Here is a 68650-nt window from a genome sequence, read left to right as displayed (position 1 = left end):
CAAAAACTTCACACAGGTTGTTTTCAGTATACAAGCTGTAATGCATATAATCTGTTTCTTTTTCAAATCTATCGCGAATACTCTTGAAGATACAAAAAAAAATGTAACCTCTGACATATCCGCCCCAAAAAATTGAGCCTTTGTATACTCTTCGGTCTAGGAATTTTTAAATGTGCATTTCAGCTTTGATAACCTGTACTCTTTTTATATCAATATGTAAAATGTGTAAAATTTTGTGATAATGAAGGGTTCTCGGTCACGGTAAGAAAAAGAAACTAGTAAAATGCTTGATAATATGAATACGATTATTTATTATACTTGTGGAAATGTTTCAATAAATGTATATATTATACACTTGAAACTTCAACAAAGGAAAACGTGGATTAGCATTGAAAGTTTTACACTCAACTTATAATACACTGAAGTTTGTCTACCAGTCATTAACTTTGACTATATCAGAGTCCATTTGAGTGACAATAAATCGTGTGTGTTCTGTTGGAATAGAATTGCATACGGATTATATATATCATCCTTGCCAGAAAGGGCAATTTTGACAAATGTACCGTCCGGAAGAAGCTGATGCACATTATTTGAATCAATTCCATACACATAAATATTCCCCTCTGCGTCTTTTGCTATCCCACGTGGTGAACAGAGTTCCGGGTCTTTATATCGGAATATCTCTTGCCCTTTCTTATTATGACATGTGACGGATGCCTTTGTAGAATAACAAATGCTTGATGCTTTTGTACTTAGCATATATCTCGCTCCTCGATTTCCGACAGGCATAGTCGAAATAGATTTTGTTTTCAAACTTAGCATCCTATTCTCATTTGAACAAGCTATATAGATACTATCCCCATTTCTGTGCAAGCCATGGCCACCACTGCCAATTTCATACTCGTCATCTTGTAGAACCCTCCACTGTCTATCTTTAAGACTTTCGCATTTGAATCATTAGGAAACGATACCAGCATAGTGTCACCTTCTAAATCATCACTTTCTAAAAAGCATACATCCCATGGATTATCCTCTAGAACAAGCTCATTTGTCATCGTATGAGTCGTAATGAAGCACTTCAACTTCTGGTTGCGGTAATCCGCCATTACGATTAAACCACCTTGTAAGAATATCCCACCTGTAAACCAAATATATCCAGTATCAGACCAAGATTTACCCGACATATTTGCAATCACTGAAACGTGTATATCTTTGTAGAATGAAGGGACTATGTTAGTAGATTTTTGTTCTATTGACACGTTTCCCATGCTTGTAATTTGATCCGTGAATGTTTTGATTATTTCGTTCATATGTAAGCTATAGTCATGGCGTACAATGTTCTCACTTTGTGATCTGATGTAAAGTTCGTGAAGTTCACATTGTTTTCTGAGTTTGAAAGCAGTAATGAAGATATCTCTGTCAGATCCATAATCTACTGAGGCAATAAGAACTCTTTTTCCATTATCGCAATTGTTAAATATATGTTCGAAATTCCGAGCCTGCAGTTGATGTTCTTCGGTCAGTGTGTTTGTTGTATTTCTTCTTTCAGTTTTGTTTCAAGTGTCTCAAAGTAACTTTGCATGTCTATTCTTGTTTTATTAACTTCAGTAAGAATGTCTTCCTTTTGTTTTAAAAGGTCATCGATGTTGGTTTTCCTGTCTTCAACAACGGAAACAGCTAGTTTTTCTAATTCATTCATTCTATAAACTAGCGGTCCAGTCTTGTTTTGATACCCATAGAAGCCTGTTCTAAAGTTCGGACCATTTTACACTGTCTGTGATTTTCTGTTATGCACTCGACGCAACATATATCATCGTGGTCGTCACAAAACGCTTCTACGTATTTTCCACCATGTTGGGAGCACAATTCGTCAGTGTCAGCAATCTGTTTTGGTTGTTTTCGCATTTCGTCTAATGTAACAATTGTATGATCCATAAGCATTTTCACTTTAGTGTGATAACTAGCACAGCTCTCGCACAGAGCTTCGCCGCAATCTTTGCACCATGACGTAGCATCTTCCATGTTGTCACCTCGCTTACAAGGGTCACACTTCTGAGAATTTTCCAAAGACATTTTCTCCAAGAGAAAAGTAACGATAGCACTTGAGGAAAAGAAACGTACCCAAGTCTCGATCGGTAATGACGTATCAGGAATTTATTATCTGCTTGGCAAGACGGACATTTAAAACATTGTAAAGATTTTCCCTCACTCTCTACTAACTTGATAATATATGCGGATAAACACTGCTCACAAAATGAATGCATACAAATCAGACATTTGGGTTTAGTCATTGAGCGTTCACATATCTTACAAGTCACTAATTTTACTACATCCCTTCGTCTAAGTTTTACACCCATCTTTTCAATATATCATATCATAATATCCTTATACGACTTCACATAAATTTTATGTTTATAGTTTTGAAGTTTGATTTTATCCGCTGTATATATTTAGTTTGGCATATATTTTAATGTTTGTGTATATGCATATATAGACAAAACCACGGGACAACTATCATTTACATACATTAACCATAGAAAAGAATTGATTGGAACAGTGTTTCTTTTAAACTTATATCAAGTGAAAATTTTACATTGAATTAAAGGCCTATTTTCAATAGCAGTATTTAACCGTTTGAAATATTTCTTTTAAAAGCAAATTTATCTGGTATTGATATTCGTGTAATGTAAATACATACACGTTTGAATTGTCGAAGTTTATATTTCGACCATAGTATACCATATCTAACTACTTTGAAGTTGAGGAGATAACCAGATTGAATAATTTAAAAGGTTAACCGTTTTACCATTTTATTAGATTATCGCACAATATAAAATCAGCAAATCTAAGTACTATAGAAATAACAAAGCATAATAAAAAAAAATCCTATCTATTTATATATAAATATGTTAGTTTCATAAATATTTTATGTAATAAGGTAGTTCGGTGGTTTAAAGTAAAAATGAAAGAATTTCTTTAAAGTTTGCCAAAATGTACTTTAAAGATATACGAAGATGTGGTATGAGTGCCAATGAGACAACTCTCCATCCAAGTCACAATTTGTAAAAGTAAACCTTTATAGGCCAAAGTACGGTCTTCAACACGGAGCCTTGGCTCATACCGAACAGCAAGCTATAAAGGGCCCCAAAAATGAATTGTGTAAAACTATATATAGCACTATTTATGAAATTTATAAGACCTGGCTTTCAGCCACAGGTACGTGTTGTGCAAAATTATCTTATTTTATAAATACATATATATATCCCTGGCCGGGGAAGAACAAAAATTTGCTTTATTTGAACTGGAAGATGATAAAAGAGATTGTTTTCTTTGCTTAATACAAGTACGTGAAAAAGAAAAAGCGAGGTCACTGAGCTTGTTTTCTTGCTACGTAAAACAATGTGTAAATTCATTGCACAATTCATTATGATACTGATTAAGTCAGTACACTGTATATGTACGGAATATTTCATTACTGTTTTAGGTATATTCTTACTTATACACATTGATATTGTAAAATATCAGCCTCGAACTACAATGTGAATCTCTCTGGAGTCGATTGCGTTTTTTTATACACAGAAAGACAGTCGCAATCAAAATCAAGGAGTAAACAAAGACTCATAAAACCAAAGTGCATTTACAACAGTTGGCCGGGATTCGAACTCATGCTACTGAGATATCGTGGCACCAAATCGCCTTGCACTATGCCCGACGCGCTAGACCACTCGACCACCTAGGCTCGACAAAAATCAAGCTTTCGGTGGCCGGGTGTTACCTTTCCTCGTCAGTTTTTATCTAGCGTCGTAACACAGAATATGATATATAAGGCATGAAGATGGAATATTACAGATCAGCTGAATTATCTATCGTAGAGGATCTTACAAATTAATGTAGGATGCAGTCACAGAAATAATTATATTATAAGTACGTCTGAACCAGTGACAACTCTACAACAGATGTAGGATGCAGTCACAGAAATAATTATATTAAAAGTACGTCTGAACCAGTGACAACTCTACGACAGATGTAGGATGCAGTCACAGAAATAATTATATTATAAGTACGTCTGAACCAGTGACAACTCTACGACAGAATTTAATACCTCCTATGCACTTCCAGGAATATCATTGGTTAAAAGGGAACACGAGGAAACAGTGTATATTAAATGTTAGGTCAGTGGGTGTGTTTTATTTCAAAATATATGGTCAGTGGGTGTGGAATATTTTAAATACACGGTTAGTAGTAGAATTACGTTCATTTTAAAAAAGAAACGGTGTTGTTCTCAAATTTACATTCTTTGTTAATATAAAAATAAGAAGATGTGGTATGATTGCCAAGGAGACAACTCTCCAAAAGAGACCAAATAACACAGAAATTAACAACTATAGGTCATCTTACGGCCTTCAACAATGAGTAAAACCTATACCGCATAGTCATCTATAAAAAGCCTCGAAATGGCAAATGTAAAACAATTCAAACGAGAAAACTAACGGCCTGATTTATGTACAAAATAATGAAAGAAAAACAAATATGATAAACAGCAACAAATGACAACCACTGAATTACAGGTCCCTGACTTGGGACAGGCACATACAGAGTGTGGCAGGCTTAAACTAGTTTGAAGGCGCGCCAACCCTCCCACTTACCTGGGACAGTGGTGTAAGAGTACAACATCAGAACAAACTATATGTGTACTGATTGATATTTTAGTCATAGATGCATGATTTTTTCATTAGTTGTTATTGGCTTTGAACTAGCTGTCAGTAACTGCGAGTACTCTCAGATCTGTACTTATTGTCTTTTTGTTGTGGTGATGTAAAGTACCCTGCCACGTCCACTCTGTATTTTTGTTAGATGTATTTGCAATGCCAAGATACAGGTATCGACATATTGTAGAGCCATGATGTGCATATGTATATAAAAATTATACTTAGTTTGATTTTAGTTTACTGATAACAAAGTCAATATTAATACTAATAAAAACAATATTCAAAGATCTAATTATAATAGTGTTGAATAGGTAACCTTTTAGAATAAGTTTATTTAAAGGATCGATAAGTTTACTTGGATCGTATCTAAATTTCCGGGCTCTGTAAACAACATCTCCGTAAAAATTAGGACGTGTTATACGGTTAAAAAGAAGTTTTATACAGGTACAACCAAACTTCCAAACCAAATCTTTATATCTATGGAAGAATTTAGTAAAGGTTCGAAGTAATTTGTGGTGACGAAATTCCTGACTTAATAATTTACCAGTAATACATAATAGTTTACGTTCACTGAAATCCAAAACGTCACAACAGACAAGGGCATAACGAACGAGTTGTGATATATAAACACCGTAAGTTGCTGCCAAAGGAACATTATCGTCCACAAAAGAAAAATTAACAATAGGGAACGAAAAATCGTCCCTTTTGTCGTAAATTTTAGTGTAGAGTTTCCCGTGTAAAACTGAAATATCTTGATCTAGGAAAGGACAGTTATTACCGTTTATATTTGATTTATTTAAAGTAAGTTCCTTTGGGTAAATTTCGGCAGTATATTTAGAAAATTCTTGATTATTTAACGAAAAAATATCATCAAGATAACGATAAGTGTTCTTGAATTTGTCAATTAAATGCAATTTAGACGGGTCTTTACTGAGTTTGGCAAAAACCTGTGATTCATAACAGTACAAGAACAAGTCTATTATCAAAGGGCTGCAATTAGTGCCCATAGGAATACCTACAACCTGTCGATAAACTTTAATGCCGAAACGTACATATTAAATATTATCAAGGAGAAAATTAACAGCTTCAATCATCTCATCACACCTCCAGTAAGTATAACTAGCATATTAACCTTTCTCATTAGAAAAGAGGGCTTTAAATATTAATTATAATGTGTTCGTGCTTTTAGACAAAATATGTCTTGGAGACGCCAGAAACATATAATACAATAGTCGCTAACTTTCTCACTGGAAATAATTGAAAGTTCTGTTAAATGTTGTGTTAAAATTGAGATATCGTGATTTACAGCTACATCTTAATTCCCCATGTTACGATAGTTGGTTAGATTAATTCGTTACATAGAGTTCTAGTGACCTAATACGATATATACGGGGTCAGTAAATTCCACATGGGGCTCGAGCTTCGCTCGCTCTCGCCCCATATGGAATTTAATAAACTCCGTATATATCGTATTAGGTCACTATCACACTATGTAACTAACAATATAAGGATGCAATGTGCCTGCTACTGTCGTTAGGTTGGCAGTCTTGTTGGCAAGTACACCTTTTGATCATACTAGACATTCGGGTAGCTGTAACAGTGAATATATATGGTTATGGTTATGCAAGTGTAGCACAAAGTGTAACAATAAAATAAAAACTCCGAACAGAGTTGTTTCCTACATATACATGATATAGAAAATATCAACATAGAATAATAGTAAATGCACCCATGTAAACCGTCGTAAAGCATTAAAGCATTGGGTAGTTAGTTGTGCATTTACAATAAACTAAGCTGTACGACTTTGCCCTCAGCAGAGCTATAGGAAAACAGTACAATAACGGGTGTTACACGGACATTTTTTATGAAGTTACGTCTAGGTTAGTCTATGAAAAGGTATATACTATGAAATTTAGAACGAGGGGCATGCCCCGAGCACTTAATTTCATAATATATACCTTAAAGTTTTCATAGACTATCCAAGTGCTCTTGATCAATGAAATTGTAGGATTTGATGTCTCTTAATTGTGAAGAATGAATGTAAATCATGTTCTTAGTAAGGGATTATCCTATTATTTGGGTATTTACAGTTCAAAACAAAGATTTTCAATAAATGATTTACAACTGTCCCGAAGCCGATTTATCAGATTGAAAGGATTTATCACAGTGATTGAAACTGACTAAAAGTTGAATTGTGAAACAAACAAAAAAAATCAAAATAAGTTGAAGTTTACTGGTGCAGTAAAATTTGTGCCTTTAAAGTTATTATGAAAATATTAATAATAATAACTTCAAATTACAAAACAAGTAAACAATATCAAAGCAATGCAAAAAAAAAAAGATTTAAAATAAAAAATAACCTAAATCTGTAGCTTCCCAAAACTCTGATTACTGAACCAGCAGTTGGGAAGATAGTTATTTCCAATATTCCGATAAAATAAAAATAAAAACCAGGAATTTGATTTAAGTTTTGAATATATTTAAATCTTTTAAAGGCATTTTATAAGAATATTTCCCTTACATAATGAAATAGTATTTGATTTAAAAAGCCGGACCAAAATATTGGCTGTGAAATAAAATGAATTGTAACTCAAATGTATTTATTGATTTAAACTGTAAATAAACTAGAGGCTCTCAAGAGCCTGTGTCGCTCACCTGATTCTACTTTGGTTTTTGAAATCATGTAAAAATAGATTAAAATCATAACAGATACCCTAATAATGAGTGAGGCCAAATTTGGTTTAATATTGGTCCTGTAATTTAATAAAAAATCCTGCGACTCTTTTCACAAAAAATCTTACGATTAAAATTGATCGTAAGTTATACTGAAATGTGTATGACCTACGAGTATTTTTACTCTTAAGTTTTTTTGTGAAAAGAGCCGCTGGTGGCCATCTTGAACAGTAAATCGGCAACAAAGTAGCAACACTTAATCAGCACCTCATAAGAAACATTTGTGCCATGTTTTGGTTTCATTCCATTCAGTGCGCCTCTAGAAGAAGCATTTGTATGTATTTCCCATAGGATCTTATGTTAAGGAAGTCCCCCCATTGGCGGCCATCATGGATGAAGGATCAGCTTCAAAGTAACAACACTTGGTCAGCACCTCATAAGGAACATTCATGCCATGTTTGGTTTCAATCCATTCAGTATGTGGTTCTCTAAAAGAAGACATTTGTATGTATTGTCCATAGGGTCCTTTGTTAAACATTGTCTCCATCTGGCAGCCATCATGGATGAAGGATCAGCTTCAAAGTAACAACACTTGGTCAGCATCTCAAAAGGAATATGCATGTCATGTTTGGTTTCATTCCATTCAATGGTTCTCTAAAAGAAAACATTTGTACGTATTTCTCATAAGGTCCTATGTTAAACTAAGTCCTCCGCTGGCGGCCATCTTAGATTATGGATCGGCTTCATAGTAACAACACTTGGTCAGCACCTCATAAGGAACATTCGTGCCATGTTTGGTTTCATTGCATTCAGTGGTTCTCTAAAAGAAGACATGTGTATGTATTTCCAATAGGGTCCTATGTTAAACTAAGTCCCCCGCTGGCTGCCATCTTGGATGATGGATCAGCTTCAAAGTAACAACACTTGGTCAGCACCTCATAAAGAACATTCTTGCCATGTTTGGTTTCATTCCATTCAGTGGTTCTCTAAAAGAAGACGTTTGTATGTATTTCCCATAGGTTCCCATGTTAAACTAAGTCCCCCGCTGGCGGCCATCTTGGATTATGGATCGGCTTCAAAGTAACAACACTCGGTCAGCACCTCATCAGGAACATTCATGCCATGTTTGGTTTCATTCCATTCAGTGGTTCTCTAAAAGAAGATATTTGTATGTATTTCTTATAGGATCCCATGTTAAACTAAGTCCCCTGCAGGCGGCCATCTTGGATTATGGATCGGTTTCAAAGTAACAACACTCGGTCAGCACCTCATAAGAAACATTCATGCCATGTTTGGTTTCATTCCATTCAGTGGTTCTCTAAAAGAAGACATTTGTATGTATTTCCCATAGGGTCCAATGTTAAACTAAGTCCCCTACTAACGGTCATCTTGGATTATGGATCAGCTTCATAGTAACAACACTTGGTCAGCACCTCATAAGGAACATTCATGCCATTTTTGGTTTCATTCCATTCAGTGGTTCTCTAAAAGAAGACATTTGTATGTATTTCCCATAGGGTCCTATGTTAAACTAAGTCCCCCGCTGGCGGCCATCTTGGATTATGGATCGGCTTCAAAGTAACAACACTCGGTCAACACCTCATAAGGAACATTCATACCATGTTTGGTTTCATTCCATTCAGTGGTTCTCTAAAAGAAGACATTTGTATGTATTTCCCATAGGGTCCTATGTTAAACTAAGTCCCCCGCTGGCGGCCATCTTGGATTATGGATCGGCTTCAAAGTAACAACACTCGGTCAGCACCTCATAAGAAACATTCATGCCATGTTTGGTTTTATTCCATTCAGTGGTTCTCTAAAAGAAGACATTTGTATGTATTTCCCATAGGGTCCTATGTTAAACTAAGTCCCCCGCTGGCGGCCATCTTGGACGATGGATCCGCTACAAAGTAACAACACTTGGTCAGCACCTCATAAGGAACATTCATGCCATGTTTGGTTTCATTCCATTCAGTGGTTCTCTAGAAGAAGTTCAAAATGTAAAAAGTTAACGCCGACGACGGACGACGCCGGACGACGCCGGACGACGACGGACGACGCCGGACGACGACGGACGACGCCGGACGACGGACGACAAGTGATAAGAAAAGCTCACTTGGCCCTTCGGGCCAGGTGAGATAAAAAGGAGAAGTCATACTCACAATAAGGAAACACATACAATTCCTACCATTTCATTGTACTGTTGTGTCACCTAATGTCTACAGTGCATTTTTTAAATATTTCCCAAATTATAATTCAAGAAAGTCCTTACATCACTAAAACTAACTAATATATGAAATGCTAAAAAATGAAATCATGCATCAATTACAAACATTTAATTTACACTGACAATAAAACTAATTATTGGATACAACCAATCAAGACATCATTTGAGCCTTGAGCACTTTACAATATTCTAAGTTTGTAAGAGAATGATAATCCCTTACTAACGCTCGTACTTAATCATGAAGAAAAGGATTATCATTCTCTTACATAGACCTTTTCAACAATTATCTACACCTACAGTTGACAACGACTACGACATGCAAAATGTAAGTGGTCGTCTCAAAGTAGTAATGGTTGTATATAATGATTACCAGTAACTGAATTGAAAGGATTTATTTGTTGCCTATTTGTATTTACCACAACGATTTTATCTTGTTTTGGTTATAAACCATTTACTGATTTAAATTCTTTAATTTTATTTTTAAATTGAGTATGAACAAGAAATGATTGTAACAGGATGCTGTTACGAAGTCTCCCAAACGAAGCTCCCATAATTCGTAATTCCCAGGGTCGTCTGACATTGGGCAAAGTCCAGTGAAAATTGGTTTGGTAAAGTTATATGCATTAGTGATGCCTGGGGACTAACCCTGTATATCATTCAAATCATCTTGCCACTTACAAGAACCCTTGGGGACTGACCCTATAAGTCATTCAAATGTTCGAGACATGACGAACAGGAATATATATGGTTTAGGGGTGGGGATCTCGACCATTTACAAGATATTAGAACATAGGGGGTGGGGGGAACCCCTGGGGACCGATCCTATACGTCATTCAAATGTTCAAGACATGACGAACAGGAATATATATGGTTTAGGGGTGGGGATCTCGACCATTTACAAGATACTAGAACTTTCTCAAATGGCAGGGGGTGGGGGATGACCCCTGGGGACTAACCCTGTATATCATCCAAACCATCTTTGCATGAAAAACCAGAATATATATGGTTTAGGGGTGGGGATCTCGACCACTTACAAGATATTAGAACATAGGGGGTGGGGGGAACACATGGGGGCCGATCCTATACGTCATTCAAATGTTCAAGACATGACGAACAGGAATATATATGGTTTAGGGGTGGGGATCTCGACCATTTACAAGATACTAGAACTTTCTCAAATGGCAGGGGGTGGGGGATGACCCCTGGGGACTAACCCTGTATATCATCCAAACCATCTTTGCATGACAAACCAGAATATATATGGTTTAGGGGTGGGGATCTTGACCACTTACAAGATATTAGAACATTGGGGGTGGGGGGAACCCCTGGGGACTGATCCTATACGTCATTCAAATGTTCGAGACATGACGAACAGGAATATATATGGTTTAGGGGTGGGGATCTCGACCATTTACAAGATATTAGAACTTTCTCAAATGGCAGGGGGTGGGGGATGACCCCTGGGGACTAACCCTGTATTTCATTTGATTTGCTTTATAATGACAAACAAGAATATATATGGTTTAGGGGTGGGGATCTCAACCATTTACAAGATATTAGAACTTTCTCAAATGGCAGGGGGTCGGGATGACCCCTGGGGACTAACCCTGTATATCATTCAAACCTTCTTAGCATGACAAACCAGAATATATATGGTTTAGGGGTGGGGATCTTGACCACTTACAAGGTATTAGAACTTTCTTAAATGACAGGGGGTGGGGGTGACCCCTGGGGACTAACCCTGTATTTCATTTAATTTGCTTTATCATTTAGAACATTTTCAATTAAAAAGATTGTGTCTATCACAAACGGTTTTCAATTTATAATCATTTGAAAATTTAAAAAAATAAATTCCCATAGGGTTTTATAGTAAAACCCTCCTTTCTTTTTGCCCCTCAAAGTACCCCTTTATAAACCCTATTGCACACACAAAACCCTGATTGCACCACTAGACATGTTAGTCTAACATATTGTGAAACCCTAAGTTAATCTGACAAGCAGTTTTGGAGAACGGGTGCGGACAAGTTCAAATTTAAAAGTGGCGGAAGAGGAAGAGGAAGAAGAATAATAATAATAATAACTGAGCAAAAACAATAAGTCTTCCCAAACTTCGTTTGGGAGACTTAATAAGGGTTTGGATGCGGTTTATAGAATAGACATAAATAGACCAATACTACAGAATCATGGGCAAAAAAAAGAAAGAAAAATAGGCCCAGCCCAAAATTAGAGAATAGAGAATACAGGGGTGCTAAATTATAATAAAGAATAGAGAATAATGGAAAAAAAAGAAGAATAGAGAAAAATGCTTAAAAAAAGAGAATACAGAGTTGAGGGACCCCCATCCAAACCCTCATGAATGAATAAAAGGAAAATCTTTAATATTCTATTCTATATTTTTAGAAGATGAGAATCTAGCTACTTTAAGGTAGCAAAATGAAAAAAAAAAGTTGTAAATATGTAAACAGACAATTATTTTATGTCTATTGGCAAGGGCGGCACACGTCTATACAAAGTCCGTTATTTTTTGCCTCGGATGCCTTCACAATGTACTTTATACTTAGTAGGTTTTTTTTAATTCATTCATGCTATATGTTCAACTTAAATGTGTATTCAGTGACAATTTGTACAGAACATTTAGATAAGGCGCATTCTATCATGTATATGGTATTATTATCGTTATGCAAAAAAATTTGTATTTGTAGTTAAATTTAAATGAACCATGTCTCCTACAGATACACAAGGCGGATATACGTTCTGCAAACATTAGGATGCTATTAAGGATTCAGTAACTTGTAAAATTACAACATCGGGTTAATCATCAGCTATCATTTTTATAAGTATGGTAAATACTTACATTTTGATCGCAAACGCACAGTGTCGCCACCAACACCAAAATTAATTTGACCCACTACATGTATCTCTTTGACAAAGAAATGAATTTGACCAATTAACTGCTTTAAATGTTTTGCATAAATCAAAATCGTGAGATCTATCCGAATGGAAGAATGGTAAAAAATTAACTGTACGTTTGTTCAGAATGTAAACATAAAATAGCTAAAAAATAAAAGTATAGTTCGATTTTACCTCAAATTGCTAAAAGGAAATCACTCGAGTCCAAAATTATCCATTAAATTAAAATGTTTAACAAATTGTTTGATAAGAATCACAAGTTAACACATCAAATGCTGATGATAAAAGGAAGTGACCACAACGCACTTACACGTGAACTCGTGTTGACCCCGCAAGATCATTGACCAATAAGAAAGATGTAATCCAATCATGCACTGGTCATAAGTGAAATTTCTCTGCACGTGAAAACATGTTATCTAATTTCAACAATTGTTTGGTTAAGTAGGACACTCTGACCCTTTGACCAGACTAGAGACATCATAATGTAGAGTAGAAGAATAGCCTGGGTACATGTATTTTATTGTGACATGTGTGATGTACAGGTAAGTTTAAATAGACAGGGAGAAGATACTTTTGATGTATGTTTTAATTGATATTATATTAATAAAGCATATTGTTTAATATTCTGTATTTTTTTTTATGAAAGTCTTATTATGTAGGAAACAGTAACTGTGTGAAATAACTTGTACTATATTACTTTTAATGATTGTAGTCTGAAACATATTCATAATTGAAGCAAATAAGTTTTAATTAACATTTAATTAAGTAAAGTTAGAACTGGGACTATTATACTAACAGTCCCAGGTTAGAACAATTACAATATTATGATTTTCTAGAAATATTGAATTACTGTCATTTGAATATTTGATAAACTATTTGAAGTTCATGTTATAATTTACCAGTTCATAGTAATAATCCACTGAATAATCCAACTGAATGTCTTGTATTTTTGTGATGATCCAATTGTAGCAACTGTAGTAGATCGTAGTAAATCTCGTAGTAAATCCACGCACCTTGCTTGAATTTTATGAATGAAATGTACTGACATGCGCAGTGGAACCCATGTGTCACTTGGGACGATTTTTCAATAAAACACTATTATTACGTTTCGGCAACTGTTTTCAAATACTCTTTGTAATTCCTTTTAGTATTTGTAGTCAACATCTTCAATGTTTTGCAGATGTTAATGCTCACTATCCTTGATATTTGTCATTTTGGTTCGCCGGTGACACACATAACTTTTGGCAATGTTGTTTACGTATTGTGACTTCCGGTGAAGTTTTATTGGTGTATTTTTAGCTACTATAAAAATTTGTTTAGTACCATGAAAATTTGTTTATTATATGACTGTTACTAAAATTGTATATGATTTTTGTAATTTAATTGAGAATTCAAATATTTCGTTGGACAGCAAGCGCGCGATCCAACTTGCAATTTTCCAACTTTTCCAACAATCCAACATTGACGTCATTTCGACGCTCGTTTGGCAGTTCTGCTTAAACTTTTGGTTAATACAGTTAGTATTTTATTTTGCTCGTTATTTATTTTATTCAAAATGGTTAATTTTCTTACAAACTTCATTTTTTTAAAGGTTAAACTGTAAAGGAAAATAGTAAATGTAGCGTTTTCAAAGTTAAAAGGAATATTTTATTTTAGCGGACTCTTTGGATCCGGACTCCTATAATTTTGATCATTTGCTTAAAGTAGTTTATTCTTTTGGTAAATTCAGGAAAGTTCTTAAAATTGTTTTAGAATATCTTTTGGGTTAATTATCGTATTATTGCTGGCAAAGCTTTATTTCTAGTTTATCTTTTAAAGTTAGGATTATTGAAATTGTTCATTGTATTTCATGTTACTGTTAACGTTTTTTTTCTTCTAATAAATAAAATTAAATAGGAAAACATTAGGCAATTAAGGGATAATTTCCTAAAGGTCTGGAAATTATAATAAACAAAACAGTTTATTTAAGGTATAAATTGTATTTTATTGTTAGTTATTCAGGAAAGGTTCTGAATATAACTAATGATAATAAACATTTTTTTATATAACTGGTGAGGTATCAGTTATAACTATTTACAAAACTGTCAGAAAGAGGTATTCTGACTAAATTCACTTGAAATAAATATTTTCTGTAAGGGTAATTTATTTTCTTAGTAATATAGCAGGACTCAGCCTTTTAAGTATTTTTCTGACACACCCACATACAATTATATTGGTAATAGCAAGTGTCATCTTTTATTAGAATTGCACGGCCAAAGTTATCCTGCAATCTTTAAAATTATAAAAAGTATCTCTTGAGTGTAGAGATAAAATATTACATGTATACTGAATAGATTCTTGTCATATATAATCTAAAAGTCTATAATTTAAGTATCTTACTACTTAAAATTGTTGTTGTTTATCTTGAATATCAATGAAAATATCTGAGCCTTGAAATGAATAAAATATAGAAACTTATTTATTTGACTTTTAGCAAATGCCTATATTATACTGACCAGATCATATCTTGTCATACTGACTTTACAATTTGCAAACTACTCATAAAATTTGAGTAAAACTTTTGGGTCAAGCATTTCAAGCCCCTGCCCGCTACATAATTTTGGCATCCACGGTGGGATTCATTTAACTTTATTGGATCCTGTGATACCAACCTTTTGAAGTGTAATAGATTATCAGTGAAATGGGTAAACAAAGGTCTGTTCGATCAAGAAAGACTGACACATATAATAGAGGACATAGCAGCCAATTAGAATCAGAAACAGAGGACAGTGAAATCCATACTTTCCACACCACTGATGACGAAACATGTCATTCTGGAAGTGATCAAGTTTATGAAGCTTCTCATGACTTGTCTAACATAGAGACTGAGGAAGAAGAAGAAACAATAATTTTAAGACCCAGATCCAAATTAAGTAAGAGACCAAGTCCTAGAAAACCTGGCTCTCCAAGAAGGTCCTCCAGATATAGAAAGCAAAATGATCTAGAAAATAAGTCAGAACCTCACAACCAAGGTGATTCTGGGGTATATGATATTATTAAAGTAGCTATACAAGATATGAGTGGTCAAGTAGTATCAGCCATTCAAAATGCTTTTACTGGCATTACAAAACAATATAGGCATACTAATGCTTCAAGTGAGCAACAAAAACATGCTAAAAGTATAACAATTGCTAATAGTAACGGGAGTGAAGTTTCCTTCTGGCTTCGCTGTCGTCCCGTTGTCTAACCCAAGTTCTGGGATATTGGACAAACTACAATATAAACAGAATGTTTATTTGAATAAATACATGGTTGAAATATACAAGTCATACAATAATGACAAATAAAAAGATACAAAAGTACGGTGGTAGCTAGTCTACATGTTGCCTAAAATGTACGAGCCAAAGTACGAGCGTCTGCTCATTTCAAATCCTCTCGTAGACTGCCCAAAGACCCGGTGAGTGACGTCATATTTATAGTTCCTAGGGACAACGAGCCCGGTCGGGACATCAGGCACGTGCAAGAACAGGAAGTAACCCGATGAGAATTTACGTGGCCGGTCTCGGGACAAATATTTGTGGAACTATAAATAATGCTAACTTCAACCAATTTCCCCAATATAACAAACGCAACAAGCAAACAAAGTGACCACCGTCACAATGGTAATTCATTTTCTAAAGTTAGAAAAGGTAAACCAAGTTTTACATCTAATAGTAATTTAGATTTTACATCAGCATCTGAGTGTGATGAAACTGATGATGAAATATTTAGTGATGCATGCTCTGATATGGATACTAATAGTATTGACACAGATGTTATAACCCAAAGTAAACGATCAAAATCGAAAATTGGATTTTCCAATGCTAAACTCCCATCCTTCACAGGAAAAGAAAAATGGGAAGTCTGGATTAATAGGTTTGAAGCAGTAGCAAATCTACAAAATTGGGATAATAAAACTAAATTGAGTGAATTGTTAACCAGACTTCAAGGGGAAGCTGGTGATTTTGTGTTTGACCAATTAAATAGTAAAACATTTAAGAATTACTCAAAATTAGCAACAGAACTTAAAAATAGATTTGGAGTCTTTGAAAATAAAAGAACATATAAAGTACAATTTAACAGACGTACCCAAAAATCAAATGAAGACACTGCAGACTATGCTGCGGAATTAAAACGCATATATGACAAGGCTTATTCAAACAGACATGCTAAAATTAGACAGGAAGACCTGCTTCAAAGATTCTTAATGTGATTGTCAGATAATGAAGCAAGAATTCATATTGAACTGACAAAAGACCCCGAAACTATTGAGGAAGCAGTACATGAGGTTATTACCTATAAGGAGACAACTTCAGAAACACAGGAGGGCAATTCAGAAAAAATACCAAAGTAAGGCAACTAAAGAAACAGAACACCAATTTCAACAAACAAGGTTCTACAAATACAGAAAAAGATGTAATTTCGATAACCAAAGATGAATTACAGAAAATGTTTGACCAAATGTACCAGGACAAGAAAAGAAATGATGATACACATACATCAGTAAGAGGACACAATTATCATGATGAAAGACAGATCGACAGACAACCCTTCAATGTCAATGCACCATCCTATGTTCCAAATGGGAATTATAGAAAGAATAATTCAGACAGAAATGCTAACCCAGAAACTACATGTATCCCAAACTGTTATTATTGTGGTCAACCAGGTCATTATGCCAGAAAATGCTATAGTAATCCCAATAGGCAACCAGATTATAGAAATAATAAGGCTACTCCTCCAAGACAGATTAATATGCCTTACACTCCCCCCAACAGTAATACTAGTCCGTCACAAGGTGAATTTAAATCAGATGGATATACATTAAACTAGAACGGGTTAACCCAGCTGACCAGAAGTTAGCCCTTAAGTTTAATGAAAACGGTCATAAATTGGACAATATTGGTGTACATGAACCAATAAGCAGTATAACTTTATGTAATAGTAAAAGTGAGGAAAATATTAGTAATAGTAATAGTATTGAGGAGAATATTAGCAAAAGTAATAAGGAAAATATTAGTAATAGTAATGAGGAAAATATTATTATTAGTGGAAATAATAGTAATAGTAAAGAGGAAAATATTAGTAATAGTGGAAATATTAGTAATAGTAATGAGGGAAATATTAGTAATAGTAAAAGTAATAAGGAAAATGTTAGTAAAAGTGAAAATATAGTAAAACAGGGAGATACCTGTAATAGTAATACATCTTCTGTCACTTTAGAAGATTAAAATTTAGTTTGTTCTACACCAATTTTAGGTAGTGAACCATCAATTGCAAGTAATGTAATTGCAAGACAAGTACTCCGAAGTGATGGAGTTTATGTTGAAGGACATATCCAAGGGTCTGAGGTAAATTTTACTGTAGATGCAGGGGCAGTTCGGACAGTGTTATCCGTGTATGCCTTTAATAAAATTCCTCATGTTAATAGACCAATTTTGGAAAAGTCTAATATTTTAGCTTGTGCTGATGGCAAACCCTTAAAGGAGCTAGGGAAAGCTATTTTTTGAAATTCAATTAGGAAATTTATGTTTTAATACAGAAATGATAGTAGCAAATATAGAAGATGAAGCTTTGTTAGGACTGGATGTTTTAATGAAATCTCAGTGGGGTCCTGCTGACATAAAGTTAACAGATGGAATTATATTGCTTGGTGGTCATGCTATCCATTGTACCCAAATTGGCTAAACAAATAAATTTATTCGAAAAAAATATGGAGAAGCTAACTATGAAATTCCCCCAAGGTCAGAAATTTGTGTTGATGTTTTTGTTGACCGACTTGATGATAATTCTCCTGAAACAGTTCAAGATTGTGTTTTAGCCTCTGAGAATTTTTTAGAAAGATTTTCATTAGTAATGGCACCATGTTTAGTTAACATAAGCCAAGATGTTACGTGTAAAACTAGCATAATGGACACATATGATTACAAAAACACTTTGTATCAAGATACAGTAATTGGTTCAGCAGAAGTTGTTGAACATGAACCAAAGATGTTAATAGAAAGTGAAGACACACTTGAATTGAATAACCAAAATGCAATGAGAAGACTGAAATTTCATGACTCACATTTAGTGTCTGGAAAGGGGGTATCCAAAGAAGAAATAATTAGACATTTGACTAGTAAAGAAAAAGAACTTGTACCAGAACCACCTCCTACAACAGCTACAGGAACACAAAAGAAACAGAAGAAGTCCCTAGTAGTTAATGACAATTAATTATATATTGAATAAAGATGTAATTTTATATTTTTAATGGAAATTTAAGGTATTGTTTATTAGAGTTGTTAACATCAAAAGTAATTTAAGGTTAAGATAAAAAGTTATTTAAATTTACTTAGATTGAAAATTTATCTTTGAAATTCATGAAAAGTTTATAAGTTATTTATATTAGATATAGTCAAAGCTTTCGAGTGTTAAAAGTTATTTTTGGGTGTATTTCTAAACTTATATTTAAATGTTTTGGTACTGTTTGCATGGTAACTAAATTTTCCTTCAGAAAACCTCTGGTTCTTAGACATGTTCCACTTTGTTCATAATGTTAAGTAATTTTCCACATTTGGTATATATATATATGTCTGTCTGGTATCTACCGCCCTCGTGCTGATGGTCATACTGGTGAAACTTCTGGTGTATCTGAAAAGTATTATATAAGAAGAATATATTTATGTATAATTTTTACATAATCTAAAATATTATCATGTATTTGTGTTATAATCATAGATGGGATTAATAAGGAAACTAATTTCATTCCAAGATATTATGGATATCAAAAATTTAATAAGTAAAAATCAAATTGGTTTTAAAGAGAAAAGTCGTACAGCTGACCACATATTCACTCTTAAGACCATAACTGATCAATATAGACAAAAAAAGAAAAAAGTTTTTGCTGCCTTCATAGACTTAAAAAAGGCATTTGATACCGTATGGCGACTAGGTTTATTTTCTAAACTCATAAAACATAATATTCCCCCCAAAATGTTTAATGTTATTTATTCAATGTATACTGATACAGTATGTAGAATAAAATTCTCTAATGGGCTGAGTCCTCCATTCCTATCAGAAAGGGGTGTTAAACAAGGTGACGTATTGAGTCCCCTTCTTTTTAACTATTTTATAAATGAACAAGTAGGTAATCTTGATAACAAACATACGGATCCAGTTGCCATTGGGGATACCTCTTTGAACATTCTTTTATATGCAGACGATATTGTTTTACTGTCTGAAAGCAAAGAGGGTCTACAAAAATCTCTTGATATTTTACATGAATATTGTTCATCATGGAAACTACAAGTTAATACTGATAAATCAAAAATTATGATATTTAATTCTAATGGCAAGACATTGTTAAACCATTTTACCTATGATAATGCATATCTTGAAACGGTTACCAATTATTGTTACTTGGGTATTGTTTTAAAGTATAATGGCAATTTTTGCCTTGCTGTGAATACTCTAATGGAAAAAGCCAGGAAGGCATACTATATTAAGATAAAGAAAACTATAGGTCTCAACAACCCATGTAGACTTCTTGAAAAATTGTTTGATTGTTTAGTTACTCCCATTCTTACATATTGTAGTGAAATTTGGGGGGTGGATTCACATTTTAAAGACTCTGATCCCTTTGAAAAACTTCATGTTAAATTTATCAAAGATATATTAGGGGTTCACTGTAAGGCATCTAATGATGGATGTCGAGCAGAACTTAATAGAATTCCCTTGAAAAATAAAATATTATATTCAATATGCAACTACCTGAACCATATAGTTTCTTCGGAAAATTCTTTGGCATATGATATATTCACTAAATCTGTAGATTCAAACCCTTGGGTCATAAAGGTCAAGAGTCTTTTGAATGGACTTGGAATGTCTTATATCATCAATAACTTTAATCATGTTAAAGGTAATTTAAATTCCATTAAACAAAGAATTAATGACCAATGTTTGCAAGTTCAAAATGCAAATATATTTGAATAAAAAAAGTTAGACTTTTTCAAGAGTGTCTACATAATGGGCAGAAGACCACACCCTATGTTGATATATTGAAAAACAGAAGTGACAGAGCTGCAATATGTAAGATCCGTATAAGCGCTCATATACTGATGATTGAAAGAGGGAGACATCTAAATATTCCCAGAAATGAAAGATACTGCTCTGTATGTAATTCTGGTCAAATTGAAAATGAAAAACATTTTCTTTTACATTGTGAAAAATACTCAACTAAAAGGGCCATATTTTACCAAAAAGTTTCAAATATAATCGTTGATCCTACAAAATTTAAAAAAAATGAAAATAATGTAATCTTTTTATTAAATAATAATTCATACACAATCCTAAAATTGACTTCCTCTTTCATTTCAGACAGTCTGAATCTGCGTAAAGCAGAACAAACTCTATAAAATTGTCAATATGTCTAATTCATAATCATTGTTTTTAATATTACATATTAATATTATAGTCATTATTTGCAATACTTATTATGTATGATCAACTATGTAATTAATATACCATGAGCCTTAACCATTTATTGTTGATGAGTTTGTGCTAATAAAAATTTGTAATTTGTATTTGTATTTGTATTTTTGTGATGATCCAATTGTAGCAACTGTAGTAAATCTCGTAGTAAATCCACGCACCTTGCTTGAATTTTATGAATGAAATGTACTGACATGCGCAGTGGAACCCATGTGTCACTTGGGACGATTTTTCAATAAAAACACTATTATTACGTTTCGGCAACTGTTTTCAAATACTCTTTGTAATTCCTTTTAGTATTTGTAGTCAACGTCTTCAATGTTTTGCAGATGTTAATGCTCACTATCCTTGATATTTGTCATTTTGGTTCGCCGGTGACACACATAACTTATGGCAATGTTGTTTACGTATTGTGACTTCCGGTGAAGTTTTATTGGTGTATTTTTAGCTACTATAGAAATTTGTTTAGTACCATGCAAAATTTGTTTATAATATGACTGTTACTAAAATTGTATATGATTTTTGTAATTTATTTGAGAATTCAAATATTTCGTTGGACAGCAAGCGCGCGATCCAACTTGCAATTTTCCAACTTTTCCAACAATCCAACATTGACGTCATTTCGACGCTCGTTTGGCAGTTCTGCTTAAACTTTTGGTTAATACAGTTAGTATTTTATTTTGCTCGTTATTTATTTTATTCAAAATGGTTAATTTTCTTACAAACTTCATTTTTTTAAAGGTTAAACTGTAAAGGAAAATAGTAAATTTAGCGTTTTCAAAGTTAAAAGGAATATTTCATTTTAGCGGACTCTTTGGAGCCGGACTCCTATAATTTTGATCATATTTAAAGTAGTTTATTCTTTTGGTAAATTAAGGAAAGTTCTTAAAATTGTTTTAGAATATCTTTTGGGTTAATTATCGTATTATTGCTTGCAAAGCTTTATTTCTAGTTTATCTTTTAAAGTTAGGATTATTGAAATTGTTCATTGTATTTCATGTTACTGTTAACGTTTTTTTTACTTTCTAATAAATAAAATTAAATAGGAAAACATTAGGCAATTAAGGGATAATTTCCTAAAGGTCTGGAAATTATAATAAACAAAACAGTTTATTTAAGGTATAAATTGTATTTTATTGTTACGGTTATTCAGGAAAGGTTCTGAATATAACTAATGATAATAAACATTTTTTTATATAACTGGTGAGGTATCAGTTATTACTATTTACAAAACTGTCAGAAAGAGGTATTCTGACTAAATTCACTTGAAATTAATATTTTCTGTAAGGGTAATTTATTTTCTTAGTAATATAGCAGGACTCACATACAATTATATTGGTAATAGCAAGTGTTATCTTTTATTAGAATTGCACGGCCAAAGTTATCCTGCAATCTTTAAAATTATAATAAGTATCTCTTGAGTGTAGAGATAAATTAATAAGTATCTCTTGAGTGTAGAGATAAAATATTACATGTATACTGAATAGATTCTTGTCATATATAATCTAAAAGTCTATAATTTAAGTATCTTACTACTTAAAATTGTTGTTGTTTATCTTGAATATCAATGAAAATATCTGAGTCTTGAAATGAATAAACTATAGAAACTTATTTATGTGACTTTTAGCAAATGCCTATATTATACTGACCAGATCATATCTTGTCATACTGACTTTGCAATTTGCAAACTACTCATAAAATTTGAGTAAAACTTTTGGGTCAAGCATTTCAAGCCCCTGCCCGCTACAATAAATTTACAGTATAAATAGCTCACTCTTTAATTAAGTCTTAGTAATAAACAATTAAAACAGAATTATCTTCTCTGCTGTCTTAAATTATTTTATTCAGCTTAATTTTCAATTAGCAAATAAAATTGGTTATTTCATATTTTGGTTATATATTTTTTCAATTCAAATAACCCAAAACAGACTTTGACAATAATGAGAAAAGGCAAGCACAGACAATGGACACGGCACGAAAAAAGCTTAAAACTGACATTTAGAGTTACCGCGTGATCTTCGAATTCAGTACCAAGCAGCGAGATCTGAACGGTTCGACAAAACAAAGAGATAAAATCCAAGGCCGCAGCATAATGTTGTAAACTAAAAATTCTAACGAGAAAAGAATATACTATTGACCAACATATTCAAGGGTTTGAAAAGGGGCAAAACTTATGCGGCGGGGGTTTTACTTATTATATAAACGGACCCAAAACCTCTCTCTATGTTTGGTCAGAGGTGAAATAAAAAAAAGACCATTGGGACGCATAGTTAAACTAAATAAGAGAAGAAAACCGAAGCGTAGATCAACAAAAGGGAAAATAAAGGGAAAAAAATCGGGGGACAAGAGAAAAGGGCAATTTTCTTATAGAAGACCAAAGTTATATGAGAAAACATACTCCGTAAAACTGGGATCAACGCAAGTGCTCCGACAAGGTAAGCAGTTCTATCTTCTTACAACATACTAGACGTGTTTCCCGTGGTGATTATGCCCGGGAACGGAGAAAATGTATCAAAAACAAAGGGACAAGGTCTGATTCATTCGAGAACTTTAATACAACAGTCAATTATATTCAATATGTACAACAGGTATAGTGAAGATCTGCTGAGACGCAACCTCTATAATGTCCACAAGTGAGTTTTGGACGCGTTACGGACAGACAGATAGTCCCGTTGAAATGTCCTATCCGTAAATTTGTTACTATGGGGAGGATAAAATGTAGAGTCATAAAATAACATTCCAAAAACGAGTTAACGGATATTGGCAAGCGAAGCAGTCTTCCATGGAAAACTCGTATAACTAGATATCAAAAATCATATTATCAAAGAAGCAATAGATTCGAGTGTGAATGATTGCCGATTTTTTTTTTAAAGATTTATAGAATTGAAAGAGAAATGGTTTATGAATATATTTTTTACATATGATAAGTATTATATATGTAAGAAAGGGGAACACACACAGAAAATCCAGAATAGCTATTTGCACAATATAAGTTATTTTTTTTAATAATACCGTTAAAAATCGAATATGTAGTACTCCGTTTATGTTACATGCATGTTCTGCCTGAATGATTTTTAGGCAGTTAAGCTGCCTTATGCGAGCACCCTAGATTTGTGTTCTACCCAATAAATGCTGAAATACGTGCCATTGTTATTATCTAGCTGGCTATTATGTTATTTATAACTAATTGGACATTTTTTTAATACTTTTATTTCTGGAATACAAACAATATGACCAGAAAAACCTTATATGATCGTCGAACTACCCAAAACTTTTGAAGTTGCAAATAGGAAGTAGTGCTCAATAGAAATCCATACGTAGTTTATTATACCCTGTGCTTTTGGCTACGATGTCAAAGAACATTATTGTATGAAATATTTCATCGCCGAAAATCGATAATTAAAAGTCGTTTATATTTCCCAAAGGGCAAAATGCGCAGGAATATTGTTCATGTACAACAAATCTCTATGATAGAGGAAATAAAGTTATATAAGTGGGCGGTAATTTTTAACTTATCTTGCCAAATAAGGTTGTTGTTACTTTATGAATGAAACGAGGTATGAAACAGAGATGCTGAAACCGACGTTGATGGGATGTTTTAAGTAATGTGGACAACTCGTCCCCGAATCCACTCAAACCGTCTAAGAAGACATGTACAAATTTGACCGTTTGTCAGATTTACTTAGGGTTTCATAAAATATTAGACTAACATGTCTAGCGGAGCCATTAATATCTTTTGTTTGTGCATTGGGGTCTATTAAGGGGCATTTGGAGGGGCCTGAAGAAGGGAGGGGTTTACTATAGAACCCTACGGGATTTTATTTTTTTAAATTTTCAAATGACTATTTCTCGAAAACAGTAAGTGATAGACACATGCAGTCTTCAGTAATGAGAACAGGACAATAAAAACTAGAGGCTCTAAAGAGCCTGTGTCGCTCACCTTGGTCTATGTGCATATTAAACAAAGGACACAGATGGATTCATGACAAAATTGTGTTTTGGTGATGGTGATGTGTTTGTAGATCTTACTTTACTGAACATTCTTGCTCCTTACTATTATCTCTATCTTAATGAACTTGGCCCAGTAGTTACACTGGAAAATATTTTGTAAAAATTTACAAAAATTTACAAAATTTATAAACATTGTAAAAAAAATGACTATAAAGGGCAATAACTCCTTAAGGGGTCAATTGAAAATTTTGATCATGTTGACTTATTTGTAGATCTTACTTTGCTGTACGTTATTGCTGTTTACAGTTTATCTCTATCTATAATTATATTCAAGATAATAACCAAAAGCTGCAAAATTTTTTTTAAATTACCAATTCAGGGGCAGCAACCGTACAACGTGTTGCCTGATTGGTCTGAAAATTTCAGGGCAGATAGATCTTGACCTAATGAACAATTTTATCCAGTCAGATTTGCTCTAAATGCTTTGGTTTCAGAGATATGAGCCAAAAACTGTATTTTACCCTATGTACTATTTTTTAGCCATGTCGGCCATCTTGGTTCGCAGGCGGGGTCATCGGACACATTTTTAAACTAGATACCATAATGATGATTGTGGACAAGTTTGGTTAAATTTGTCTTAGTAGTTTCAGAGGAGAAGATTTTTGTAAAAGATTACAAAAATTTACGAAAAATGGTTAAAAATTGACTATAAAGGGCAATTACTCCTTAAGGGGTCAACTGACCATTTTGGTCAAGTTGACTTATTTGTAGAGATCTTATTTTGCTGAACATTATTGCTGTTTACAGTTTATCTTTATCTATAATAATATTCAAGATAATAACCAAAAACGGTAAAATTTCCTTAAAATTACCAATTCAGGGGCAGCAACCCAACAACGGGTTGTCCGATTCAACTGAAAATTTCAGGGCAGATAGATTTTGACCTGATAAACAATTTTACTCCGTCAGATTTGCTCTAAATGCTTTATTTTCAGAGATATAAGCCAAAATCTACATTTTACCCCTATGTTCTATTTTAAGCCATGGCGGCCATCTTGGTTGGTTGGCTGGGTCACCGGACACATTTTTTAAACAAGATACCCCAATGATGATTGTGGCCAAGTTTGGTTAAATTTGGCCAAGTAGTTTCAGAGGAGAAGATTTTTGTAAAAGTTAACGGACGACGGACGACAGACTTCAAGTGATGAGAAAAGCTCACTTGGCCGTTTGGGCCAGGTGAGCTAAAAATCAACCAAAATATAGGGTGAGTCCCTGGGGGTCATCCCAACCCCCTTAACTTAAAAATGTACTTTTATCTTGTAAACCGTCGCAATCCCCAACCCTATACAATATATATACTTGTATGGGACAATAAAAGAAAAAAAATTAAAATAATTTGGGGGAGTCCCCGGTGTCGTCCCATCCCTCCTGTTTGAGAACTTGGAAATGGTCGAGATCCCCACCACTAAACCATATATATTCATGTATGGGACAATAAAACAAATCAAATGAAATATAGGGGGAGTCCCTGGGGTCACCCACCCCCTCCTGTTTGAGAACTTGTAAACAGTCGCGATCCCCACCCCTAAACCATATATATTCATGTATGGGACACTATAACAAATCGAATGAAATATATGGGGAGTTCCTGGGGCCACCCCAACCCCTCCTGTTTGAGAACTTGGAAATGGTGGAGATCCCCACCCCTAAACCATATACATTCATGTATGGGACAATAAAACAAATCAAATGAAATATAGGGGGAGTCCCTGGGGACACCCCAACCCCTCCTGTTTGAGAACTTGTAAACAGTCAAGATCCCTACCCCTAAAACATATATATATTCATGTATGGGACAATATATCAAATCAAATCAAATATATGGGGAGTTCCTCGGGTCACCCCAACCCCTCCTGTTTGAGAACTTGGAAATGGTCAAGATCCCCACCCCTAAACCATATGTATGGTTCATGTATGGCACAAAAAACCAAATCAAATGAAATATAGGGGAGTCCTTGGGGTCACCCACCCCCTCCTGTTTGAGAACTTGTAAACAGTCGCGATCCCCACCCCTAAACCATATATATTCATGTATGGGACAATATAACAAATCAAATGAAATATATGGGGAGTTCCTGGGGTCACCCCAACCCCTCCTGTTTGAGAACTTGGAAATGGTGGAGATCCCCACCCCTAAACCATATACATTCATGTATGGGACAATAAAACAAATCAAATGAAATATATGGGGAGTCCCTGGGGACACCCCAACCCCTCCTGTTTGAGAACTTGTAATCAGTGAAGATCCCTACCCCTAAAACATATATATATTCATGAATGGGACAATATAACAAATCAAATGAAATATATTGGGAGTTCCTCGGGTCTCCCCACCCCTTCCTGTTTGAGAACTTGGAAATGGTCAAGACCCCCACCCCTAAACCATATGTATGGTTCATGTATGGGACAAAAAAACAAATCAAATGAAATATAGGGGAGTCCATGGGGAAACCCCAACCCCTCTTGTTTGAGAACTTGTAAACAGTCGCGATCCCCACCCCTAAACCATATATATTCACGTATGGGACAATATAACAAATAAAATGAAATATTTGGGGAGTCCCTGGGGTCACCCCACCCCCTCCTGTTTGAGAACTTGGAAATGGTCGAGATCCCCACCTCTAAACCATATGTATTCATGTATGGGCCAATATAACAAATCAAATGAAATATAGGGGAGTCCTAGGGGTCACCCCACCCCATTCTGTTTTAGAACTTGTAAACGGTCGAGAGACCCACACCTAAACCATATTTATTTCTGTTCATCATTTCAAGATTTTAATGACATACAGGGTCAATCTCCTAGGTGTCACATATGCATATCATTTTCTTGACCAAACCTATATGAACTGGACTTTGCCCAATGTCAGGAGACCATGGGGATGACGAATTATGGGGGCTTTGTTTGGGAGACTTCGTAACGGCATCCTGTTACAATTATTTCTTGTTTATTATAAAATTTTATTGATGCAAAAAATGAGTCTAGGTTAATTGAATTTACTTTAATTATTTATTAAATTATTTCTGGGCCTATAATAATTTTCATTTATGACTCCTTTTAAAGAAAACATATAAATCTTTCAAGCAGTGTAAAGCCCGAGAATGTTTGACCAACTGTTTTATAATCACCTGTCATTTTATTCCAAACTTGGTATGGAGTAACATCATGCATTTGGGGGTGAAGATGGGGTCATTTACATTGATATATGAGTTGCTTTTGAAAACCTTTATGAAATATTAATTAATTTGCCTTAATAATCAATTCATTTAATGAACATAAATGTACAATATACGAATGTTTAATGTTTGTTCTTTCAAATCTTAAAAAAAAATTGAAGCAACACTGCCACAGTTTTCATAATTACTTTTGCCTTGGTATTTGGTTAATTGCCTACAGCGCTTACCATGCTTTGATTATCTTTGATACGACCCCTCTATTTCTCCAGTAAACCGTAGGTGTCAATAGTCGGTGTCGTGAGTTGTTGAAATTTCAAAAGGTCTAACAGACGTGTTAGGAAAGTGATTTAAATACTGCGCTGATACCGATACAAGATTTAAGTGTGAAATTTCTCAAAATACAATTGTATTGAAAAGTATCCAGGCGTAGTATAGTTTACCTTTGTGGTGTGTTTGATACAATATAGCGAACATTAAACGTCGACTAAAAAATGTTAAGACATGCACGGGCATTTCATAGATATTAATATAATTATGTACTTGCATTTGATTGATTTTAGAATGCAAAACGATAAAACGGTAAAGAATGGAAATGATTGGTTTTACGGCTACAAGCCTTAATATACATTGAATAATATTAGTAGAATTTAATAGTCAAATAACTCAGTTTGTCACTCCACAAGTCAAGAACACATTTACACAATTTGATTTAATTCGTATCTTGGATGTCTCCACAATGACCAGATATAACCCTAAATGCGTTTAAACGTTTGGTAGCGTGTTCGACAAAAACTCGACACTCTGAAATTCTTCTATCTAGTTTTTTGTATTTTCTTTATTTCCCTTCGTGTTTTTTTTCTTCTTTTTTTAAATGGTGTCTACTATATGGTGTAACAATTGGTGAACTTTATATCTTTGACGCTGAACTTTACATCTTCGCGCTGTACTTTAAATATCATGTGCTGGACTTTAAATTTCTGGCGCTGGACTTTATATCTCCACCCTTTGACTTTATATATACAGCGCTGGACTTTGCATCTCAAGTGCTATAGTTTATATCGACGTCATCGCTATACTTTATATCTAGAGCGCTCGACTTTACATCACTATCGCTAGAGATTTTATATATCTACAGTGCTAGACTTTAGATCCACAGCTCTTGACTTAAGATTTACAGTTCTAGAAATTATATCTCATGCACTGGGCTTTACATCTCCAGCGCTTCACTTTGCATATTTAGCGCTTGATTGTATATCTACAGCGCTAAACTTTACATATTCAGCGCTTGACTTAAAACACACACAACTCTTTATCTGTATGAACCCAACAGGGCTCCGGAGATATAAGTGTATACTATTACAGTTATGATAGTGTGGAGAAATAAAAAAATCCCATGACAATTACATCACATGAGTAAGGTTCTGTGAAAGTTTCACAGAATTCTGCAGTTTATGGATCATTAGATACAAAAATGGACAGACAGACGAACGAACGAAAGAACGGACGGATATATGTCATAGATGATCCCCACCACCTATTACTATATCCTTCCTTTTTAGAAAGCGGAAAGTATGTGAATATTCGGCAAATCAAAATGAATAAAATCGAGAAAAAAAATTTGCCTTGCAACAGGTAAAACTGAATATTCCGTTTTCAAAATATCCTGACACAAAGATAATAAAATTAACATCTACTTATGAAAGCTTAACGCCACTTGCTAACATCTCAGATAAATCGTGGTGCTCTGTTTTGTTGGTGGAGGAAGACGTGATACAAAAAAAAAGACAACCAACGGTCACCGAAACCAAATTTACCACTTTGCTTGAATAGTGCCCGATGACTTCTGTCTAAAAAACTAACTGACGAAAATTGATAGAAAGAAAATGTAAGGGAAAATGCGAATTCACACATTGTAACGGGTTTTTCCAGGTGTATACACGACTCCACAGCCAACCCGAAATGACCGATGACGAAGTTTCTTGAATTATAGCAAACAAGAAAACATGGTTATAATTTTATATTGAATGAACAGTTATGATGGAAGTCGTTATCAGAACGAGGAAAGAAACTGTGTTGGCAACTAAATGTCACCGTATGGCCTTCAACAAGGAGAAAAACACATACTGCATAAAAACTATAAAAGGCCTCGGCATGAAAATAGAACAGAGAACGAAAACGGGGAGTGTGTCAAAGAGAGAACAACCTGTCTAAAGAGCAAAACACAGCCCAAAGCCACAAATGGGTCTTCAACGCAACAAGAAAATCCCGCACCCAAAGGCGGGCTTCAGCTGGCCCCTAAACAATAATGTATACTAGTTCAGCGAAATGGACGTCACAGTAAAATCCGAAACATACAAATGAACCAAAATTTAAAAAAAACACACAAGACTAACAAAGGCTAGGGGTTCTTTACTTGGGACAGGGAAAAAATGCGGCGGGTTTAAACATGACTTGTGAGATCTACCCATTTACCTCTAGCTAATATGAAATAAACAAACACAAAGCACATTTTAAATAAATTGCAAATAAACGAACATTTTAAACAAAGATTGATGTAGAGTAAAAAATTTGATTTGGAAGTGAATTGATTGCAGTGGTTTTTTTATTCACTTATTCTGATCATTTTGCGGACTTTCCTCGTAGTTGTTTATCAAAATATTAAGAAAAGGGGAAACTTAATCGATCACTACCATGAAACAATGCAATTTTATGATAATCATGTTGGTTTTTTTTTTGCATGGTCCTCGTCTGTGTATTGTGGAATAAATTGTCGCTATTTTATTGTTTAAAAATCATCTCAGCAGTATCAAACACATCCATACATATAACTATAATGAATGATTATCCTGGCTTTTTGAGATGGTCCCCACTATAGCCTGTACATAGTGGTATTGGTATTTAACATCAGCGTCAAAATCGTATTGACTTTCCTAACACGTCTATTAGCAAGATATCTTCAAAATAGCCAGTGGCAATTTTTGTTTTAATACTATGATTACGATACAATGAAATCTTACCCTTGTGGTCATTCATGCGTAGTTACTTAGTACACGGAAAAAGTATGTACTAAGAAAATCTAGAAGGCAAATGTAAGAAATTTGTTTGGACGAGAAGTTGTAAGTATGTGCTAAACGGACACGTTTTATGAATAGAGTCACTCGTGCATTCAATAAGTTCAGAGGCACTTTATCGTACACCTTGTGACCTAATTACCTCGTTTTATAAATGCAATTTATATGAAAAGTGTTCATAAAAATTATAATTATAAAAAAGCTAACTATGTCCCAAAATGCTGAAACTAAATAAAGTGTCTGCGAAGTTACTGACTGCAAGAGTAACTGCAACCGTGGATTTGTTTAGCAGTTAAGCTGAAATCATTTAAATCGTCTAAATCGAACTATACGGAGGATTTTCCCTTCAAGGCATTTGCTTAAGTCGAATTGTGAAAGCACAAAATCAGTCTTAACGTCAATAAACGTCCACCCGTTTTGGATATAGGGATGGAAACTGAAAAATATATTGTGTCACGTGATCAATACTTGGGTCTACTCGAATATCACATTACTGTAATGAGCATGAAATTAAAAAAAAAAATTGACAATATTTATACATGTTGTATTACGTTTGTCTGATTACTCTCTCTTATTGCATACGTCGTTTTATTTTTAAATGTCTTAAATCTGTTATTCATATTTTTGTTGTTTATTTTCTTTTTTCTTTTTTGTGTTTTTTTTTGTGTTTTTTTTTTTGAGGGGGGTATGAGCCGGGGAAGGGGGCAATCCCCCCACTTTCAAAATGGGGGATGGAGGAGGCAAAATATATTTCTTTGTTTGACTTTGTTTGTTTATACGTATGTATGCTTTTTTTCTTGGTGTGGAGGGGTATATATAAATACAGGGGCGTAGGAGCCGGGAAAGGGGACCATAACCGCATTACACACTTGCAATGGTGAGGGACAAAACTATAAGACCCCCCCCCCCCCCCCCCAATCAACCCCTTTAGCAATTAATCTTGTTATTAAAATATAAAGTGGCTACGAAACAGGACATTAACTTATGTCTAGACTATTAGACTATTATGATAGAAAATATAGATTAAAGGCCTTTTTAGCTCACCTGGCCCAAAAGGGCCAAGTGAGATTTTTCTCATCACGTCGTCCGTCGTTAACTTTTACAAAAATCTTCTTCTCTGAAACTACTGGGCTAAAGTTAACCAAACTCAGACAAAATCATAATTGGGGTATCTAGTTTAAAAAATTTGTCCGATGACCGGCCCAACAACTAAGATGGCCGCCATGGCTAAAAATAGAACATAAGGGTAAAATGTAGATTTTGGCTTATATCTCTGAAACCAAAGCATTTAGAGCAAATCGGACTGGATAACATTGTTCATCAGGTCAAGATCGATCTGCCCTGACATTTTCAGACAAATCCGACAACCCGTTGTTGGGTTGCTGCCCCTGAATTGGTAATTTTAAGAAAATTTCGCAGTTTTAGGGTACTTATCTTGAATATTATTATAAATAGAGATAATTTGTAAACAGCAATAATGTTCAGCAAAGTAAGATCTACAAATAAGTTAACATGACTAAAATTGTCAATTGACCCCTTCAGGAGTTAATGCCCGTTATAGTCAACTTTTAACACTTTTTCGTAAATTTTTGTAATCTTTTACAAAAGTCTTCTCCTCTGAAACTACTGGGCCAAATAGAATCAAACTTGGCCATAATCATTATTTGAGTATTTAGTTTTAAAAATTTGTCCGACGACCCCGCTTGCCAACCAACATGGCTAAAAATAGAACATAGGGGTAAAATGCAGTTTTTGGCTTATATCTCTAAAACTAAAGCATTTAGAGCAAATCTGATCGGAGGTAAAATGTTCACCAGGTTGAGATCTATCTGCCTTAAAGTTTTCAGACGAATCAAGCAACCCGTTGTTGGGTTGCTGCCCCTGAATTGTTAATTTTAAGGAAATTTTACAGTTTTTGGTACTTATCTTGAATATTATTATTATAGATAGAGGTAAACTGTAAGCAACATTAATGTTCAGCAAAGTAAGATCTACAAATAAGTTAAATGACACAAATTGTCAATTGACCCCTTAAGGAGTTATTGCTCTTTATAGTCATCTTTTAAAAGTTTTTCGTAAATTTTTGTAATCTTTTACAAAAATCTTCTATGAAACTACTTGGCCAAATAGAATCAAACTTGGCCACAATCATCATTAGGGTATTTAGTTTAAAAAATGTGTCGGATGACCCCGCCTGCCAAACAAAGATGGACGACGTGGCTAAAAATAGAACATATGGGGTAAAATGCAAGTTTTGTCTATTATTCTGATAACAGTTATAAATAGAGGAAATTTGAAAGGATAAAAAATGCTCAGAATGTTGAGCTCTACTAATTGTCTGTATACGTCAAAACTGTCAGACGATTTCCTGTAGGAGTTATTGCCCTTAAATGACAAATTTTACCACTTTTTTTCGTTTTTGCCTATTATCTTGAAAACTATAATGGATAGAGAGAAACTTTAAATTGCAAAAATGATCAGAAAGACAAGTTCTACAAATAAGTCTTATGGTTGAAATCGTCAGTTGACTCCTTATTAGAGTTATTGCCCTTTGATGACGATTTGTACAATTATTTTTTTTTGCGTTTTTGTCTTATATTTTAAAACTTATAATACTTAAATAAACAAAAATGATCAGCAAGACAAGATCTACAATTAAGACAAATGGTGGAAATTGTCCAACGATTCTCTATTGGAGTTATTGCCCTTTAATGACGATTTTTACCATTTTTTTGCGTTTTGCCTAATATGATAGAAATTATAATAGATAGATCGAAACTTAGATAATCAAAAATGAAAAGCAAGACAAGACCTACTAACAAGTCAAATTTTGCCGAATTAATTAGTAGACTGTTACTCTTTATAGGAGTTATTGCCCTTAAATTAGGATTTTTTTACCCGCTCAGTTGTGTTTGGAGCAAAAGCTAAATAAGATAGAGAGAAACTTTCTAAACAGACTTCAATGATCAGCAACATCAGATAAAAAAAACAAAGATTTTTGTCATTAATTCTATTCTCGTCTACAATGTTGGAGAGTGTCCTTTGTTGAATATGCATATAGACCAAGGTGAGCGACACAGGCTCTTTAGAGCCTCTAGTTTTTTTTTGTTTTTTTTTGCTTGTCACTTTAAGAAGTCCCCCCTCCCCTATCTCAACTTTTCAGTCTACTCCTACTTCACTGATATGTATCAAAGGAATATGCAATAATTTACATTTTACTCGCACACAGCTGATACAATTTAGAAGCGCTAGTGTTTACGCAAAATACTAATTTATTTGTTACCAGCCTGTTTTTTTTGTTACCTTTGTTCTGTATCTAATACTTAATTTTGAAACATATATTGATATATATAATGATTTCAGTCGTTTATCATGAATAGCATGGGTTTACATTTCATATAAATAAGATATGGTATGAGTGCCAATGAGACAACTCTCCATCAAAGTCATAATGTGTAAAAAAGTTAACAATCATAGGTCAAGTACGGCCTTCAACACGGAGCCTGTCTTGAATAGAAATGGGGTCATAATGAAATTGAATAGGTCTGATTTGGTGTTTTTCATTTCCTTCAGTTTTCAAATTGAACCATAATTTGTTTAATCACATACACGTTTTCCCTTCGAGGGCTTTTCTTGAGGTTATACGATAAGAACCACAATTAAAAGCACTGTACATAACAAAATTTGTTTGATCTGAATAATAATTTTAGTATATATGTCATTTATGATAATATTCTAGGCTTTAACATGTACTTTGAGTATATGCGAGTTAATGGACAAAAACAGTTGTTTTTTTTAACTAAAACAAACCCATATATCATATTTTCATCATTAATTTAATTTGACAAAATCCTATTTTTAGGTGAGAAAACGGATTAAAAACTATCACGACAGTACACAGAAACTTTCATCGTAAACAATTACAAATAATTACATTATTATATGCATGTTTCATTATAATACGTTATTCTGATTGGCTACACTGTAATCTCGCGTTATTCCTTAATCAACTTCATTACACAATAAAATATATCATTCATGATGACACGAGGTCCCACAATAAAGTGCACAGGTAAATTAAATAAAAACTTGATAAAAATCGAGCTAAAAATGTAATTATAAGTATTGAATGCTTCTTTTTGTAACTTCATAGGGTTGTAAAAGCGTTGACCGTGCGCACATTTTTAGAATGAAGCGCTTCCGCGCTTTATACAAAATGTACTTCGTTCAACGCTTTTACACCCCAATCAAGTTACAAAAAGAAGCATTCAATTCTTAAATAAGGTCCATTACGTGTAGCATTCTTAGAAGTGTCTGAGGTTGAATCGGCGTTTTGCTTATTTTTGGGCACCAAACATTATTTTCAACGCACAAGAATAATTATGAATATATTAATATGACATTAAGGAATTAAAAAGAAGTGAAAACTGAATTTTATTTACAAAATTTTCTGCATAGTTATTATTTTATTGATCTATTTCATATTCATCTGGCTAGTAATTTGACCCATCTAGAATATATTTAATGGAAGAAAAAAAAAAAATGTTATTCAATATTCAACTGATATCACACAAGTTTACGATAACTCATGCAGGGAATTATTATAAACTGTTCCCCCCAAAAGCGATACACAGTTTGTGTATGTGCACATTTTAGGGAATAATCTAAAGATTCCAGGTATGCAGAGTTGTAGATTATATTGGGTTGCATTAAGTAGAAAAATACGAAACGGACAGACACCTTTGTAACAATATATTGAATTGTAACAGGACTGGTGTACATGACGTATTTTTAAAAGGAAAGGTTAACCTGGTACATGTATATTACGAATGGTTCGTATATTGCAATCTTTACAAAGAAACAACTTTCATTTTCATGTAAATTTAATGTGTTAACCGTAATCATTATTTTTTCTGCATGTCAAATTTCTGAGAACCTTTCGTGCGCTATTCAGGTTTCATTTTAATGGATACAGATTTTGTGTTATCGAGTTTCATTTTAATTGCTCAGAATTATGATAGTATGCTCTTTGTCTTTACACATAGCGTTTTTAAACGAAGAATCGAAAACATTGGTAAGTTCTTCATGTTTATTTACCATTCAGCCGGGATAAAATCAATTATATACTTTTCACTCTAATTACAACAGCGTACATTACAGTTGAAATATTGTTAATGTTTGGGATTTTTTTCTGATGGCCACTTAACCTCCGATTTATTTTCGTTCTTCCGGAATTAAAAATGTAAAACATTTTATTTTCACATTAAGTCCACGTTATTGGGCGTTCCATTCAGAAACATTTTAGATAATAGACAATAGAAATTTATTCACTTTAAAATAAATTTAATACAGCGTGCACAAGCTGGTATCAAAGCAAACAATGCTAGGCTTGAGTCGTTTAAAACACATGTATTTGATTTGTCTCTGGTATTTTCCTGAAACATTTTGGGAAAGAATTCAAATTAAAAAAAGACTTTCTTCAAGTGTAAATTGCTGATTGTATGAAAATCAAGTTAAATGTAAAGGACTGACTAAATATCAAGAATGATGAATTGTCCGTCTGCAATAGCAATACACAGTATAACAAAATTCCGTATAAGAGACCATAACTTGGAAATTGAAATAGGTCGATATAAGAAATTTCAAAGAGAACATAGAGTGTGTAAAGTTTGTAAAATTTTAGATGACGAGGAACACTTTTTCCTTCATTGCCAAATCAGCAGTAATATTAGAAATCCCCTTATAAATGCAATTAAAACCCATTATCCTAATTTTAACCAGCTTGACTCAAACTCTAAACTTAAAACTATTTTAGAAATATAAGTGCATATAGGACTTAGTTTAGTATATATGCATGCATGCATTGGTTCATTAATTTCCCTATATAATTACAAGAAACTCATTTCATGTGAATTTAAAAAAAATGTATTAAATAGGTTAATTCTGTAAAAGATTTAATCATAGTGATTAAGGGGACAAACCCCGATTAAGAGGGAAATAAAATGATTTGTTGTTCTTGACGGTTTTATGTTAATAAAAAAATTCCTAAAATAAGACATGTATTGTGTCTTCACAAAATCTGACATTCTGGATCGATGGATGGCTGCTAAAAGTCCAGTGGCAAATTAAATGCATATTCAGGATGAGAACATGTTAATGTCATGTGCATATGAACCCTGCTTTGTACTATACCGACACATTGAGTTGGATTTTAACGTGATAGTTTACAAGGTAACAGTCCTTCTCTCCAACCTTCGAACCTCGCAATCGATGCGAGCACGCTACCTTGAGACCACCGATGCGGTGATATTCAGCGAGGTGTAGGGGTTTTGACATACTCGTTTATAAATATATGTGGGATGATATTTTTTTCTAAGTTAATTGCCGTTTACATTAACAACCTGCAATTTTTATCAGGAAACTGATTTATATTATGCATAATGCAATTTTTGATAGAAATGGTTTTGATTAAATAATTTCGCTTATAAATTTTAGTCAATTAAATGTCTACGTTATGCATAATGTCTTTGGTTATGTTGAACATTATTCTTTTTGTCATCTTTAAAACTTTAGATGTCAAACCACCAAAGCAAAATGTATTTAATGCAATACCCTATTTATTTCTCATTTCAGTTATTCAAAAGAAGCTTAAATTTTTTATTTTTTATTTCAAATATTTGTATATACATAGTATTACATATACCAAATTAAATTGTATACCCAGTATCTATACATATTTAGCACATACTTACAACTTCTTGTCCAATCAAATTGCTTGAATTTGCCTTCGAAGTTTCATAGTACATACTTTTTCCGTGTACTAAGTAACTAAGCATGAATGACAACAAGGGTAAGATTTCATTGTACTGTAATCAAAATTTTAAAAACAAAAATTGCCACGGGCTATTTTGGAATAAAATGCTGTGTCCCAAATTAAAAAAACTGTTTGTAGTTAGTTTTCACATTGATTTTTATACATTCTGCTATCAATATTTTGATTATGATCATGGTACAAGGACAAAAGTAAAATGCATGAATCCATCCATCATAAAAATGCTGAAAAAAAGCTTAAATGGGTTTTAACATCTCTTTTGAAAGAATTGTACTAAAGAGTTAGATATTACTACCTGTTAAAGTTGCATAAAAATTGTTGAAATTTAAACTCATTATCCTTAACTTTGATTTTGGAAATCTAGAAAATATACCAGAAAAATATAATACCTTACTATCCATAAGAATGTGGATATTATAAGATTTTTTACTTTTTAATATTGTCACAATTCAACATTGACTGTTTATATAATTTTAATATAAAAATACAAGAAAGAACATGTGAAATAAATTATCTTGTAGGTATAGGATAATTTCTTGTGTATTGGCACTTATTTTATTGTCTTGAGTCATAAATCAAAACCAATATTAACTTACAAGTTTATTTGAAATTAAGAGAATAATGTATGTTTCAAAAATAGAGATAAAAAAAAATGATAATAATTAAGCTCTATTATCATATTTTGGAATATGATAATTTCTTTAGCTTAATATTTGTTAATTATTTGAGATTTGATCTACATGAAATTTATTTTCAACATATATATATAGATATATTAATGCATAGATTTGTACCAGGTCTCTGAATTTGTGTGTATATGGCATAATTGTATTTAGGTATGTTAGTGTGTATGGGACTGTGTATAACTTCAAAATGTGAACTTGATCTAAATGTGGGTATATATGTCAAACAAGATATTTTTTTTGTCATAAACATCTTAGAAAAAGATAAATATGTTCAAATATAGTTGCATATGAATTTATATGCTTGAATGGGGAGATTTCTTGCATAATTAACATGTTTTATTTAAAATTTTCATCTATAGATTCTGTTTCTATATCTAGCTGGAATGTTCATGGATTGGGATAGAAACACAGAGGCCCTGATTTCTTGGAATTGATAAACCATGACCTTAATATATTGATAGAAACTTGGAAAGGGAAGAAACCTGATATCCAAATACCTGAATATAGTTTTTATTGTAACAAAAACTAATAAAAGCTAATAAAGCAAAGAGAAATAGTGGGGGGATTATTGTTTACTATAAGAAAACATTTGAAAAGAAATTTAACTTATCTAAAAAAATGTAGCACAATTTCAGAATAGATTGTGGATGAAACTAAATCAGTCAATTTTTGGACTTTAAGAAGATTTGTATATATGTGGCATATATATTCCACCAAAAAATTCCCCTTATTAAAACAATGAATATGAAGGATTGGAATCAGAAATAAGTTTTCTTTCTAGTAAAGGAAAGTTTTTGTCAATGGGTGATTTTAACTCAAGAGTATCTAATTATTTTGGTTTTGTAGCATATGATGAAAACAACATAAATATGACTCATATTTTACCAGATAACTTTAAATCAGATTTTCAACTGTCTAGAAAAAGTCATTGACAAGATTAAATCATAAACCCACAATGGAGGGCTTTCGTTACTAGACCTCTGTGTTCTGCCCTGAACTCCGCATTCTAATTAGAGATTTGTTAGGAAATATGACATTTTTAACATGAAAGGGTGTAGTATAGTTGATTATGCAATAACTAGTGAGAGTCTACTCTCCTGAGTGAATTATTTTCTAGTTAAAACTCCTTCATACTTCTCAGATCATAATCAAATTGTTACCCATTTAGAATGTGATGGAAAAAAAACAAATGTAAATAATAAAAATAAAAAAATAGATTTTGAATTGAAATGGACAAAGACTTCAAAACTCTTGCTTGAGAATGAGATGAGAGAAAAATATATAGATGAAGAATTAAACAATTCTCAACAAACACATTTTGAAAATACACAGGAGGGACTGAACAGAGCTACAGACTTTAGTTCAGACATTTATATAAATTCATCACATAAAAGTATGAGAAAAAATATTTTAAAAAGAAAGGAAAAAGAATATCTAACTGGACAGACTCAAATTGTTTTGCATAAAGTACTGTTAATTAAAATGGTAAAAGATTAAAGTTATCTCCCTTTGACCAATATATAAGACTGAAATACTTCTTTTATTCAAAACATTTTAAAAAAGCTTCTAAACATAAAAAAAGAGAATTTAAACTGAATGTTTTGAATAAACTAGACAACATGTCACCAAACGAAAGCAAAGAATTTTGGATATTAAGAACAATAAAAAAAAAAATAAGGACAAGAATGATGAGAATATGATTGATTTAAGTCAATTTGCAAATCACTTTAAAACTCAGGGTAGACCTGAATAGATTGATAAAAATTTTGAGAACAGTATTTTTGAAGAACTACTTCAAAAGACAGTGATAAACCAATAACTATATCTGAAATAAAAACACAAATTAAAAGATTAAAAAGTGGGAAAAGTTGTGGACCAGATAAAATTTGTTATGATATGATCTGATATTGTAAAACATAGTAGTTCTGTAATGTTTTAACTAAATATTTTAACCTTATATTATCTACCTCTCTATATCCTGAAAATTGGAATAAATCATTTATAGTTCCTATATTTAAATCCTTCAAACTACAGAGGAATTTCTCTGATGAGCTGTCTGAGCACATTATTTAATATCGTTATAAATTGTAGGTTACTTACTTTATTTGAAAATGATATATGCCACCATCAACTAGGATTTAAGAAGAACAGTAGGACTTCAGATGGTGTGTTTATAGTAAAGACTCTGTTCAATAAATATATAAACTTTTAAAACAAAAAGATTCATGGATGTTTTGTAGACCTAAAAAAGGCATTTGATTCAGTGTGGAGGTTAGGTCTTTTGTATCAACTAACAAAAATTGAGAACATTGTTAGGACATTTTATAATCTGATAAAAAATATGTATACGAATACTAAGGCTTCAGTGAAATTAAAGGAGAATATATCTGAATATGTCTCTATTGATAGAGGAGTGGAAACAAGGGGATAATATGAGTCCAAACTTATTTAATTTATATATAAATGATCTATCAGAAATATTTGATGAAAACTATAAACCTGGAGTGACTCTGCAAAAAATGTCAATGAACTGCCTTATGTTTGCAGATGACATTCTGTTATTATCTGAAACTCCTGAAGGTCTACATGACTCTACAGGCAGCTCACAATAAATACACAAACAACTAAAATAATGGTCTTTCAACAGAAGAATATTTTATGTAATAAATATGATTTACCTGAATGGTGACAAACTAGAAAAGGTTTTTAAAATATAAAAATCTTGGAAATTTAATTGAAGCGTCTGGGAAATTAACTTCATCACACATTGAATTGGCTAAGAAAGGTACTAAATTTATTTTTCCTTTTTTAAATATCTTTCTCCATTAGAAAATGTGTCTATAAAACTATACAGAAAATTGTTCGAATCCCTTAAGTTAAACCCATTCTCATGTATAATTCCGAAACTTGGTATATGGATTTTTATGAGAAAATAATAAGAGCTGATAGACGTGCACAAAATAAAGACATGAGTAAATTTGATCTTTTAGCTATGATTGATAGTAGCCAAGTGGAGAAGATACATTTAAAATTTTGCAAATGTATACTATGGCTTAGTAAACAAGCTGTTGATATAGCTGCTAGAGAAGAACTAGCCCAGTATCCCATAGATGTTTTTATTAAATGGTCCTTAATACCTTGATTAGAGTACAACGCCGTCTTATATAAAGGCAACAGTAGTATACCGCTGTTCGAAACTCATAAATCGATAGATATAAAAAACAAATCCGGGTTACAAACTAAAACTGAGGGAAACGCATCAAATATAAGAGGAGAACAACGACACAACAAAACACAACATTAAAATGTAACACACACAGAAACGAACTATAATGTAACAATGGCCATTTTCCTGACTTGGTACAGGACATTTTAAGAAAAAAATGGTGGGTTGAACCTGGTTTTGTGGCATGCCAAACCTTCCGCTTTTATGGCAATGTTAAATATAACATTAAAATGACAACATTACATGACATGACTACAATGCAAATGAATGGGAGAAAATATAGGACAAAGAAACACACGAATAATAGCTAACAAAAGGTACTAGGTTTAAAATTTAATACGCCAGACGTGCGTCTCGTCCACACAAGACTAACCAGTGACGCTCAGATGAAAAAAGTTTGAAAGCCAAAACAAGTACAAAGCTGAAGAGCACCGAGGGCCAAAACTTCCAAAAAGTTGCGCCTAACACGACCAGGGTTTTCTGCCTGGGACAAGAACATCCTTATTATTTAGAATAATTTATACTTTTGCAAACAGTAAATTTTATTATATATATACATGATAAAACCGAAGTGGGGACTAACTACAGGATAAAAACGGATACATTACATAAAACAATTTAATCCAACACATAAAAATACACAGCCGAGTTAGCCAATGTGACGTCACATTTGAAATTCTAAAATAACACACAAAGTGACGTTACATTTCAATTTGTAAAAATATTTCCCAAAACTAAGATAGAATTAGGATTGATTCAAGATTAGATTTGCAATACTAATACTGACATTACATTTATTAATAATAATGAAAATTACAATACTATTAATATCAAACTGTGGTAGTAATTAGATAATTAATTGTATTATCTAGCTATTTCGGTGTTTCTTCTGAATCAAACTGTAAACCAAATATATCGTATAAATTTCGTTGAACCAAACTAAAATCTAATAAATGAAGGGAGTGAATGATTATCTTTACCATAACACACGAATATATATAACAGAAAAGACGTTAAGACATTTGACAAAATCCGACGAGAATAACAAATATAACATCAAAATAAAATACATGAATTTGGGATAGAAAAGTACCGTGACACGTCTTATAGCAATGCGGTTTCACACTCAGCAAAACAGTTACAATCGGGAATAAGTCACGTTCAGTAATTAAAAATCAGACAACGTAATGACAAACCACAATCTAACACGTGGTAAAAGTGTCCTTAGTTAGTTTGGACAAAGACACATCGTATGGATCAACCAATTCGTGATGGTGTCCGTAAAATTTACGGAGTGTCATTTTTAATCTGTCCTCCTCATAACTTTGTTGGAGCAGTTTCTGCGTAAAGAGCACACTCCTGTATATGAAGTCCGTATAGTGTGAACAAGCACGAGAATAACGTATCAATTGAGATATGTAAACACCATACGAAGGGGCAGAGGGTATGTTACTGCCGAGAAATGGGAAATTGATAATTGGGAAGTTGAAATCGTCCCGTTTATCATAGATTTTCGTGTGAAGTCGTCCATCTGTGTCAATATTGAGGAAAAGATCAAGGTATGAAGCAGTCCTTCTAGTATCACTAGTATCCTTAATTTCAAGTTCACTGGGATATATGAGATGTAAGTATTGGCTGAAATATGGGTTATTCAATGATAGAACATCATCAATATATCGGAAAGTAAGATTAAAGAATTTCGCAAGGTGCTTTTTCTTTTTGTCTTTTAGAAGGTTCTGAATGAATTCTGCTTCATACGAGTACAAATACAAATCGGCCAGTAGGGGTGCACAATTAGTTCCCATTGGAATACCGACTGTCTGTTGAAATATAAAACCTCTAAACTCAACAAATATATTGTCTATCAAAAAGTCCAGCATTTTGATAATATCATCTTCAGTATATTTTCTGGTAGATTCAGTGTGGTTTTTCACAAAATATGAATTATTGTAACCCAAGACAAGAAATTTGTATCTACGATTCCCATTTTTATAGAAAAAGTTCTGTTTTATGAGATGGTAAGGTCGATCTTTCAACTGAGCATGGGGAATAGTAGTGTAAAGCGTAGAAAAATCAAAAGTCTTTATGTTGCTGCAAAATTGCAAAGATTGTGATCGAAGATTAAGCAGTAGATCTTTCGAATTTTTGAGAATCCACATCTGGTTAACACCACTGGTAGAATATATCTCATCACAATATTTTTGAAGCCCATCTTTAACTGTGGAAAGAATAGTAGTCAGTACTTTAGAAAGATGTTTAGTCGAACATTTTGAGGACCCAGCTATGTATCGTTCTTTATATGGATTTTTGTGTAGTTTTGGTATCCAGTATAATGATGGTAAATTTTCTTCGTTTTCTTTGATGTTGATACCAAAAGAAAGAAGGACAGATTTGTGATTTTGTAAAATTTCGTCCTTGGTAAATGATGTTAAAGAATATGTTGGGTTACCAGTAGTTCTATTTATTCCAAGCTCTGTTGCGAGACATTGCAAATAATGGTTTTTACATATGAAGACAATGTTATTGAAGCCTTTATCTGCTGGAACAACGACATATTTGTCATGCAAAGAGGATAAAGCATCCACAACATCCGGATTTTTGAAAGGGTTAGTAACTCTTGTGCTCATATTGCATCGTAGTTTTTGAATGCGCTTCTGAATGCATGATCGAATAACTTTGATCCATTCAGACAAAGTGTCCAGTTCTATAATTGTGGTAATTTATCATCCATGCAATTACGGTGTATACAAAAAAAGTAAAAAAGTATGTACTATGAAACCTTTTGAAGGAAAATTGAGGCAACTTGATGATGATTTTTTTTTAACTTTCTTAAGGAACTTGATCCATATCATCATGAAAAGCAAAACCGTTATAATGTCTGAAGGAAATGTGCCACCTATATCTTTATTCTGATAAAGCTTTTAGTTTTTATTTTGAAATAAAAAAAAAAAATATAATAATTGATCTATGGGTAGTTGCTTTTTAATGCCTATTCGCTAGACTATTTATTGGCACATATATCTGTATTTTTTAAATTTATTATAGCTTTAGTTTTACTGTGAAATTGAAAAATGTTTTCAAAACTTGTAAAACTCCAGCTGCAATTTAATTATATATGCCAGATTTTGGTAAATTTATTTTGTCATCTTACCACGAAAAAAAGTACACGTAGTATTAGACACTGCTTTCTATCAATATACATACTTCCACCAGCAGCTACCATCTTTTCATTCTGGAGACATGGGCCTTTTAAAATCACACATTTTTATGTGAGATTGAAATATAACCCGCTATTTTCCCAATTCATGTTTGATGCATTTATAAACTCATAATCTCATAAATCACTGTCGCTGAGTAAATTTACAAAACTTGAAACTTAGTTAATGATCTCTGTTTTACAAACACCTTTGATGCAAGTAGTCAGCCAAAATAAACTAGCAATAGACCAATTAAAAGATTACATGTACTTTAGTTGTAAATATGTGCTAAATTGGATGGTCTATGAAAAGGTATAAAATATAATATACTATGAAATTAAGTGCTCGGGGCAAGTCCCTCGCTCTAAATTTTATAGTACATACCTTTTCATAGACTAACCGATACATACAAAATTGCAAGCAATGTTTATTGTCGGACGGTCATAACCATTATATGGCTGAGTGAATTACATGTAATAAATGTTACCTGCTGGGATAATTAACAATTGTCACCCAGGTGAGCATGACTTCTAATACACCATCACATGTACCATGGATTTTGGTTTATAAGAATAAAGATATACAAATGCTTCATATTTGTACTACATTCCTTTAAGATGTCTAGGTTAGTCTATGAAAAGGTATATACTATGAAATTTAGAGCGAGGGGCTTGCCCCGAGCACTTAATTTCATAGTATATACCTTTTCATAGACTATCCAATTTAGCACATATTTACAACTCCAGTAATCTTTTAATTTGTCTATTGATAGTTTATTTTGGCTGACTACTTGTAATACAGGTGTTTGTAAAACGGAGCTCATTAACGAAGTTTTATATTTTGTAAATCTACTCACTAGATAAGTATCATTGTAAAATATGTTATTTCAAAAGGACCTTGACTCCAGTATGAAAAGATGTAGCTGATGGTATAAGTATGTATATTGATATAAAGCGGTGTTTTACTATACATGTACTTCTTTACATGGTAAGATGACAAACTAAATTGACCAAAAGCAGGCAATAATTAAATTGCAGTAGAAACTTTACATGTTTTGAAAACATTTTTCAATTTCACAGTAAAACTAAAGCTATAATAAATTTGAAACATATAGATAGTTTGTCCCCATAGAGATTTATCAGAATATGTATATATATATACAAGTCTAAATTGAAAACAACGTTCAAATCTATGATTGCGTTGGATAAAAACCGCAATTTTTATACGTGTGCATGCAAAATAAATTTCTTGTTAGAGGGGTCCAAATACAGCACAAACAACATTTTCCAAAAGACCAAAAAAGTGAAAAAGTATATTTTAACAAAACGCATTTGACTAACAGGTCGAACAACAAATGTTCTTAAATCCTGCAGACTGCCATTTGCGATTGCCAAATAAACGGATCACAAGGTGTAATAAATGGATCCTAACTATAAATTTAATACCAAACAGAAAACAATAAACTTGCGGCAAAGATGGTATACCGCAAACAAAGGTGCAAAGATTTTTTGTACACCATATCCGGATTTCGACAATTAATGTCTTTTCAGTGATCTTAGGAATCGAAACGGTTATTGGAAGGCCACATAATTTACCTCAATTAAGGATAGACTCTTGAACTTTGAGGAGTCAAAATATGATGAACGGATCATATATATAACTAAGATCCATTTATTTTATCGGTGATCCGTTTATTTGGCAATCGCCAATGGCAGTCAGTAGGGTTTAAGAACATTTGTTGTTCGACCTGTTAGTCAAATGCGTTTTGTTAAAATATACTTTTTCACTTTTTTGGTCTTTTGGAAAATGTTGTTTGTGCTGTATTTAGACCCCTCTTACAAGAAATTTGTTTTGCATGCACACGTATAAAAATTGCGGTTTTTATCCAACGCAATCATAGGTTTGAACGTTGTTTTCAATTTAGACTTGTTTATATTTTTTCGTTTGGGCTTGTATTATATTTGCCTTCGGGTTTATATGATCCGTTCATCCTATTTTGACTCTTTCAAAATTCAAGAGTCTATCCTAAATTGAGGTAAATTGTATGGCTTTCCAAATACCGTTTCGATTCCTAACATCACTGAAGAGACATTAATTGTCGAAATCCGGATATGGTGTACAAAAACCTTTGCACCTTTTGTTTGCGGTATACCATCTTTTCCGAAAGTTTATTGTTTTCTGTTTAGTATTAAATTTATAATTAAGATCCATTGATTTTATCGGTGATCCGTTATTTGGCAATCGCCAATGGCAGTCAGCAGGGTTTAAGAACATTTGTTGTTCGACCTGTTAGTCAAATGCGTTTTGTTAAAATATACTTTTTCACTTTTTTGGTCTTTTGGAAAATGTTGTTTGTTTTGTATTTAGACCCCTCTAACAAGAAATTTGTTTTGCATGCACACATATAAAAATTGCGGTTTCTATCCAACGCAATCATAGGTTTGAACGTTGTTTTCAATTTAGACTTGTTTATATTTTTTTCGTTTGGGCTTGTATTATATTTGCCTTCGGGTTTATATGATCCGTTCATCCTATTTTGACTCTTTCAAAATTCAAGAGTCTATTCTAAATTGAAGTAAATTGTATGGCTTTCCAAATACCGTTTCGATTCCTAACATCACTGAAGAGACATTAATTGTCGAAATCCGGATATGGTGTACAAAAAACTTTGCACCTTTTGTTTGCGGTATACCATCTTTTCCGCAAGTTTATTGTTTTCTGTTTAGTATTAAATTTATAATTAAGATCCATTTATTTTATCGGTGATCCGTTTATTTGGCAATCGCCAATGGCTGTCAGCAGGGTTTAAGAACATTTGTTGTTCGACCTGTTAGTCAAATGCGTTTTGTTAAAATATACTTTTCCACTTTTTTGGTCTTTTGGAAAATGTTGTTTGTTTTGTATTTAGACCCCTCTAACAAGAAATTTGTTTTGCATGCACACGTATAAAAATTGCGGTTTTTATCCAACGCAATCATAGGTTTGAACGTTGTTTTCAATTTAGACTTGTTTATATATATATATAACCTATATATATATATATATATATATATATATATATATATATATATATATATATATATAAACAAGTCTAAATTGAAAGCAACATTCTATCCTATGATTGCGTTGGATAAAAACCGCAATTTTTATACGTGTGCATGCAAAACAAATTTCTTGGTAGAGGGGTCTAAATACAGCACAAACATATATATATAAACAAGTCTAAATTGAAAACAACGTCCAAACCTATGATTGCGTTGGATAAAAACTGCAATCTTTATACGTGTGCATGCAAAACAAATTTCTTGGAAGAGGGGTCTAAATACAGCACAAACAACATTTTCCAAAAGACCAAAAAAGCGGAAAAGTATATTTTAACAAAACGCATTTGACTAGCAGGTCGAACAACGGATGTTCTTAAACCCTGCTGACTGCCATTGGCTATTGCCAAAAAAACGGATCACCAGATGTAAGAAAATGGATCTAATTATTAATTTAATACCAAACAGAAAACAATAAACTTGCGGAAAAGATGGTATACCGCAAACAAAAGGTACAAACATTAGTACACCATATCCGGATTTCGACAATTAATGTCTCTTCAGTGATGTTAGGAATAGAAACCGTATTTGGAAGGCCATATAGTTTACCTCATTTTTGGATAGACTCTTGAATTTTGAAGAGTCGAAATAGGATGAACGAATCATATAAACCCGAAGGCAAATACATGTATAATACAAGCCCAAACGAAAAAATATATACAAGTCTAAATTGAAAACAACGTTCAAACCTATGATATTACGTTGGATAAAAACCGCAATTTTTATACGTGTGCATGTAAAACAAATTTCTTGGTAGAGGGGTCTAAATACAGCACAAACAACATTTTCCAAAAAACCAAAAAATGAAAAAGTATATTTTAACAAAACGCATTTGACTATATATATATAAAATGACTGAATAATAGTCAACGATAAATCTTACGGGGCGATGGATCATATAAATATGATACAGTACACTACAAAATATAATATATAACCAGTCTAAAAGGGTACAACATCACCAAAAAATGACAATAAACGAACAAATGTAACTATAAATATTTCGAATAACAGATATCCTTCATCAGTATGAGCTTGATGTAAAATGAATCAGATCAATCTGTTCTGATTATTTAACTATAGCAATCTTGAATTCTATACAATAAAAAAAGTGAAACAGTTTCACCCGAACATCATATGTAGAGACGCTAATAACTTTTTAAAAATTCCAAAAAAACGACTCAAAGACATGCCTAAAATGAAAATAGTAATTAGAGATATGAACTGGCACAACTCTAGAATTCCAAAATGACGTCAGTTAAGATGTTACAACAACTGCGTGTAAATACATTCCCACAAAAAAAAAACAGCACTGATCGATATAAGCTGGTAAAATATGTCAAACAGAGGCTGCGTATTTATCATCTCAAATAAATAGCAGTTTTATAATGAAAAGAAAATATAATAGTAAATTTGGGCTAAGGTTAAATAATTGGACGTGGATGCGTACTTGTACATCCCTACCAAATGAAAAGAACCCTGGTATTTAAACTAGTAAAATTCAAAAAATTCCAAAAGAATCCTTAAAACTGTAAGAGTCAAGTAAGGAAGCCGGAGTAACTGGAAACAAATGATGTCAGGAAAATGAGTGATGGTAGGGAAAATGAGTGACTCATTCTATGTTTTTTCATTTATGCCCTCTGGGGAAATTGTCCTTAGCTTTCTTATCCAAAACCTTTCCCGAGCAAGTCTTTCGGCCATTGACCAACCCTCGTTGTGGTCTATGATTGTGATTGTACTTAAAAAAGATACTACATTTTCAATATCTAAGATTTTTGTTTGTTTTGTGATTTCACATTAAACTCAGTTAAAATGCCAGTTTGAATTGTATTTCAGTGGATAATTTCAAGGTTTAAAAGACATAATAGTATTTTTTTATACTAGGCGTTATCAATTTGGAATTAAAAAAAAAATGTTTGCATAGGGATATATTTTCATAATAAATTTGTGGGATTGTTAAAAATTTCCATGATTGTATTCACATTAATAAGTCCAATTTGAGGAAAAATACATTTCAATAAATTGTATATGCTATGTTAATATAGGCAGTTGATAAAATGGTCAAATGAATACCAAGTAGCTCTCTAGCACATGCATGTATTTATATAGAAATATCATGTACAATTAAATTATTATTTATTTGAAAGTGGATTTTTTGGTATTTATCTTTTATTAACATAATTATTGAGTGCATTTTTTTTGCCTACTTGGGTACTTTTTCAGCAAACATTTTTAATGGGTGGTAAAATTTTTCGTTTTTATCCAAGATCGCTGGAACTCCACTACGAGCTAAAAATATGTTGTGGTTGTGCACCTTCCATTAGGAGCAGTTTAAAGATTTTCCCATTTTCTTATTTTATATTTTAATGTTCAGCATAAACCATTTTCTTCTGTTTAAGAAACAATCTGCGTAATCGGGCCATTTGAGACTTTGATCTATTTGTGCTACTTATCGTTTCTATCTATCTATTATACTTTTCAAGATTTTTTTTAACCAAATTACTAAAAATGGTTAATAATCATTCAAATGCAATTACGCCTACATGGATTCGTCTGACAATTTGGTTCAGTAGGTAGATCTTGACATTCTGAACATGTTTGTCCCAGTCAGATTTTCTCATGATGAGTTTAAAACTTACTTTTGATCAACTAATTATACAGGAATAATGTCCCTTTGAAATATAACATATATCAAAAATTGCATGGTAAGCACTCTGACACTTACATGTCTTGTCGGATTTTTATAAAATGTGTAAAATCAGCGCCTATCAACTATTTTTACAGGAGTTCGACCCCTTGGAAATAAAAATTATATGGGGAAAACAACATTGTAAACGATCTCAAGCCTGCATTTTTTACGCTTGCACGCCTCGGGTGCGAAAGGTAATGGGTTCGATCCCCGCCTTGGTCAAACCATAGGATTTTAAAATGGTATTTGTTGATTCTATGCCAACAACGTTGCATATATGTTGCCGAATAATACGATTAATTCTCATATTTTAACGAAAAACTTAAAATGATATTTTATATTTGATTTTTAAAAGTACCCAGACTCTAAATACATTATAGGAATAAACTTGTATGTCTCCATACATAATGTAACGTAACGTTAAAATAGTTTTAAATCTACCTCCATAAGCCTAGAAATGTCATGGCTGGTCACATATGAGTAAGATGTTCGGCCCGGATTCAGAACAATATGGCTCAGTGTGTCGTTCTAGTACACAACAGGGTCTGGTCCTAATAATGCATTGTTTTAATTGGAGTTGTCGACCTTGGACCGATAAAATATGTGCATCGGCTAGGGACATTGACAGTTTTTGTTCCAAAATGGCGCTGCAATTTCAAAGGAGAACATTTTCGTAAAGTTAATGATCAACAGACTGCGATGGACCAAAACTGCAATAAAAAGTGATAAATACTCTAAACTTAATCAATTGGCATGTAAATAACTTTCGACAAATAGACGATATTTGAATGAGATTAATTTGTTATGTGAAAAATTTTAAATACAAATTCAACATGGCAAAATAAGTTGACGCAAAGTATTATTAACAGAACAAATATTTGATGCGGTATTAAATCTCCAAGTCGACCGTTTGGAGTCTAATGTAAAAATCTTAATTTAAGACACGTAGACATTTAAGATCCGACTTAAATATGAGTTTTAGAGATTGCTGATGCAAAAAACTAAGAATGCTTGTCAATGAATTACTGTATTTGTTTTATAGTGTCTTTATAAATGCTCCATGTGCCTTTTCTCCTTCTATACGCTTTTATAAACTGAACGAATTATAATACTCCAGGAAACAATGAGTACAATATTGCTGATCTCTCTGCTCGGTCTGTTTGATGTTGTGCTTGGTTTACCTTGTCTTACCAACGATTCTAAGAAAGATTTTGATAAAACAAGGAGTGCATTAAAGAATCTAGAAAGTTATTTGTCCAACACAGTTAGTACACTCCAGGGACAAGTCAACACAATAAACAGCAAAGTTAAACAACTTGATAAAGATCTGATTACGATGGAAGATGATTTTAAAAGTGAGTTTTTCGTTAAATAGTCAAGATATCAGAACCGTACTGAAAACTATTTTTATCCATTTAAAAAGGAAACTGCATGACAATTGAATTACAAAGACTTATTGTATAAATATTCACAAAATGTACAAATTATAGAGGAAAGATATTACAAATCAAAATGGTGGACCGTGGTGTAATTTTCGTTAACACAACTGTTGACAATTTTTACGTTCAAATTCTGTTTACTGGCCATGATGTGCAATATGTATAAGGAAAACAGATAATTTCAAAGTTGTAAAATTTATTTGCATTAATTAAGATATATGAATCAAGATTTTTAATTTGTATTTTTTATTACCTTAGAAGGTAATGTTGGTAGCTCAATTTTGCATAGTAATACATGTAGACAGATAGATAAATTGATCATTCACTGGATAGATTATTATTATTTGTTCATTCCGTTCCTGTGCATTACATACATTGAGATATAGAAAAATAAAACGTGTATTGACGCGTGTGTAGAACACAGTAAAAATAAAACTGGTTTCTTCAGTCAATATCTGGGTATTACACTACAAGCAAACTTAAAATGGTCAAAACATACAGACCACATCATAGCTAATGGCAACAAATCTTTAGGCTTCCTAAAAAGAAACTTAAAAACACCATGTCAGAACATCAAAACTCAGGCATATCTGGCGCTGGTTCGACCAAAACTGGAATATCCAAGTTCAGTATAGGACCCTCACACAATTGAACAAACTTCTAAAATCGAGATGGTCCAAAGACGAGCTGCCTGATATGTCTGTAACAGGTACCATAACATCAGTATTCCTACAGACATGATAAACTCAATAAACTGGCCAACACTACAAGAAAGAAGACTACGCACAAGATTGGTAATGTTCTACAAAATAGTCCATCAAATCGTAGCAATCCCATCTGCTATTCTCATACCATCAGACAGTAGAACCCGCAAAAATCATAATTTCACTTTCAGACACATTTCAACCAAAAATGATACATATAAATATAATTTTTTTCCATATACCATAACTCAGTGGAACTTATTGCCAATCCATACGGTCGCTATCACTACAGTCGACACTTTCAGAGAACAGCTCACACCAGCTGTTCTCCACAAATTCATTTAATTTATTATTAGCCTATGTACATAGTTTTAGTCACAATTTAAAAAAAATTGTACTTCAAATACATTTTCAAATATTTTTGTATTATTGTATATATATATAGGCCACGCTGCGCAAAACAGTAAATAATCTTCTGACCTATAGTTGCAGACTTCTATGTTATTTTGCTCTCTGGTGAAGAGTTGTCTCATTGGCAATCATACCACATCTTCTCATTTAATATCAATCCCATTTATGAATTTCTTTGCGCTGTATTGACATTTAAAAAATATAAAAAAAATATCACTCGTGAAAAATCATCTTAACCCTATACCGATATATAAAAGAATCTATTGAGCTGCAGGACCACATTGAGTGATCAATTTTAGTATACATTTTGTAGTATATTAGTAACAATTATTATAGAAATACGACCACTGGTATTGCAATTTCAAACACTTCGTGTTCTGTATCGACGAGACCAAGATCACAGACATTATTTGATGTGTGCATGTTTCTCCAACATTCAATATTTTTGTATACATGTCACAGTCGCTTGAGAAATGGACCCCCCTTTACTAAATATTATTTGTTGTTGTGAATATTCTGATATTTGTGATTGTGATAGTTTAGATTCTTTCGCTTATTTTATGTGTTCTTGTTCTTATAAATTTCCATATGATATTACAATTATAGCAATAGTTTATAAATTTTGACTTTTATGTGGAAAATAATGAGGTCACCGACATTGTTTAACTATTGATTTTATTGACTTTTCATAAAAAGAGTTACTTTTATATTGTTCTCGCGTCATCGGTTTGTCCACTATATTAACCATTTGCATGTTTTTAAATTCAGCTTAGAATTAATAATGAAAGACAAAAAACGGGAATTTTAGAGTTTATATCATTTCGTATGTTTCTACTTTACTGTATTTATTGGTATCAAAGTCTGCTATAATTGTGTTGTCGATGTGCTGTCATCCGATTTTTCTAACAGGCATTATTTTATTCAGTTTATGTATATATTTGTTTTCAAATTCTAAAGTAAGGTTTTTCTAAAAAAAAAAAAGGTAAAAATACACCAAAAACTGAAAAGACAAAAAACTAGATGGCCAAAAGTATAAATGACGGCCCATAAAACACTACACAGAAAAATAAACATTCATGAACAATATGGACACTTTAAAGAAAACGGGGCAAACAGGGGAAGAAGGAACTTAGGTGTGCCACTAGTGCTGCTCGTCATGTTGCTCATGACAAGTAAAATCCGGTACAGAGTCATATGTTTTCGAATGTTGTTTTATGAAAATCAAAAGTTTACAATGGGAAAATTGAGGTAATCTTTTTTGTCGTAAATTTATAATCATGCACTATCAATTTCTAGGGAAGCAGACCTCAATATGTGTCTGTAGTAACCATTATTTCATGTTCATTAGGATAGATGTCTTCAACATAATCACCAAGCGCAGAGTTCTTGAGTAAGGAAACATCATCTTTAAAGAGGAAAGTGATATTGAATGAAAGTGGTAGCTTCTATTAAGACACAAATCTAATAAAGTTACTAATACGAATGAAGGAACAGGTCATAGAGCAGAGGAAGATAATTGATTCCAATTAGAATGCACACTGTCTAATAGAAAACCCCATCAATGAAACATGTCAAGCATCATTTTTATGTTGTCAGTTTCACATAAACTTATTGTAAGAAACATAATGGTATTTAGCAGGTCAGGCAATTGTCAAAATTAAAGGGCAAATGCTCACGAATTATATAAATTAATGAAATATGTATCATAATAGGTACTCTTGGTAGGAACTTTTAAGTCATTTGTTTCATATTCCAGAAAGACAATGGAGAAAGTACAACGGTCATTGTTATTTCTTTGGAACAGATTTTGTAAACTGGGTTACAGCTGAGGTACTGAAACGATATCAATAACTCAAACGCGTTCTTTAGTTTAACATGAATGCTTTGAAGCTTTTCTACAGCTCGTTTTGTTTTAGCTGAAATTTTAATGGTCTTTTTTTCTTTCTTTTTATGATATTGGAAAACTTTAATGCACCAATAGTTTAAAAAAAAATTCCTTGCAGTACCAACTATTGCGTTAAGACATTTTTGTCTAATACATTATTCCTAAATAGTCAAACACAAATAAATGTCCAAAAAAAAACAATATATTATCCATTATATTGTATTAGTTTAACTTCAAAAAAAATTTCGATTGAGGATTGAAGAGAGGAACCTGGTTATTTGAAAAAAACGTTTCCTGTTTAGATTCCCAATGAACCCTAATTTCCCAAAACGCAGTACACATTGCAGTAGTTTATATCTCAAGTGCTTTACTTTTAATCTTCAGCGGTACTGGACTTTAAAAATCATGACTCTTTGTTTGTATGACTCCAGCAGGGCTCATACGGTATTACGAAACTTTAGTATAATTTTTTTTGTTTAATTAAAATATTTCGATATAATATAAAATATGTTTATATTTGTGTAATATCCTCATACTAATTTCCATGTTCTCTTTAAACGTGAATGTATGAAAAGTAACCTTGTATAATCTTCAAAAGCATAAACAATATAAATGGTCGGGTGTCACTAATTTGGAAAACTCACTGCAAAACCTTTAAACTAGCTTTTACATATACATATTCAAATACTTTAAATGATATCTTTTTTGCAGAGACGTTGCAGTGAAATTGGAGGTATCCTAGTGAAAATTGACGACGCATCAGAAACCAAATGGCTTGTGAATAATATTGTAAGAAAAGGTAAGTTCAATTATACTTTAACGTGTGTCCTGATCAAACATAATCGTTTAAAAAGCAACGATACACAAGATATGACACTTTTCAGATTTGTGAAAGTGAAGAAAAAAACAGAGAACACCCTGACTAAAAGAAAAAATACGAACAAACAACGGTTTCAATCCATAAAACACTGCAAAAAAACCTGCAGATTAAGCAACGTTATAAGATTGTTTTATTAGACTATATTCGACATATAAAAAACAATCACAATTAAAGATTTTGAAAAAGAAAAAAAGATTAATATCGGGAGAAAATTGGATTTGGCTCTTTGAAAATTAGATAAATAAATCGAATTTTGTTCATTGCGATATCGAAAAATTGAACTTTATGCAGATGGCTAGGGAATCACAAATATATTTTAATAATTGAAAACTAGAGGCTCTAAAGAGCCTGTGTCTCTCACTTTGGTCTATGTGCATATTCAACAAAGGTCATTCTCCAACATTGAAGACGAGAATAGAACTCATGCAAAATCTCTGTTTTGTTGATCTTGTAATGCTGATCATTTATTCTGTTTAGTTTCTATCTTCTTTAATTTTTGTTCAAAACACAAAAGAGGGTACAAATAATCCTTATTTAAGGGCAATCACTCCTGTAAAGAGTGACAGTCTACTAACTATATCGGCAAAATTTGACTTGTTAGTAGATCTTGTCTTGCTGATCATTTTTGCTTATTTAAGTTTTCCATCACAATTTTTAAGATATAAGGCAAACACGCAAACAATTGGTAAAAATCTTCACCAAAGGGCAATAACTCTAATAAGGAGTCGACTGGCGATATCGACAGTGAGACTTATTTGTAGAACTTGTCTTGCTGATAACTTTTGCAATTTAAAGTTTCTCTCTATCTGTTATAATTTTCAAGATAATATACAAAAATGAAAAAAAAGGTAAAATTTGTCATTCAAGGGCAATTATAACTCCTATCAGAAGTCGTCTGACAGTTTTGATGTATATGAACAATTGGAAGAGCTCAACATTGTGAGCAATTTTGCTCCTGTCAGATTTTCTCTATTTATAACGGTTTTCAAAATAATAGACAAATTTTGCATTTTACCCCTATGCTCTATTTTTAGCCATGTTGGCCATTTTTGTTGGCAGGCGGGGGTCATCGGACACATTTTTTAAACTAGATATCCCAATGATAATTGTGGCTAAGTTCGGTTAAATTTGGCCCAGTAGTTTCAGAGGAGAAGATTTTTGTAAAAGTTAACGACGACGGACGACGGATGCTTAGTGATGAGAAAAGCTCACTTGGCCCTTCGGGCCAGGTAAGCTTAAAAGTGTAATTAGAACTTTATACAGCCCGAAGCTCTTTTCTGCATAGGACACAAAAAGAAAAGTTAAAGGTTGGAAATTAGGTCCATAATAATATTTAAATTCATTACATTAGGAGAGAAGCAGTCAACCACTAGCGATATATTATTCCAGTGCCAGAAAAAGAAAATAACACTTCATAAATTTGGTGGGTCCGAAATGCTAATTCCTAGATTTACCTTTATCAGGAACGCTCAAACATAAGCACTTTTGTGAACAAGCGACGTAAAGAGGTACGGCTAATTTTACTCGTTTCTGTTTCACTAACTGGGTCAAAATCTGAAAGCATTTTTTTCAAGAATTTTACATAGTTTAATAAAGTCAGAAAGTTATTACACGCTACATATTGCATTTGAGGATATATTTTTTTTAAATGTTGCAAACATTACATGCTTTGTTAAACGTTACATCGAAGGACATATTTAACCAAACTGAATTAACTTGAACTGAAGACAATATAAAAAAAAGAGAGGCGAAAGATACCAAAGGGACATTCAAACTCATAAGTCGAAAATAAACTGACAATACCATGGCTAAAAAAGAAAAAGACCAATAGACAAACAATAGTACACAAAACACAACACAGAAAACTAAAGACTGGGCAACTTGAACCCCACCAAAAACTGGAAGTGATCTTAGGTGCTCCGGAAGGGTAAGCAGATCCTGCTCCACATGTGGCACCTGTCGTGTTGCTCATGTTAGTACAAACCGGGTAATAAGTCTAATTCCGAAGGTCACATACGGGGATCTTTATTAAAAATAAATTTTGGTTTCGGTTAAGAATGTCCTTTCTTATATACACTTTTAGAATCATATTAAAAGCTTGTCAAATCTATCAAAACTGCAGTTTTGAGATAACTTCTGGCATTTATAATTTTGTCATATGTTTCGAAGTAAGCCATACTATGATTAAAGTGAATCTGCAATACTAATAAGATTGCAAGACACTGTCTCAGGTTAGGGGATGGGGATTGAGTACTCACATTGTGACAGACATGTTTAACCCAGCAAGATTCGATATGCTTGTTCAAAGTCACGAACCTGTAATTCAGTGGCTGTCGTTGGTTACTGTCTGTCATATTTGTTTTTCGCTTATTGTATTTTTTAATAGATCAGGCTATTATTGTCTTTATTTTAAATTGTTTAATATTTTGTCATGTTGGTGCCTTCAAAAGCTGACTATATGGTATAATTGGCTCATTGTTGAAGACTGTACGTTGACCTATAGCTTAATTCAACATCATTTGGGCTCTGATGGATAGCGGTTTCAATGGCAATCATACCACATCTTCCTATTATATATACATTGTACACATTAGGTACTAAATGTAAATTAAGAATAATCGTAATGGTAACCACCAAGTACAGTGGAATTTCAACCGTATTAATTTTTTACAAACGGGGAAATTTGATCGGTTGGACAATTACAAACATAGGATTGGGTATTGTGACGCTTGACTAAAGCGATATTTTCATAATTTTTAGCTACGATAATACAGTTTTTACACACATGCTTTATCTCCCACAGTCGTACCACTGCTGCCCTCTTACACACAAAACGGCAAATTGAATAGTTATAACACGAGATAAGGTTTAAACGAGAGTAAGACAGCAACCCAACGACACAAATCAGGAAAAGACAGTTAAAGGGAAAGCTATAGTATTCAACAATGGACAAGTGTCAATACAATACGATAAGCTTTAGATACTAAGTAGTCACCATTTTAAAACAGTTATTTATAAAGTAAACAGAAACTATTAAAGATCTTCCTTCAACAATAACTTCCTAAAATAACAAAATACATCAAGATTTTACATACGACGACAAATGCCGATGTTCCAGACTTGAGACAGACAAAGGAATGTGTGGCGATGTAAATCTAATTATATAAAATCCCAAGCTTTTCCCTTTTAATCTCAATCAGTGGAGTAACAAAATGTAAATATTAAAGACATTTATACCTATGAAATAAGACTGTATCAATAAATGCTTGCAGTTATTTAGAACAAGCTCAGAGTACCCGACCTGTTAATCTGAAATCCCTTTAATACCGATTGTATGCATGGAGACCTTTTGTATACTATAAGCAAAAGTTCTTAAAGTTCTCTCTGTTTTCATTCTGATTCGCTTTAATTCATCTTTCAATACGAGAGCAAAGTGAAAGAATGCACATTTTATTCCAGGATTTATTGCCGTTTCTACTACTCATGATCAATTAATCAAGAAAATCAGGCATGGTTTTTACAAGATTGTTGAATTCAAAGATGACACGAGTATAGCACACTGTTTAATTATCTTCTTGTGATATGCATTTTTAGGTTATTATCATTGGATTGGTTTAACAGATGTTTATGAAGGAGATTTCAGATGGACATACGATCAATCAGCACTATCGTACAAAAACTTTAAAAGTGGCCATCCAAAACCTGCCTCTTCAGATGGATATAAGCGTAACTGTGTTTTTTTCCATCCTTCAACTGGTTGGTGGGAGGATATGCTTTGCAGTACTAGAGCGCCCTACATTTGTGAAAGTAACTTTTGTAAGTAGCGTTTTTGATTCATTCAAAATGTATAAGAGGTCTTTATAAAATCGGGTACAGGGAAAATCAATACATCAATCTATTAAGATAGCAAGCTATGGCAAACGATGTAGAAGACTGAACAAAATACGTATTTTAAAATATACCAAACATTTACATTTTGTTTTGCTCAGGATTATCACTATTCAAATTAGTTTGATGTCAACAAATACAGTGCAAGGCAAGTAATATGAACAAAAATAAAACAGACCAAGGTATTAGACTTGAACAGGCCCAGATGCTTTGTCTACAAACATTTTTTTTTTACAGCAAATTGTTTTCTTTTCAAAATTTAATCAGGGACGGTTCCACAATTTTTGAAAGGGGAAAAGGGGGGGGGGCGTAGTTGCGTAAAATGGTAATTTTTTTTGGACGATTTTAAGCTAAAAATATATATATATTCCAATCAAAGGGGGCGTACGCCCTATAACCCCCATTATTAGCTCACCTTTCCGAAGGAATTGTGAGCTTTTGCCATCACTTGGCGTCCGTCGTCGTTCGTCTTCTCCTCTGAAACTACTAAACCAATTCCAACCAAACTTAAGCTGAATGATCCTTAGGGTATTCAGAATAAAGTTTGTATTTTATTTTTTGTTTCGTCAAAAAACATGGCCGCCATGGCTTTAGGTGTAATACCACCAAATCATAGTACGTCACATCCGGTTGCATACGAAAATAGGTCGAAAAAAAATATTCCCTTGAATTTGACAGTTGTAGGTAATTGATCCTACATTTCATTGCAGTAAAACATTTCTGAGTCATAAACATATATCTTGGGTATTTCAAAGCACCATTATTTCTTTATTTGGGGTTTCTATAGAATATTTTGGAAACTTGAGGTTACATGGTTACTAAAGCTTGTACACAGGTTAAAAAAGGGGGAAAATTTGATTGGTTAACTTCCAGTGATGGTTATTTTCTTATATGCAATGAAATGTTATGTGAAATTTTTTCTATAGTACTGGACAGGATAAAACTTTACTCATGCCAAGTATTTCTTTATTTGAAACAAAGATAAATTCTGCACAATTTTTTGAAAAGTGCAAATTTAACAAAGACTAATAGGGGAAAATCAATGGTGGTATTACACCTAATATGGGAAGCTGTACATGCACCTTTGACCTTGTGAGTACTCTCATGTGTTAAAATTTCTTGCTATTTAAGTGAAATATTACAAATAATGAAATATTCTGAGTGGATTGAGTCTCCAAAATACATTTTATGAGAAAATTTGCTTGAAATAGGACTTTACCATGAATATTAGATGACAGAACAAGCCATACTTAGAGTCTTGGGGAGCTTTTTCTCCTTATTTCTTATATTCTGCTATACTAGAAAATTTTTCCTAAGAAATACTTTAATAAATATATAGTTTTAAGTAAATGAAATTATTTTTAAAGCAGTAACAACAAATTATTCACCAAAAGAGAAGTTTTTTATGTCCCTCTCTGGAACGCGGCGTAAATTTAAGTTTTACGCAAGGACTTATTGAAACCTCCTTGGAGACAGTAAACTTTTATACGGATAGTTCAAGCAGCTTGAATACTTCAATTAATCATTTATAATAACATTTCTATCATAAATGAGTGAAAGTTACCCCAAAATTTTTATTTATTGGCCTAAAAAGTAGAAATTTTGAGGAAATGAGAGGTATAAATGGACCAAAAGAGACTTTATAAGGAAGAATAAGAGGTCCATTAGTAGTATTTATCATCCTAAAGTCATCTTTTGTATCATATTCAACTGTTTGTAGGCAGATGAGATAAATTTTGATCATTTATTGGTCCACACTATATTCTATCATGATGCGGCTTGGTTTGAATTTTTCGAAGAAATTTTGCTCGAATCGCTGTAGATGTCGTCTTACATTATACTAGATTTTTCTCAAACTATTGAACTGATTATGACAAAACTTGACAGGAATGCTTGAAATAACCAGTATTACAAAGGAAAAAAGTCACATTCAGTTTATTCAACAAAAAAGTCTTCTTTAGGTGTAATACCACCAAATCATAGTACGTCACATCCGGTTGCATACGAAAATAGGTCGAAAAAAAATATTCCCTTGAATTTGACAGTTGTAGGTAATTGATCCTACATTTCATTGCAGTAAAACATTTCTGAGTCATAAACATATATCTTGGGTATTTCAAAGCACCATTATTTCTTTATTTGGGGTTTCTATAGAATATTTTGGAAACTTGAGGTTACATGGTTACTAAAGCTTGTACACAGGTTAAAAAAGGGGGAAAATTTGATTGGTTAACTTCCAGTGATGGTTATTTTCTTATATGCAATGAAATGTTATGTGAAATTTTTTCTATAGTACTGGACAGGATAAAACTTTACTCATGCCAAGTATTTCTTTATTTGAAACAAAGATAAATTCTGCACAATTTTTTGAAAAGTGCAAATTTAACAAAGACTAATAGGGGAAAATCAATGGTGGTATTACACCTAAAAATAGAACATGGGGTAAAATGCAGTTTTTGGCTTATATCTCAAATACTAAAGCATTTAGAGGAAATCAGACAAGAGGTTAAAATATTTTTTAGGTCCTCTGGCTATTGTTAGTCTTGTATCATTTTTAATTTTAGTTTCCTGTGTATAATTTGGAGTTTAGTATGACGTCCATTATCACTGAACTAGTATACATATTTGTTTAGGGGCCAGCTGAAGGACACCTCCGGGTGCGGGAGTTTCTCGCTGCATTGAAGACCCATTGGTGGCCTTCGGCTGTTGTCTGCTCTATGGTCGGGTCGTTGTCTCTTTGACAATTTCCCCATTTCCATTCTCAATTTTATAAGGTCAAGGTCTACCTGCTCTGAAATTTTCAGCCAAATCGGGTATCTGATTTTTAGGTTATTGCTCCTGAATTGATGATTTTAAAGAAATTTTGCAGTTTTCGGTTATTACCTTGAATATTATTATAGATAAAGATAAACTGTAAACAGCAAAAAATGTTCAGCAAAGTAAGATCTACAAATAAGTATTTATATGACAAAAATTGTCAATTGACCCCTTAAGGAGTTATTGCCCTTTAAAGACAATTTTTCACAATTTGTTCATCTAGTTTTCTTACTTTAAAAAATCTTCGCCTTTGAAACTGCTAAATCAATTTCAGCCAAACTTGGACTGAATGAGTTTCAGAGTATCTAGTATACATTTTGTATTTTATTTCCTTGTATGTCAAGAAATGTAGCCACTATGGCTAAAATGGAACATAAGGGTAAAATGCATTTTTTATTGCTTTTGAAGAAAATATAACAGATACAAAGAACATTTAAATGGCAGTTTTAAGCCACTCATTAATATATATTGAAAATCAAAAATAATCATTGATGAAAGATTTAAGCAAAAAATTACAGGTGAGCTATTCAGCCTCTTGAGAGCCTCTTGTTTGGATCCTCCACTGATAATTCAGTAATGTTATTTGACTATTTTATAACTGTTTAGTCAAACTAAACATTTTTAATAACATAACATACTAGTTTCTATGAGAATGGTTTTCCTATTTTTTTTTATAGATGGCTGCGTCATACAAGTTTGACAAAATACAAACATTAAAAGACTTTGCGCAATGATCATTTCATTGACTACATAATTATGTAAACATCTATTTCATGAATTCTTAGCAAAAAAAATACAGCTTTAGGGCATGAAAAATTACACACGAGTCTAAAAACCACATTGTTTTACCAGAATTATACTACAAAAATCAAAATTGTATATTCAAATAAACTTTTATTTTAACACAACGCCAGATTCTTTCAAATATTTTCCATAGCGAAATCTAAATTTTAACATTTAAAATGGTAAATGAAAGATTTTTAAATATGTTTTCTCTATTTTGTTCAGATATGTTTCTTTTTTATTTCAGGCTTCTAATGAAAATATGAATACCGGAACAATACCGATCCTGACGAATAGAATAGATCAAATGGAAGTCATAGTATTAAAATTCTTATGCAATTGATTATAAAATTGTCCTTTTATGCCACCAAATTATTCTTTTTGGGCCAGGATGGCCTAAACCGCCTAATAGTATGGTGATATCGGGCTTGCATGCAGACGGGAAAAATTGGGTATCTAATTTGCGTAATCAACTCCTCCTACAGTTTAAAAGCTAGCTCATTGAAACTTCACAAGTAGATTGCACATATGTTGGAATTGTGCATCTAGTATTATGGAATTGTTTTCGGAATATTTACAAGATTTTCCAGACTTGGGAGCTTCATCTTTTTCAGCAAAATTGAAGAAAGAGGCTAGGGTACAAGCTTTGTGTAATCAACTTCTTCTAGTTTTCCACCGTAATCCCTGAACTTCACAGGACGATTGCACATAATTCTGTTGAAGTTGTGCATCTACTTTTATTGAATGATTTGAGGAATTGTTTCTCATTTTTTCAGACTTGGGAACTCAGTTATTTTTATGCAAAATTTACGAAAGAGTGTACAAGTTTTCTATTTATCCTACAGTTTTCAACTTAGGTCCCTAAGACTTCACAGAAAGAGTGTACACATATTGAAGTTGTGCACCTGCCACTTTGGAACTGTGTGAAGAATTGTTTCCACATTTTTTCAGACTTTATAGCAACTTAGTTATTTTACTGCTGTTCTTCTATTATTTTATTATTTTATATTATTTCAGAAAAATTCTTCCCCTTCGTGTACTTGCAACTAAATGCATCGTAATCATTTAATATAAAAATAAGGAGATGTGGTATGATTGCCAATGAGACAACTATCCAACTATCAAAGTTCAAATGAAGTGGATGTAAGCAATTATAGGCAACCATACGGCCTTCAACAATGAGAAAACCCAATACCGTATGGTCGGCTATAAAAGGCCCCGACATGAAAAATATGAAACAATTCAATTGAGAAAACGAACGGCCTAATTTATAACAGTTTACGAAAAACAAATATGACAGACATGAACCAACGACTCCCACTAACCTGAGACAGTGGTGTAACAGTGCAACATATGAACAAACTATAAAAATCAGTTGAAAAAGGCTTAACTCATCAGATGGATACAAATAGAAATACATCTAACAAAAACACAAAGGGGACGTGGACAGGTACTTATACATCCCAAAAACAAAAAGACACTAAGTACAGATCTGAGAGTACTCGCAGTTGCTGACAGCTAGTTCAAAGCCAATAACAACTAATGAAAACATTCATGTATCTAAGACTAAAATATCAATCAGTACACATCCAACATCCAATGGATTTAGTGTAAACATTGCTTTGTCAACAAATCACAACCCGGCCATTTGAGACTTCGACCAATCTCTTTGATATGTACAAACAACCCTCGTTAATTCTGGTATTAATATTTATAGACAGAAAGGAGAAATATTACACAAAACACCATAGAGAGCAACCGTATTCAATAGATCAGTAATTCGCGTTTAGCAAGAATAGTCATCGTTACGATTTTAACTAGACAGTATACTATTGAACATTTTTATGGCTACATGATTCTGGGGATTGCTTCAATGAATTATTTCTTCTCAACACAATAATTAAACCAACAAAACAGAAGCTCAAACATAAGTGTAAATTAGCTCGAAATTATTTTCGAATTTCGACAAAACACACACTTTACCCAAATGAAAGCTCAAGAAGTCTTAGAACAATTTGAACTTCACTTTGCTCCTATGGTAGTTTTCAATTATTGACTTTTTAAATTTTAGTTTATATAAAAAAAAAATTCAAAATATCAAACGTTTTAATATTTCGAAACTTTGAATTGAAGTAGTTGTTCTGTAGAATGAATTTCAGTCCTTCAATTATGATTTTTTTGTTTATTGTCTGGAAGTTCATCGGGACATTTTTCAAGCCAAAATTTTAAAGCGCCTATTCCATAATCATGCGGTATATTAGTATATGAATTAATTCCGTCAGATTATACTACTAGTATTATAGTTTCTTCACATACAAAATTGGGTAAATGATTTAACATATCTAGGTCATCTCTTATAAAGCTATGTATATGTTTTAAATATGGCTTTAATAATTTATCTATACATTTGCTCAAACGGTGGGTCTCACAGGCTGGACCAGACGATAGGTCTAAGTTACTTTTAAGTCATTCGGACACATAACACTTATGTAGGGAGATGATGAATCTTTGCATGCCTCACTACAAATTTAAATGAATATCGTCAATAACATAGAAAACTTGGAAAATTCGTTTATTCTTAAGACACTAGTATCCAATTATGTATCCTTGGGGGACTTTTATATGTCAAGGACACAAATAAACATACTAGCATTGCAAGTTATAATCACAGAATTTGACAAAACTGTTCTAACCGCGACAAACCATTTTTCTAAACATGCTTTACAGTCCCATAAAACAATGGGGATTTTACGTAATATAATACCAGTGACAAAGGCGTTTGTATTATATTCAATCTGACTCTTTAATCAAATAAGAGTCATACCAACTGGCAAATATTTTATTTGGTAACGATGTCTAAAATGGCGACCTTGAAAAGTTTGTTTATTTTTTTTCAAAACCATGTGTTACAAAAATTGAACAGATCACAAGTTCAAAAAGTGAAATGTTTACGGACGACGGACGCCAAATGTAATACATCCGATATGAAATCTTTCTATCATATGCCTCAACAGAGGAGAACAACAACAGTATAATATATTTTTATGTTCACGATCAAACAAATCAATAAAACAAAATGAACACTGTTTGGAAAAGTCAACATTTGTAATTAAAAAGTAACTTGCTAAATTATGCTGGAAACTTTGAACAATGCATTTACTGTATCATTTGTTTTGTATTTTACATAATATATCTTCCTGTTTCCTAATATTTGTTTTGTACCCTACTTTGTTATGTTTTTCACTGAAAACGTACCATTGAGATGTATTTTCCGGAATTTGCCGAGTAACGCCGGAATGCCATGCGATAACTTTACGGAAAGGCATGCGATAATAGCCGGAAGCAGTTGATAAATTTTTCATATCAGCACGCTAAGCCCCATTTCGGAAAATATGGAATTCGAGTAAATTTAAAGCTATTATGATACGGTAAAAATTATAAGTTATTTACTCTAAGTATATGATAAATATCTAACATTGTTGGGTTGATGTTTAGACGCGTTATAAATATATATATATATACAAGTCTAAATTGAAAACAACGTTCAAACCTATGATTGCGTTGCATTAAAACCGCAATTTTTATACGTGTGCATGCAAAACAAATTTCTTTGGTAGAGGGGTCTAAATACAGCACAAACAACATTTTCCAAAAGACAAAAAAGTGAAAAAAAAGTATATTTTAACAAAACGCATTTCACTAGCAGGTCGAACAACGGATGTTCTTAAACCCTGCTGACTGCCATTGGCCATTGCCAAATAAACGTATCACCAGATGTAACAAAATGAATCTTAACTATCAATTTGAAACTAAACAGAAAACAATAAACTTGCGGAAAAGATGGTAAACTGCAAACAAAAGGTGTACAAATCAGTACACCATATCCAGATTTCGACAATTAATGTCTCTTCAGTGATGTTAGGAATCGAAATGGCATTTGGAAGGCCATATAATTTACCTCAATTTAGGATAGACTTGAATTTTGAAGAGTCGAAATAGGATGAACGGATCATATAAACCCGAAGGCAAATATAATATAAGCCCAAACGAAAAAATATAAACAAGTCTAAATTGAAAACAACGTTCAAACCTATGATTGCGTTGGATAAAAACCGCAATTTTTATACGTGTGCATACAAAACAAATTTCTTGGTAGAGGGGTCTAAATACAGCACAAACAAAATTTTCCAAAAAACTAAAAAAGAAAAAAAAAGCATATTTTAACAAAACGCATTTGACCAGCAGGTCGAACAACGGATGTTCTTAAACCCTGCTGACTGTTATTGGCGATTGCCAAATAAACGGATCACCAGATGTAACAAAATGGATCTTAACTATTAATTTAATACCGAACAGAAAACAATAAACTTGCGGAAAAGATGGTATACCGCAAACAAAAGGTGCAAAAATTAGTACACCATATCCGGATTTCGACAATTAATGTCTCTTAAGTGATGTCAGGAATCAAAACGGTATGTGGAAGGCCATATAATTTACCACAATTTAGGCTAGACTCTTGAATTTTGAAGAGTCGTAATAGGATGAACGGATCATATAAACCCGTAGGCAAATATAATACAAGCCCAAACGAAAAAATATAAACAAGTCTTAATTGAAAACAACGTTCAAACCTATGATTGCGTTGGATAAAAACCGTAATTTTTATACATGTGCATGCAAAACAAATTTCTTGATATAGGGGTCTAAATACAACACAAACAACTTTGACTAGCAGGTCCAACAAAGGTAGTTATTAAACCCTCAAAAAACTGGTGTTGCATACTCGGTATATACGAGGGAAGAACAAAAATTTGGCAGATTTAATATTGTTGTGCTGTTATTTG

General features: G+C 32.8%; 1 protein-coding gene and 1 long non-coding RNA gene across 2 annotated transcripts; both read left to right on the top strand.

The window, feature by feature from the left end:
- The first annotated feature begins 13157 nt into the window (after nt 1–13157).
- LOC127702093 (uncharacterized) lies at nt 13158–13602 on the top strand. Its single transcript, XR_007982279.1, has 2 exons — nt 13158–13289; nt 13324–13602. It is a non-coding gene; the product is annotated as an uncharacterized LOC127702093 (long non-coding RNA).
- Nucleotides 13603–36312: 22710 nt separating this feature from the next.
- On the top strand, nt 36313–64157 carry LOC127702088 (perlucin-like protein). The gene is made up of 6 exons (XM_052206106.1): nt 36313–36342; nt 52117–52354; nt 55310–55383; nt 56150–56237; nt 59913–60134; nt 64054–64157. Exons 2-6 carry the CDS (start codon nt 52123–52125, stop codon nt 64059–64061), a joined length of 624 nt encoding a protein of 207 aa, XP_052062066.1. The 5' UTR covers nt 36313–36342; nt 52117–52122; the 3' UTR covers nt 64062–64157.
- Nucleotides 64158–68650: the final 4493 nt, after the last annotated feature.

Source organism: Mytilus californianus, unplaced genomic scaffold, assembly GCF_021869535.1.
Source record: "Mytilus californianus isolate M0D057914Y unplaced genomic scaffold, xbMytCali1.0.p SCAF_5, whole genome shotgun sequence".
Lineage (NCBI taxonomy): Eukaryota > Metazoa > Mollusca > Bivalvia > Mytilida > Mytilidae > Mytilus > Mytilus californianus.
Note: the sequence above shows the minus strand (reverse complement) of the source record. Positions and strands in the feature narration are given on the sequence as shown.

Excerpts from the sequence above, each read along its gene's own strand:
- LOC127702088 (XM_052206106.1), top strand. The coding sequence starts at position 52,123 with ATGAGTACAATATTGCTGATCTCTCTGCTCGGTCTGTTTGATGTTGTG. Across the intron at positions 52,355-55,309 it reads GATGGAAGATGATTTTAAAA|AAAGACAATGGAGAAAGTAC; the intron begins GTGAGTTTTTCG and ends TTCATATTCCAG. Across the intron at positions 55,384-56,149 it reads TAAACTGGGTTACAGCTGAG|AGACGTTGCAGTGAAATTGG; the intron begins GTACTGAAACGA and ends TCTTTTTTGCAG.